The sequence below is a fragment of the Choloepus didactylus genome, chromosome 1 (genome assembly GCF_015220235.1).
Source record: "Choloepus didactylus isolate mChoDid1 chromosome 1, mChoDid1.pri, whole genome shotgun sequence".
Classification (NCBI taxonomy): domain Eukaryota; kingdom Metazoa; phylum Chordata; class Mammalia; order Pilosa; family Megalonychidae; genus Choloepus; species Choloepus didactylus.
Genome location: NC_051307.1, coordinates 101,150,317 through 101,222,405, shown reverse-complemented (window position 1 = coordinate 101,222,405; position 72,089 = coordinate 101,150,317).

Sequence of the window (72,089 nt, the reverse complement as noted above, 5' to 3'; positions counted from 1 at the left end):
CCAGTATGTTCCTCTCTAGGCTGCATTTCCTCAAAAATGTCACTCTCAGTTGCTCTTGGGATGTTTGTCTTCTCTTAGCTTCTCTGGAGCAAAAGTCTGCTTTCAACGACCATCTTCAAACTGTCTCTCATCTGCAGCTACTCTCTAAGCTTCTGTGCATTCTTCAAAGTATCCCTCTTGGCTGTAGCAAGCTCACACCTTCTGTCTGAGCTTATATAGTGCTCTAGTAAATTGATCAAGGCCCATGCTGATGGGTGGGGCCACACCTCCATGGAGACACTCAAAGAATTACAATCTAATCAACACTGATATATCTGTCCACACACAATTATATCAAAGATAATTGCATTTTGCAGGACAGAATACATTCAAACTGGCACAGATGTCAATAGAAAAATTCCATACTTAGGGCTTCCATGAAACTGAACACAAATATTCCTGTGTTCCTCTATTTCCTCATTTACTATCTTTTTTTAAAAATAAACCCACTTAAAGCAGCTTAAGAGAATCTTTATTGCTTTTAATTTAAAAAATCTCATCATGCAAATACAAATCTAAGGCCAAGAAACCCTAATAGCAGATTTGGAAAAATGATCTATATGGGCTCAAACATAATATTTTGATTGGATTTGATTCTATTAAGTTTATTACAACAAATGCACACTCAAGCAGTTATTAAACCACATCTGGATATGGTGGATATGAATATGTGTAAAGCATGAATCTTATCTTCAAGTAGCTTATAAATTTGTTGAGAGACAGACAAGTGAAAAAGGAATTATGATAGAGATGAGAAGTAGATATCTGAAAAGTTGATCTTCAATGATCAGAGATATTTACTCACAGGTGGTTACATCAGAGCACTGATTTGAAAAATATATAGGAATTTAATAAAGTGTCTTTGTTTGACCTAAGATGCATCTGAGGCTGGTTTAGTTACAATTGAAACTTTCAAATAGGAAGAATCTTAAATGTCATCTTTGATGTTCACAAAATTCCATGTTCTTCCCAGTGGATCTACATGACCCTGAAGATCCTAGGAAAAGCTGAATGCTTCTCTAGAATTAGCCTTGTCACACTAGGAGACTCAGAGGATGCTCCAGATTCTGCAGAATCTTTGATGATGGAAACTAATTATCTAACTCATTTGCAGAATAATATTTATTTAACTTATCAATTGTATATTTCTTTTTCACTGTTTCAGATAGGATACTTTTGGTTATAAGTATAGAAGTATGTGTAAAATGGGCTTAAACAGTAAAGAAACAAATAAAGAAATATATAGATTCACTTAACTGGAAGTTTAGAGGTAAGACTTGAGCCAAGTGAGATATTACCAGTGGTTTAATAGTGTAAACATGAATGTAGATGTATAAATTCCTACCCTACTGACAAGTCTTCTATCTCTTCATCTCACTGTCCTAAGTCATACCTTCAATCTGAGAATGGAGTCCCTCATGACTACCATATGACTAAAGAAGTCCCCAACACTATCTACAGACATGTTAACATTTAGAGGAAGTAAAGGAACTGTCTCTTTTTATTAGGTAAATATGCATTTGAGATTATGTTTCCATAATGAAGTTATTTGCTTTCTCATAATAAAATGTCCCTCTTTATCTCTAGTGATGCTTTGAGATTTAAAATGCTGTGCCTAATGTGGTGTGGTATAGCCACAGCAGCTTTCTTATGTTTAGAGTTGCATGATATATCAATTTTTTACCCTACGACTTTCAGCCTTCTTGTGCTTTATATGTAAAGTGGACCTTTTTAAAATCCAGTGTGACAATCTCTGCCTTTTAACTGGAGTGCTTAGTTCATTTACATTTAATGTAATTTTTGAAATGGTTTTAAGTTTTTTGTTTATCCCATTTGTTCTCTGTTCTTCTAGTCTTCCTTTTTTTTTTTTTTTTTTTTTTGTAGGACTGAATCACACTTTTTCTTTTAAATATTCCTTTTGGTTCTCTGAATTGGCTTTCTAGCTACACTATTTTATGTTAATTTTTAGTTTTGCTCTTGAGACTATAAACTACATTTTTAAGTTATCACAATCCATCTTCAAATAATATTTACAGAATATCACTTCATGGAAACTTAAACAGTGTAATTCCACTCGTGTCATCTTCCACCCTTTGTATTCCTGTTGTCTTATATTTTCACCTCTACATAACCTAAAAACATCATGATTCATTATTATTTTGTTTTAGATAGCCAATAGCATTTGAAATGTAAAGCTACATATAGAAAAAAAGATACTAGAAAAAGTCTTTTTATCTTTACTTAGATATTTATCCATTCTGATGCTCTTCATTCCTTCCTGCAGTTACAATTTCCTTTCAGCTGAATAATTTCAATTATTATTCTAAAAGTTTTTTTTTAAATAATATAGGTTAGCTGGAAATTAATTCTGTCATATTTTTTCCATCTGAAAATTCATTTTGCCTTCATTTTGAGTATTTTTTTACTAGATAAAGAATTCTAAGTTGACAATTTTGTTTTGTTTTTAACATATTAAAGACATGTGGTGAGGAATCAGCAATGATTTTTATTGCTTTTCCTCTATGTGTAATATGTCTTTTACATGTATTAAAATTCATAAATATTTTATGTATACATTGATAACTTTGACCAACATACATATCCTTTAAACCATCACCCTAATCAAGATACATATCATTCCCATCATCCCAGAAAATTCCTTTGTGTTCTTTCTCACTCAATTTATGCACAACCTCCTCCCCCCCCCCACTAGAAGCAACCATTTTTCTTTTCCTTATATATTTTTTTACTATAAACTAGTTTTGTTTTGCCTTCTCTAAAACTGCATATAAATGCAATCATGCAGTATATTATTTTTTATCTGTTTTCTTCTCTCTGCATAATGAATGCACACTTCATCCATATTTAACATGCATCAGTAAAGGCTCATTTAAAAAAATTGAATAGTATTCTACTGTGAGAATAGACCACAATTAAACAAAAATCATTGAATTCTTCATGAGCTTTTGTGGGTTTTTCCCCCCATTTTTGGATTTAACAAAGTAACTCTTCCATGAACATTCTGTACAAATCTCTTTGAGGGAACATGTCTTCAATTCTCTTGCATAAACAGCTAAAAGTATAATTACTTACTTATAGGGTAGGTGTATGTTTGAAATTATGAGAAACTGCTAAATCTTTCCAAAGTAGTTATGTTATTTTACACTCTCACAAGCAAGGAATGAAATTCTTATTGTTTCATATCCTTGCCAATATTTGATGTTGTCAGGTTGTACCAGTTTGTATATACTATGTCACCTAGAAAAAGCCATGTTCTTTGATGCAATCTTGTCAGGGCAGACATATTAGTGCTGATTAAGCTGGAATGTTTGGATTAGGTTGTTTCCATGGAGATGTGCCCCCCCCAACTGTGGGTGATAACTCTGGATACTTTCCATGGAGGTGTGGCCCTGCCCATTCAGCATGGGCCTTGATTAGTTTACTGGAGCACTAAATAAGCTCAGACAGAAGAAGCAAGCTTTCTATAGCCAAGAGAGTCACTTTGAAGAATGCAGAGAAGCTGAGAGAAGAGTTGCAAATGAGACATATTTTGAAGATGGCCATTGAAAGCAGACTCTTGCTCCGGAGAAGTTAAGAGAGGAAAAATGCCCAAGTGCTACTAAAATTGACATTTTTGATGAGCTGTAGACTAGAGAGGAATGTTCTGGGAGAGAGCCATTTTGAAACCAACTCTAGAGCAGATGCCAGCCATGTGCCTTCCCAGCTGACAGGTTTTCCAGACACCATTGGCTATCCTCTAATGACGGTACCCAATTGTTGATGACTTACCTTGGACACTTTATGGTCTTAAGACTGTAATTGTATAACCAAATAATCCCCTTTATAAAAGCTGATCCATTTCTGGTATTTTGCATTCTGGCAGCATTAGCAAACTGGAACAGATTTTGGTACCAATGAAGTGGGGTGCTGCTGAACTTGCAAATACCAAACATGTTGGAATGGCTTTTTAAATGGATAAGGGGAAGATTCTGGAAGAATTGTGAGGAGCTTGATAGAAAAAGCTTAAGTTGCTTTGAAGAGGCTGTTTGTGGAAATATGGACTCCAAAGATACTTCTGATGAGGACTTGAGCAGAAATGATGAATGTGATGTTGTGAACTGGAAGAAAGGTGACCTTTGTTTTAAAGTGGCAGAGAATTTGGGAAAATTGAGTCCTGGTGTTGGATGGAAGAAAGAATTTGAGAGTGACACACTAGGATACTTGGCTGATGAGATTTCAAGACTAAAAGTTGTAGATATAGCATGGCTTCTCCTTGCAGCTTATAGTAAAATGCAAGCAAAGAGAGATAAGCTAAGAACTGAACTCTTGGGTATGAAGAAATCAGAAACTGATCATTTGGAAAATTCCAGGCTTCCAGAAAGTAAGACCCCAGAAGCTACAGCCCAACATGAGGATTTAACCAAACATGGAACCCAGCTGCCATTTCAGTACAAGCCAGGATTGGAGATGGAGTTATTCAGAAAGGATTTGTGGAAAGTCCTATTGTCTGATGGCTTTGACCCCTGTGTCAAAAGCCAACAGAATTTTTTCAAGATCTTTATAGCTGGAACTGCTGCCAGTCTAGACCTGAGGAGACAGACAAGGAACAAAATGAAGGAAAAATTTCTTCAAAAACAGAGCCATGGAGGTTGAGGTCTGGAGTCAAGAAGTCTCAGGCTGGGAGAGCAGAGTGGCCCACATGTATGGAAAGGGTGAATTTGTCCCAGAGGTCGATGGTGAGCCTTCCACCTCGATGCTCAGGAAGAGTTCTGCACCCCATGCCCCAAAGAGGGTGGAGCACATTCCCAGGAGAACGGGGAGAGCCTGGTCACCACCCGACTGTTCTGAAGGGGTTGAATGTATGCCCCAGAGATGGAAAGAGGGTGGGGCCAAGAAGGTGGTGTCCCCAATGTGTGGATATGTTACAGCATTCACCCCAGCCTTTGGAGAGAAAAGGGCTGCCCCAGAGACCCTTAGGAAGGGTCAGACTCCCACTCTCTCAAGACCCAAGAATGAAACATCATTCTGTAAATGACTCTCAGACTTTGAAATCTAATGGAGTTTGCCCTGCAGGTTTTAGGAACTGTTTTTGTCCCCTAAACCCTGCTTTCCTTACTGTTTCTCCTTATGGCAATGGGAGTGTTTATCCTGTAACTGCCCCTCCTTTGTATATTGGAAGCAGATAACTTGTTCTAAGTTTCACAGCTACAGAGCCTAAGGGGAATTTTACTTTTGGACTGAACTTGCCTGTAACTGATTTTGATGGGATCTTGTACTTAACTATTGTTACTGAAATGATTTAAATTTCTGTGATATTGTGATGGGATGAATGTATTTTGTATATGGAAAGATCATGTTTTTCTGAGGTCCAGGGGGTGTAGTGTACAAGTTTGTATATATTATGTCCCCTAGTAAAAGCCATGTTCTTTGCTGTAATCTTGTGGGGGCAGACATATTAGCTGTTGATTAAGTTGGAATGCTTGGATTAGGTTGTTTCCATGGAGAGGCACCCCACCCAACAGTGGGTGATAACTCTGATTGGATAATTTCCATGGACATGTGGCCCATTTAGCATGAGCCTTGATTAGTTTATTGGAGCAGTACATAAGTTCAGACAGAAGGAGTGAGCTTCCTACAGCCAAGAGGGTCTCTGAAGAACACACAGGAGCTGAGAGAGGAACTGCAGATGAGACACATTTTGAAGATGGCTGTTGAAAGCAGACTCTTGCTCCAGAGAAGCTAAGAGAGGAAAAACACCCCAAGAGCTACTAAGAGTGAAATTTTTGAGGAAATGTGACCTAGAAAGGAACACCCTGAGAGAAAGCCATTTTGAAACCAGAACTTTGGAGCAGACACCAGCCACATGCCTTCCCAGGTAACAGAGGTTTTCCAGATACCATTGGCCATCCTCCAGTGAAGGTACCCAATTGTTGATGACTTACCTTGGACACTTTGGCTGTAACTGTGTAACCAAATAAACCCCCTTTATAATAGCCAATCCATTTCTGGTGTTTTACATTCTGGCAGCATTAGCAAACTGGAACACAGTTCTTTTAATTTTAGCTATTCAAGTGGGTGGGATAGGTATCACATTGCACTTCTTTGATGAGTAATGATTTTGAGATTTTTTTATATGCTCCTTGGCTATTTGCATATGTCTCTTCAAGTCTTTTGCTTCCCTCACCCCACTAATTTATCTTCTTATTATTGAGTTATAACAGTATTTGATGTATTCTGAATACAAGTCCTATGTCATATAAAGGTGTGTGTGTATTATGTGTTTGTGGAAATATATATGATATTTTCTGACACTCTGTGGGTGGCTTATTAATTTTATTAATGTCATCTTTTGACAAATGGAAAGTTTGATTTTGCTGAATTGTAACTTGCCATTTTTCTTTTATGGTTACTAATATCTGGATCTCATATATGAAAGTTTACCTATACCCAGAAAAAAATTTTTTTTTCTCATATGTGTTCTTCTAGAAGCTTTATAGTTTTATTGTGCTTTTACATTTAGTTTTATTATCCATTTCAAAACAATGTTTGTGTATGGTGTTAGAGGTTAAGCCTCATTCTCCTCCACCCCAACCCCCGCGTATCTAGTGGTACCAACACAATTCTTTGTAAAGGTTTATTTCTTCATTGAATTATTTTACTTCTTTAATTTAGAGTCAATTGGCTATATAATTGTTGGTCTATTTCTATGTTCACTCTCCTGTTCCATTGATCTGTTTGCCTATATTTATGCTAGCTGATATTACCCTGTCTTGTTTACCATAGCTTTATAGAAAATCTTGATGTCCGGATGTATAAATTCTTCAATTGTGTGTGTGTGTGTGTGTGTGTTTCAGAGGTATTTGGCTATTCTAGATCATTTAAATTTTAGAATCACCTTGTCAATTGCTATTAATAACTTGTTGTTATGATTAGGATTGCATTGAATCTATAATCTGATTTGGAGAGAATTAACATCTTTTCAAGGCTGGATCACCCAATCCATGATAGTGGTATATCTTTCCTTTTATTTAGGCCTTTAAAACTTTTGCTCAGTCTTGCCTATCTTATGCTAAATTTATCCCTAAATATGTTTTTAAATTTGTTGTTATTGTAAGGGGAATTGCTTTCTTTAAAAAGTTTAATATCCAATTGCTTGTGATTAATATGTAGAATTATAATTGCTTGTGGTAAATTTATCTTATATTTGCCAACATTGCTAAATTCATTATCAGTTTTAATAGTTGTTTTGAACTTTCCTTGGCACTTTTTCTTATTTTTAGTATGAAACAGGTTTTGTATGAATAGAGACAGTTTTACTTCTTCTCTAATCTTTCTGACTTCTGTTAATTTTTTCTGCTTTTGCATTTACTAGATCGACTAGGGATTTATTGAATTAATCTTTGCAAAGAATCATCTATACCTATGTTTTTGTCTTTATTGATTTTCATATCTTGATTACTTCTTTCTACCTAATTGTATTAGTCACCCTGCTGCTAAAACAGATACCATACAACAGTTTGGTTTAACAACAGGAATTTATTTGCTCACAGTTTCGGAGGCTAGAAGGCTTGCTTCCTCATGGCAAGCAATCTTTGGGGTTCCTGGGGCTTTCCATCATATGATAATGCATATGGTGACGTCTTCTTTCTCTTTCAGGTTCTGTTGACTTCCAGCTTTTGGCAGCTTCCCACAACATCCTCTTTCTGAGTCCAATTTTCTTTGCTTATGAGGAGGGCAGCCATATTGGATTAAAGGCCACCCTCATATAGTTGAACACAACTTAACTAGCATCTTCAGAGACCCTATTTACCAATGTGTTCACACCCACAGGACCAGGGTTGGGACCTGAACATGTCATTTATGGAAAACATGATTCAATTCCAACAAACATCTCCCCTCTGGACCCCCAAAAGACATGCTCTACCCACATGAAAAATGCATTCATTCTGTCAAACATCTCAAAAGCCTTAAGTCATTTGAATAACAATTCTAAGTACAAAGTCTTATCAAAATCTGTTATGGGTGTGGTCTATTCTGGGGCAAAATATCTCCCCAGTGGATCTGTGAAACCTAGAAAACAAGTTATCTGCTTCCAACATACAATTGTGGGACAGGCATAGGATAAACATTCCCATTCTGGAAGGGAGATATTGGAATGACAACCATAATCAACAGATAGTGAATGTTGAAAGTGAAATAGAAACTTAAAAAAAACTGAATGAAAATTCTAGAGCTGGCAATTACAGTATCTGAAATGAAAAATGCACTGTATGGACTTAACAGCAGATTGGAGGTAACAGAATGATATGTCAGTGAACATGATAGAGCAATAGAAAATACCAAATCTGATGAGCAAAGAGGGGAAAAATAAAAGAAAAAACATGGAACACAGCCTCAGTTATCTCTGAGAGACTGTCAAATAGCTTAATATTCATGTAGTTGAAGTCTCATAAAAAGAGGTAAGAGAATTGGGCAGATAAACAAAAATTGAGAGAATCTGATGCCAGGAGACATGTACTACAATTAATGTTAAAGGAAGTTCTTTAAGCTTCAGAAAAAGTTACAAAATGGAAATCTGGATCTAAAGGAAGGAATGTAGAACACATAAATTGTAAATATGTCAGTAAATATAAAAGACTGTGTTTTTCAAGACATATGGCTGTTTAAAGCAAAAGATTGTAACACTTTCTGGGATTTATACAGTATGTAGATATAAATATGACAAAATGGCACAAAATATGGAGGATGGTAATGGAATTATACCATTTCTAAATTCTCATATTGTACATAATTTAAGGCAATATTAGGTCTAATTTGATGGTGTTGTTAGCAATATGTAACCCAATGCCCAGAGGAACCTCTAAATTAATGCAAAAATCCAAAGGGAGTATCAAAATGAAATAGTAAATTTTTTCTGATTAACTCAAAAGCAGCCATGAAAGAATGAAAAAACAAAACAAACAAACAAATGAAAAAAGAAACAGATGGGACAAATAGAAACCAAATAGAAGATTGGCAGTCCTATATCCAATCATATCAACAATAATATTAAAACTGAATGGATGCCACACTCTACTTAAAAGTCAGATAATTTCAGGCTGTTAAAAAAGAAAAAAAGTGATACCAAGCTACCAAGCTACATATTATCTACAAGAGATGTACTTTAAATGAAAAGATGGATAGATAAAAGCGAAAGAATGGCCAAAAAAAACAACAAAAACCCTGCCATTCAAACAGAAAGCACAAGACAACTGGAATGGCTGTTTTAACATCAGACAAAATCAACTCTGAGAGAAGAAGTATTAATAGAGAGACATTTCATGATTATAAAAATGAGAATTTGCCAAAAAGACATTATAATCCTGAGTAACTAAGCACCTAATAATAGAGCCTTAAGACATATGCAGCAAAAACTGACAGAAATAAAGGGAGAAATAGACAAATCTACAATCATGGTTGGTGATTTAACAACCCTCTCTCAGCAATTGATAGAAAATCCAGATAAAATATCAATAAATACATAGTTAGAACACTATAAAATATATTGACCTAATTGACATTTATAAAACAGTTCTCTCAATTATTGGAAGATAAGACTATTTCCAAGTGCACATTGAAAATTCACTGAAAGAACACATGCTCAACCATAGACCAATACTAAATCTGCTATAAAAAATTAAAAACTTGCAGAGTTTATTCTTTGACTACAAATATTAGAAAGCAATAACAAGTTATCTAGAAAGTCCTTCAAATATTGGAAAATTCAAAAACTTGCTAATCAACCCATAGGTCAAAGAATAAATCACATGGCAAATTAAAAAAACGTTTTCAACAGAATGATAATGAAAATACAATATATAGCATTTTATGAGAAGGACTAAAGCAATGCCTAGAGGATCATTTATAACTTTAAATGTTCATATTAGAAAAGAAGAAAGGAAATTGGACACTGGAAGAGGAAGCCACGGAAGTGGCCAGAAATTGGAAATTAAGGGAACTCAGAAGAGAAAGGAGAAGATGCCACTATGTGCATTTCAATGTGACAGAAAACTCAAGGAACCCCAAAGATTGCTGGTCAGCCAGAAGAATCTGACCCTGGGAGGAAGCAAGCCTTCTAGTCCCTGAAAGGATGAGCCCATAAATTCCTGTTGTTAAGCCAACCCATTGTATGGTATTTGTTTTAGCAGCCGGGTAACTAATACAGTTTTTGGTACCAGAAAGTGGATGGTTCATGTCACAAATACCATAAAATGTGGTAATGACTTTGTAATTGGGTAATGGGTAGAGGCTTCTATTTCTGAGGCACTTGATAGAAAAACCTAAATTGCTTTGAAGAGACTGGGCACTAAGGGTACCTCCAATGAGACCATAGAAGAAATGGTAAATGTGTTATTGGAAACAGAGAAAAAGCCATCCTTGTTAAAAAATGGTAAAGAGGGGATGGGCAAGATGGCGGCATAGACAGGTGTGGAAGCTAAGTACTCCCCCTGAACAACAACTACAAAAAACCAGAAACAACTAGTAAATAATCCAGAATGACTGTGGGCGAACAAACGAGACTGTCCACTCATCATACACCAACCTGAATTGGGAGGAATGCCCAAGATCACAGCATAAAATCCATAAGTAAAACCTGCAGATCCAAGTCACGAGACTCCCTCCCCCATAGTCCTGAGCTGCAAAGCTTTGTGGTCCCAGAGAGAAGCTCTCTCCCAACAAGCGAATACAGCTCAGCTGAGCTCCAACTGGGGTTTTAAGAAGTGAGTGTGAACTGCTCACTACAGATATGAATCCCCAAAAAACAGACAGAGGCTTTGGGTGACAACTGACCTTGGAGAGCCAGAGGGTCGACTTGGACTGGGTCTGAAGGGGCTATCTGTTTCTTTTTTGGCTCAGTGGAGAAAGCCCCAGTCGTTTTCAGTTTCCAGGACTGTGACTCAGAGAAGGGTGGAAACAGCACAAGCAGAGAGAGAGACTATTGAAATGTTAATGACCTCCCCCTAGGGGTTCTATCTTCTCTAAGAGGAAAGGGGTGGGGCCCTTTCCATTCAGAACCAGACCCCAGAGCCTGGGGAAACATGGTCATACCTCCTCACACTAGTCAAGAATTATATGCTAACAGGCATCACCTGCTGGACAGAAAAGCACAGTGATCTGAGGCATCACAGGGTGGAGCAATTTTCTAAGACAAACCCTCAGGGAAACCAGAAACTGAATATTCTTCCCTCTGGGACCTGAGCCTGTTCTGGTCTGGGAAAACCTGATTTGGATAACCAAGGAAACCATGCCTAGACAACAGAAAATTACAACCTACACTAAGAAAAACAAAGTTATGGCCCAGTCAAAGGAACAAATGTACACTTCAACTGAGATACAGGAATTTAAACAACTAATGCTAAATCAATTCAAAAAGTTTAGAGAAGATATTGCAAAAGAGATAGAGGCTATAAAGGAAACACTGGGCATATATAAGGCAGAAATCGAAAGTTCAAAAAAACAACTAGTAGAATCTATGGAAATGAAAGGCACAACACAAGAGATGAAAGACACAATGGAAACATACAACAGCAGATCTCAAGAGGCAGAAGAAAACACTCAGAAACTGGAGAACAAAACACCTGAAAGCCTACACACAAAGGAGCAGATGGAGAAAAGAATGAAAAAATATGAGCAATGTCTCTGGGAACTTAAGGATGAAACAAAGTACACTCATGTACATATCATTGGTGTCCCAGAAGGAGAAGAGAAGGGAAAAGGGGAAGAAGCAACAATAGAGGAAAAAATTAATGAAAATTTCCCATCTGTTATGAAAGACATAAAATTACAGATCCAAGAAGCGCAGCATACTCCAAACAGAAGAGATCTGAATAGGCCTACGCCAAGACACTTAATAATCAGATTATCAAATGTCAAAGACAAAGAGAGAATCCTGAAAGCAGCAAGAGAAAAGTGATCCATTACATACAAAGGAAGCTTAATAAGATTATGTGTGGATCTCTCAGCAGAAACCATGGAGGCAAGAGGGAAATGGTGTGATATATTTAAGGTACTGAAAGAGAAAAACCGCCAACCAAGAATCCTATATCCAGCAAAGCTGTCCTTCAGATATGAGGGAGAGCTCAAAATATTTTCTGACAAACAGACAATGAGAGACTTTGTGAACAAGACACCTGCCCTACAGGAAGTACTAAAGGGAGCACTACAGAGTAATAGAATACAGGAGTGCATGGTTTGGAACACAATTTTGGGAGATGGTAGCACAACAATGTAAGTACACTGAACAAAGGTAACTATGAATACGGTTGAGAGAGGAAGGTGGGGAGCATGTGAGACACCACAAGAAAGGAGGAAAGATAAAGACTGGGACTGTGTAACTTGGTGAAATCTAGAGTATTCAACAAATGTGATAAAATGTACAAATATGTTCTTTTACGAGGGAGAACAAGCAAATGTAAACCTTGCAAGGTGTTAAAAATGAGGAGGCATTGGGGGAGGGATGTAATCAACATAAACTAGAGACTGTAACTAACGGAATCATTGTATTATGCTTCCTTTAATGTAACAAAGGTGATATACCAAGGTAAATGCAGATAAGAGGGGCGGATAGGGGAGGCATGTTAGACACTTGACATTGGTGGTATTGTCTAACTCTTTACTCTACTTTGATTTAAGTTTATTTTTCTTTTTGCTGCTTCCTAGCTGTCATTTTTTTTCCTCTTTCTTTTGCCTCTCTACCTTCTTTGATTCTTCCTCCTGCTTTGTGGAAGAAATGTAGATGCCCTTATATAGATAGTGGAGAAGGTGGTGAACACATAAATATATGACCATACAGAGAACCATCGATTATTTACTTAGGATGGAATGTACAGTGAGTGAACAAAACCATATTAAAAAAAAAGAATGGGTAGATGACAAAACCTCGAGGGCAATATACTGAGTGTAATAAGCCAGACACATAAGGACAAATATTACAGGGTCTCACTGATAGGAACTAATTGTAATATGTAAACTCATAGACATGAAATATAAGGTACCAAGATATAGGACAAGGCTTAAGTATGGGGAGTGGTTGCTTAGTATGAGCAGAATGTTCAACTAGGATGAACTTAAATGTTTGGAAATGCACAGGGGTGTCAGTAGTAAGAAGTGAGAATAACTAACAGTGATGAATGGTGTGTGAATGAGGTGGAAAGGGGAAGCTCAGAGTCATATATGTCACCAGAAGGAAAGTCGGAGGTCAAAAGATGGGCATGTATAAAACTGAATCCTATGGTGGGCAATGTCCATAATCAACTGTACAAATACTAGTAATCGCTTCCATGAACCAGAACAAATGTATGACAATACAATTAGAAGTTAATAATAGAGGGGCATATAGGGAAGAAATATATACCTATTGCAAATTATATACTGCAGTTTGTAGTATTTCAATATTTTTTCATAAACAGTAACAAATGTACTATACCAATACTACGAGTCAACAATTGATGGGGGTTGGTTAGGGGTAGGGGAGGATTCGAGTTTCCTTTTCTTTTTTTCTTTTTTCATCTTTCACTTTATTTCTTGTCTGGAGTAATGAAAAGTTTCTGAAAATTGAACAAAAATTAAATGTGGTGATGGATGCACAGCTGTATGAGGGTACCCAGGGGCAAGTGATTGTATACTTTGGATCTTTGAGTAATTTGTATGGTATCTGCACAAACTCAATAAAAATGAAAAATAATAAAAAAAAATCTATAATTTAAAAAAAATCCATTTGACAGTGAACTCAAATAAGTAGCTCCCTTCAAACCCTAAAATTTTTAAATGCGAGTTAATTACCTTGTGAGCCATATTGGGGAAAAAAACAGTAAAGAACACTGTAAAACTGTGTTCTGATGTTGGACTGAAAGTGGAACTTGTAAGTGATGAACTTGGATATTTTTAATAGTTTGTTTACAGTCTCCTCTGACTGCTAATTCCAGGATTTGCATCATCTCAGAGACAGTTTGTATTACTTTTTAAAAACTATTGGCCCTATTTTCTTGTTTCTTCATATATCTCATGATTTTTTTTTTTTTATGCTGGATGTTTTTCTTATATGTTGTAGAGATGCTGGATTCTGTTCTTCCTTTGTGTTATGGGTTAGACTGTGTCCCCCTAAAATATATTTAAGTCCTAACCCCTGTCCCTGTGAAAATGATCTTATTTGGAAATAGTATCTTTAAAGATACTATTAGTTATGATGAGGTCCTACCTAATTAGGGTGGGCACTCAGTCCAATATGGTCTGATACCAGTGTATTTAAAGAAGATTAGAAAGCAGACATGCATACACCTAGAGAAGACAGCCATGTGAGTTGGAGTGATGCAGCTGCAAGTCAAGGCATGCCAAGATTGCCAGCAGCCACTGGAAGCTAGTACGGGGCATGCAATAGATTCTCCCTCGGGGCATCCTGAAGGAACCAACCCTGTAGATACCTTGATTTCAGACTTCTGGCCATCTGAACTTTGACACAATAAATTTCTATTTTTAAAGCCACGAAGTTTGTGACAATTTATTATGACAAACTTAGGCAACTAATGTGTTGATTTTTGTTCTAGCAGACAGTTACTTGGCTGGACTCAAATTGTGAACTCTTTTCCTCGCACTTGGAAGCAGATGAAATATCTGATCAGAGCTTTCATCCTTCAAGATATTGCATCCTTTGGGCCCTCTGTATTCTACCCTGCATGTATGTAATTATAGGGTGAGTCAAGAAATTGGGTGGAGTAGTATGCATATTTGGGTACTGCTCCCTCCATGGGTCCCTCATTCCCATGATTTCTCACTTCACTTTTCAGCCTTATTGGTAGACTCACAATCTGTCCTCTTCTCTTCTAACTGTGGCTTTGTGCCTGGGTTCCAAATGCACTGTGCTATGCAAACTAGAGTGCTTACTCAGATAGAAGCTGGATTAATGCAAATTTCTCCCAGTTCATGTCCCTTCTTTCAGGTATAGTCTCCCCTTCATTTATGCCCATTTTCATCACTCTCCAGTGCCTTCAACTGTTTTTACTTAATTTTGTCCAAAGTTTATAATTGTTATCTGCAAGATGATTAAACTGATACTATCTATTCTATCATTACTGAAGTCAGATCCTTCTTCCTCCTTATTTTGATTTGTAATAATATAAGGAGAGGGAATTATCAGTTGTCCCAAACAGATATTGAAAGTAATAAAAGGAAATGATTAACTCACATGAGAAAACTGTTCATTATATCAATTTTATTCACCCATTTAACACTAGGCATTGGCTAGTGACCACACATAGGATTAGTTTATTATCTACTTACTCACCCTTTGTTCCTTTAGCTCCCATCTTCTTCTTTTTATGGCCATTTCAATCATGTTAGGTAAAATGATATGCCAATATTACCGAAATTTACCAAATTACTCTTCACTGAACTCCCTGCTGTATAGATATTTTTGAATTTTGCTAATTGGCCTGGGGATGCAAATGTGTGCAAACAAGATACTGTCTCACTCTCATAGAGTTTATATTCTAGTGGGTGAAATAGTATTTCATTAAATAATTATAGAATATATAATTACAATTATTTCAAGTATTTCATAAGGGGAAGTATCTAGTCCTTTGAAATTGAGTATCACTAGTGTAGGGACTCAGAGACTACTTCTCTGAGGATGGAACAATTAATTTCAATTATGAATGGTGATGAGTTAACCTGTTGAAATGAAATGGAAATGGGCTTCACTTGCATTTATGACATGAGGAACAACACAAGCAAAAGCTGTTGTCGGAAGGAAAGTTGTGTTCTAAAGGAATTGAGAAAATGCCAGTGTAGCTGAAGGACAAAAAATGAAGAAGAGCAAGAAACAAACTTAGGCTAGAAGTATTAATAGGAACCAGACCATGTAGACCCCTTTAGGCTGTGCTAAGAATATTGGTCTTTAGCTTTAGAGTAATGGAGAAGCATTAAAGCGTTTTTGGACAAGAAAATGACATCATGAGATTACTATTTTGTAAAGATCATTGTGGTCACAGGAAGAGTGGTATGGAAATGGAAAAGAATGGATGAAGTGAAGCCAGTCAGAATGGTACCACAAGTGAGAACTGATCATAGCTTGGTCTAGTTGGTGCTCACTATGTAGCAAGGAACACAGATTAAAGGGACATTTAGGTGAAAATAATGATGAGACTTGATGATAGATATGGTTGTTAGAGGAGAAATAATTGTTTCTCCTCATGTGGGCAAGGTTCTGTGTCTGTTTTATTTGATAATGTTATTCTAAACATATGAAAGTGTTTGCTTCACAGGAGGTCAAATTAATGAATGAAAGATGCAACCTGTTTATTTTGCACAACTAACTAAATGAGTGGTGTTACATTTTGTTGTGATAAAGAACATTGATAAAACAGTTTTTTTATCTGGAATTATTCTTGTTATATTGTCTTGTGTTGGTTGGGAGAATTATGAGTTTAGTGTTAGATGTGTTGGGCTTGAGCTAGCTTTGATGCATTGGAGTAGAGATATCGAGTTGGCAGCTAGTGTTAAGATTCTGTAGTCCAGAGGAAAGTTCTAGGTTAATATAGCATGAGTCATCTTTATTTGGTGGTAACTGAACCCATGGGTAAATATGAGATGACTTAAAAAGAAAGCATAGAGAGAGAAGAATGAAAGAGTGCATCAAACTAAGTCATGAATCAATCCAACTTTTAGATATTGTGTAAAAGAAGAAAGAATCAGAAGGATTTAAGAAAAGACATCATAGAGGTAAGATAAAAACCAGGAGAATGTTGTATTCTAAAAGTCAAAGAAATTGGTTCTTCAAGAAGACAAGTAAATTGAAAACTGCAAAATATCTACTGAGTTTAGTTACATGGAAGTTATTGACAGCCTAAATCTTCTTTTCTCAATTCCTCTGTATCTCACAGTATTTTTTTTATCTTCATTTTATTGAGATATATTCACATACCACGCAGTCATACAAAACAAATCGTACTTTCGATTGTTTACAGTACCATTACATAGTGGTACATTCATCACCCAAATCAATCCCTGGCACCTTCATTAGCACACACACAAAAATAACAAGAATAATAATTAGAGTGAAAAAGAGCAATTGAAGTAAAAAAGAACACTGGGTACCTTTGTCTGTTTGTTTCCTTCCCCTATTTTTCTACTCATCCATCCATAAACTAGACAAAGTGGAGTGTGGTCCTTATGGCTTTCCCAATCCCATTGTCACCCCTCATAAGCTACATTTTTATACAACTGTCTTCGAGATTCATGGGTTCTGGGTTGTAGTTTGATAGTTTCAGGTATCCACCACCAGCTACCCCAATTCTTTAGAACCTAAAAAGGCTTGTCTAAAGTGTGCATAAGAGTGCCCACCAGAGTGACCTCTCGGCTCCTTTTGGAATCTCTCTGCCACTGAAGCTTATTTCATTTCCTTTCACATCCCCCTTTTGGTCAAGAAGATGTTCTCCGTCCCACGATGCCAAGTCTACATTCCTCCCCGGGAGTCGTATTCCACGTTGCCAGGGAGATTCACTCCCCTGGGTGTCTGATCCCACGTAGGGGGGAGGGCAGTGATTTCACCTTTCAAGTTGGCTTAGCTAGAGAGACAGGGCCACATCTGAGCAACAAAGAGGCATTCGAGAGGAGGCTCTTAGGCACAACCATAGGGAGGCCTAACCTCTCCTTTGCAGCAACCATCTTCCCAAAGGTAAAACCTGTGGTAGAGGGCTCAACCCATCAAACCACCAGTCCCCTATGTCTGTGGTCATGTTAGCAACCATGGAGGTGGGGTAGGCAAATACCCCTGCATTCTCCACAGGCTCCTCAAGGGGGCACTACATCTTTTTTTTTTTTTCCCTTGTTTTTCTTTTTTTTTCTTTTTTTTTTTTTTTTAACTTTCCCTTCTTTTTTTAAATCAACTGTATGAAAAAAAAAGTTAAAAAGAAAACAAACATACAATAAAAGAACATTTCAAAGAGACCATAACAAGGGAGTAAGAAAAAGACAACTAACCTAAGATAACTGCTTAACTTCCAACATGTTCCTACTTTACCCCAAGAAAGATACCTAATATAGCAACATTTCTGTGAACTTGCTCCTACTATATCCATCAGAAATTAACAGACCATAGTCATTCCTGGGCATCCCCAGAACGTTAAATAGCTTATCTGTTCTTCTTGGATTATTGTTCCCCCTTCCTTAATTGCTCTCTATTGCTAGTTCCCCTACATTCTACATTATAAACCATTTGTTTTACATTTTTCAACGTTCACATTAGTGGTAGCATATAATATTTCTCTTTTTGTGCCTGGCTTATTTCGCTCAGCATTATGTCTTCAAGGTTCATCCATGTTGTCATATGTTTCACGAGATCGTTCCTTCTTACTGCCGCGTAGTATTCCATCGTGTGTATATACCACATTTTATTTATCCACTCATCTGTTGAAGGACATTTGTGTTGTTTCCATCTCTTGGCAATTGTGAATAATGCTGCTATGAACATTGGCGTGCAGATATCTGTTCGTGTCACTGCTTTCCGATCTTCCGGGTATATACCGAGAAGTGCAATCGCTGGATCGAATGGTAACTCATCTCATAGTATTTTAATTCCAAAGGAAAAATGGTTATAGGTAGAATAAACAAATACATTAAGCTTTTCAAGTATGTTTTAGATAAATTTAAGTTTTGGTTCAAATTCCTGTGAAACAGTAGGTATTTTGGGATTACAAAAGCATAAAATTATATCTGGTGTGCTTGCAGAATATATCCTGAAGGAGAGCACTGATTCCGTTCCTTTGCTTTTTTTTATCCTTTACCCACCTCATCCTCTTCTACCATCAGCTGCTACCAATAGGTCCCTTCATATGTATTTTCAAGTTAATCAAGACTGAAATACAGAGGAGCTAAAAATATTTGCTCCAAAGTTATTTTTTATATTTAGCACAGCTCAAAATCAGCTATACTCCATCACTAGGTTAGTGGTGTTTTTTTTTAAATAAAGAAGTTAGTATTTTAAGAAATAGTCCATCATTAACTAAGTGGATCTATTCTCAATGGGCTACAGAAGTCCTGCAAGGCTTTGGTGATTTCAACAACCAAGGGTGGTAATATAGAAAGACATTTCAGTCTGATGACCTGTAGTATTTGCACTTTTTATTTCAATCTAATTATTGGTAGCTCAAGGATGCAATTATGGATTTGTAATTTTCTTGGCTGAGCATAATGTGAAATGAAAACCTCTTCACCCAGGAAAACGCCTTAATAGGATGATGGGGGATAATATTAATAGCAACTAATATTTATCCTGCTCTTTACAGTTAATAAAGTGGTTTCAAAAACATTATCTCACTGATCTTCACAACATCTCTGTGGGGAGTGTGTAAGGGAGTAATTATTATCCTCATTCTACACATGAAGAAACTGATGTTCAGAGGAATGAACCAGCATGAATATAAACCAAGTAGGATGTAGTGGAGACAAAGCAAGACATCTTCTCAAACCCCATGCCTCTCTAACAGTCTCAGTTGCTTCCCCAGAGAGCCCAGACAGAAAATTCAAGAAGCTTTAGCATGAATAGTTATATCAGCAGTAACCTTATGTATACATAGATTTACCTTTTATGAGGTCCTTCCTCTCACGATATCTCTTTTATTTCTCTCACTAACCTGATGGGGTTTTAGCATCATCAACATTATCATCATCATCACCATCTAGTCCAAGACTTGCCTGAGGTTGGTTAGGTACTCACCTAACCAGATGCTCAGGCAGGTGGAAGGGATGACACTGTTTTACACACCACCCAAACCTGTACAGTGAGTTTGGCCTATTTAGTAATGGCCTCCTTTCCTCTTTCTCCCTTTCCTGAATCTGCCTCTGCTCCTCTGTCCCATTTACTTTTCAACATAGGAAGAAAAACATCAGCCTTTAAAACAAGGTCAAAGGATGTCTAGGGAAGATGGCAGAGTAGGGAGGTCCAGGTCTCAGTCCTTCTACCAAAACAATTATTATACCAGCAGAAGCTGTCTGAAACAACTATTTTGAAACTCAAGGGTCCAGAAGAGCACTGTACAACATCCAGGGAAGAGCAGGAGGAAGACACTGATAAATTACAGTAAAGAACTGTAACTTGCTCTTTCTGTGTGGCAGTTACTGGCTCCCATCCCCTATTCTCATGGCAGGCCACTTCAGGGTCCAATCCCTGGTTAGCTGCTGCTAACAGAAAGAGACACAAAAATCCTCTTACCCAAGAAGAGGGGTGGACAAAGGGGACCACTTATCATGGTTTTTGATCAGCAAATTGAATCCACCATGGACAAAGGCATTGGCAGCCATTGTTTCAACCTGGTTCTGGACAAAGGTGGTAGTAGCCATTGTCCAACCCTCCCTGGACAGGGGCAGAAGCAGTGGAGATTTAAAGACACAAAGATTCTTCAGAGATGAGGGGGAAAGTTTGCTGAAGGGCTGCATTATTTGGGCAGTCCAGGAAAGTTCAGCTATGGGGACCCATCAGAGAAGTTTATGGTGCCCTTCCTGACCCCCTCCACAGGTAACTTTGGGGCTGTTATGTGCCCCCTTTGTGGGCCCTGGTGCCATTCTCACTGGGAAGGACAGAATAGGGAAAGCCCTCCCCAGGGTGACCCTCCTCCCAGAATTTGACCTCCAGGAAAAAGCAGCATGAGAAAATGAAAGGACTAGAAAAAACTAAAGAGGCAGACAGTCTGGAACAAAGACCTACTGGTTTCAGATACCCAGGAGAGGAAGATTTGTTCTCTGGGAAACAGGGGACAACCAAACTCCTGTAAACAGGGAAAGCCCAAAACATCTAATAAGCAAAAGCCCAGGACAAGACAAAGGCTCAGTAAGGCAAGGAAAATCCTGGACAGTGCATTCACTTTGGGCAGACCTTCCTGATAGGAAGGCTGGTGCTCAAACTAACAACAACAAAAGACTCTATTTAATAACCAGCTGGTTAAAAAAACAGAAAAGTTATCTCAGGGAGTAAATCCTGGAGTTAATATTTTAAAAGATTAAAATTTACTGTGTGCAACAAAAGAGTACAAGACAAAGAAACAAGAAATTTATGGACCATCCAAAGAAAGAGAATTAAAATACAGAAAACACCAATGAAGATGATAATGTGGACATACTGAATAAAGCCTTTAAAAATATTATCTTAAAAATGCTTGAGAAAGTGAAAGAAAGTACAAGACAGAACTACAGGATAAAAGGAAAACAATAAGTGAACAATGTAAAGAAATAGAAATTTTAAAAAAGGACCAAACAGAACTACTGGAGTTGACGAGTACGATAACTGAAATAAAATGTTCAGGAAGGTTTTAAGAATGGAATGAAGCTGGCAAAAGAAAGAATCAGTGGACTTGAAGGCAAGACACTTGAAATTAGTGAGTCAGGCTGAGGAGCAAAAAGAAAAATGAAGTATTAAAAGCCAGAATAGCCTAAGAGAGCTATGGAACAACATCAAGTGTACAAATATACTTGTTATGGGAATCCCAGAAGGAGAAGAAAGACAGAAAGGGGCAGAAGGAATAGTCAAAGAAATAATGACAGAGAACTACCCAAACTTAGCAACAGCTGTGAATATGCACATCCAAGAAGCTCAGAGGACACCAAACAGGATAAACATGAAGAAAAATACACCTCATCATATATTGATCACACTGTCAAATGCAAAGGACAAGGAGAGAGTGCTGAAAGCTGCAGGAGAAAAGCAATGTGTTACATACAAGGGAATCCCAATAAGATTGAGTGCTGATTTTTCACCAGAGACCATGGAGGCAAGAAGGCAGTGGGTTGAAACACTTAAAGAACTGAAAGAAAACAACTGCTAACCAAGAATTCAATATCCAGTGAGCCTTTCTTTCAAAAAATGAGGGAGAGATTAAGAAATTCTCATATAAACAGAATCCTAAGGAGTACATCACCACTAGACCTATACTGTAAGCAATGCTAAAGGGAGTTCTTCAGACTGAAATGAAAGGACTCTAGACAGTGGTTCAAAACAGCATAAAGCAATAAATAACTGCAGTAAGGTTAACCATTTGGGTAATTATAAATGTCAGTATTATTTTATTGTATTGTTTGGTATGTAACTCCACTTCTTACTTCCTACAGGTGCCAAAATGCAAATGTATTAAAATTAATGATAAATCTAGGTTTTTATATGCACAATGAACAAAGATATAAGGGGCAACAAGTAAAAAAAAAAAGGTGGAGGGACAGGGGAGAATAGGAAAAGTATAAGTGCATGCCAATGAAGTTAAGTTAGTATCAAACCAAATGTAACTGTTATATACTTAGGAAGTTAAATTTCAAACCCATGGTAACCACAAGGAAAACAGATGAAAAAAATATATCCAGATAGAAATGAGATGGCACTCAATATGGTACAACACAAGAAAGTAAATAAATATAAAAGTAGACTTTAACAGAAGTGTGGGACAAAAAATGTATAAGACTTATAAGGACCAAAGAGAAAAATGGTAGAAGAAAGAACTGCATTAGCAGTAGTGACTTTAAGTAAATGGATTAAACTCTCCAGTCACAAGGCAGAGATTGGTAGAATGGATTAAAAATAGACAATTGTATGAGTTGACAACTGCAAGAGACTCACCTTAAAGTCAAAGATACAAGTAGGTTGATAGTGAAAGGGTGGGAAAAATATACCATGCAAGTAGTAAGCAAAATATAGCTGGGGTTTCTATGCTAATATCAGATAAAATAGACTTTAAGTAAACAACAGTTATGAGGGACAAGGATGAGCATTACATACTGATGAAGGGCAAAAGTCAACAGGAAGATGTAACAATTATAAATATGCACCTAACAGCTGAGCCCCCAAATACATGAAGCAAATATTGACAGATTCAAAGGAAGAAACTGATTATTCTACAATAATTTTAAGACATTTTAACACATCACTCTCAATAATGGGTAGAATATCTAGTTAGAAGGAAGTATAGGACTTGAATGATACACCAAACCAACTAACCTAATATACACATATAGAACATGACACCCGATGAATACAGAATTCAAATTCTTCTGAAGTGCAAAAGGATCAATTTCCAGGATGGACTATATGTTAGGTCACAAAACAGGTCTCAATAAATTAAAAAATATTGAAATCATGCAATGTACATTCTCTGACCAAAATAGAATGAAGCTGGAAATCAACAACAAAGAGAGAAAAAGAAAATTCACAAATATGGGGAAGTTAAAAACCATACTTTGAAATAACCAATGGACTAAAGAGGATATCAGAAGGCAAATTAGGAAATATCTTGAGGTGAATGAAAATGAAAATACAACCCACAAAACTTATGGGATCCTGCAAAGGCAGAAATGAGAGGAAAATTTATAGAAATGCTTATAGAAGAAGAAGAAAGACTTCAAATCAGAGATATAACCAGAAAACCAGAAGGACCAGAATAAGAACATCAAACTAAACCCAAAGAGATCAGAAGGAAGGAAACCATAAAGATTAGAATGGAGATGAATAAAATAGAAAACAAACAAAAAAACAATAGAGAGAATCAACAAAACCAAGAGATGATTCCTTGAAAAGATCAATAAAATTGACAATCTTTTGCTAGACTGACAAAGGAAAAAAAAAAAAAAGAGAGAGAGGATGGAAATAACAAAAATCAGAAATGAAATGTGGGACATTACTGTCAACTCCACTGAAATAAACAGGATTATAAGAGGATACAATGAATAACTATATGCCAGTAAATTAGATAACCTAGATGATATGGATACATTCTTAGAAATACACAAACTACCTACACTGATTTAAAAAAAAAAAATAGATCTCAACATACAAATTACTAGTAAAGACATTGTAGCAGTGTAAGTAACTCCCAACAGTGTAAGTCCAGGACCAGATGGTTTCACAGGGGAATTCTACCAAGAGTTCTCAGAATACTGACCTCCAATTCTGTTCAAACTCTTCCAAAAATTTGAAGAGGAGGAAAAATCCCTAATTCATTCTACAAGGCCAACATCACCCTCATACAAAAGCTGGATAAAGTTACCACAAGAAAACTACAGAACAATATCGCAGAATACAAATGCAAAAATTCTCAATAAAATACTAGAAAACCAAATCCAACTGCATATTAAAAGGATTATACACCATGATCAAGTAGGATTTGTCCCTGGTATGTTAGGTTGGTTCAACACAAAAAAATCAGTTAATGTAACATATAATCTCAACAGAATGAAGGAGAAAAAAACACATGATCATTTCAATCAATGCAGAAAAGACATTTGACAAAACACAGCACACTTTCATAATAAAACATTTAGAACACTAGAAACAGAAGGAAATTTCCTCAACATGATAAAGGCATATATGAAAAGCCCACAGCTACAATTCTACTTAATGGTGAAAGACTGAAAGCTTTCTGTTAAAGATCAGGAACAAGACAAGGATCCTCACCATCATCAGTTATTCAATGTTGTATTGGAAGTTCTAGCCAGATCAATTAGGGAAGAAAGAGAAATAAAAGGTTTCCAAATTGGAAAGGAAGAAGTAAAACTTTTCCTATCTGCAGATATGATCCTATATGCAAAAAATCTTGGAAAATCCACCACAAATCTCCTGGAACTAATAAATTAATTCAGCAATATGGAACATTAGAAGATTGACACTAAAAAATCAGTAGTGTTTCTATACTACTGAACAATCAGAACAAGAAATCAAGAAAAATATTACATTGACAATAGCAACTAAAAGAATCAAATATATCAGAATTATTCTAACCAAGCATGTAACAGAACTCCTGTACACGGAAAACTACAAAACATTGCTAAAATAAATTAAAGGATACGTAAATAAATGGAAGGATATTCTTGTGTTCATGGATTGAAAGACTATATATCACTAAGATGTCAATCCTACCCAAGGCAATTTATAGGTTCAATGCAATCGCAATCAAAATTTGAACAACCTTATATGCAGAAATGGAAAAGTCAATAATCAGATTTATACGGAAAGGGTAAAGGGCCCAAAATAGTTAACGCCACCTTGAAAAAGAAGAATGAAGTTGAAGGACTCACATTTACTGGTCTTAAAATATATTACAAAGCCACAGTAATCAGAACAGTATGTACTGGCACAAGGACAGACATATAGACCAATGGTCTCAAATTGAGACCTCAGAAATCAACCCTCACATTTATGTCCAGATGATTTTTGACAAAGTGGCAAAGACTACTCAACTGGAAAACTATAGTCTCTTCAACAAATGGTGCTGGGAAACCTGGGTCTCCTTTGGAAAAAAAAGAAGGAGGACTCCTACCTCACACCATACAAAAATTGACTCAAAATGAATCAAAGACCTAAATATAAGAGCTAGAGCTACATAACTCCCAGAAAAAATGAATGGAAGCATTTTAAGGACCTTGTGTTAGGCAATGGTTTCTTGGACTTTATATCCAAAGCACGGGCAACAAAAGAAAAAAAAATGGACAAATGGGACTTCAACAAAATAAAAAAAATTTTGTTCCTCAAAAGACTTTATCATGATCATATAAAGACAACCAATAGGAGAAAATATTTGGAAACCACATATCCAATAAAGGATTAATATCCAGAATATATAAAGAAATCCTTCAACTTAACAAAAAGTCAAAATAACCAATTTAAAAATGAGCAAAAACTTGAACAGATATCTCTCCAAAGAAGATATGCAAATATCCAGAAAGCACATGAAAGGATGCTCAACATTATTAGCCACCAGGGAAATGCAAATCCAAACCACAATGAGATACCATTTCATACCCATTAGAATGGCTGCTATTAAAACAGAAAATTACAAGTGTTGGAGAGGATGTGAAGATACAGAAACACTCATTCATTGCTGATAGTCAATGTGAAATGGTGTGACCACTGCAGAAAACAGTTTGCCAGTTCCTCAGAAAGCCAAGTACAGAACTAGCATATTACCCAGCAGTCCCACTACTAGGTATATACTCAAAAGACTTGAAATCAGGGGCTCGAACAGACATTTGCACACCAATGTTCATAGCATCATTATTCACAACTACCAAAAGATGGAAGCAACCCAAGTGTCTATCAATTGATTAATGGTTTAATAAAATGCTATATATACCTACAATAGAATATTATTCAGCTGTAAAATGGAATGAAGTCCTCATACATGTGATGACGTGGATGAACCTTGAAGACGTCATGTTGTGTGAAATAGCCAGACACAAAAGAACAAACACTATATAATATCACTGATTTATAACAATAAGGATAAGCCAACTCATGGAGTTAGAATTTAGATTGTAGGTTACTAGAAGATGGGGTGGGGATAGGGAATGGGAAGTTAAGGCTTAAAATGTATAGGATACCTATTCAGAATGATGGAAATGTTTTGGCAATGGATGGTGGTGATGGTAGCAGAACATTGTGAATGTAATTACAGCACTGAAATATATCTCTGTATATGATTAAAAAGAGAAATGTTAGATTGAATATATGGTAATAGAATAAAATTTAAAAAAAAATCCATGAAACTGCACTACCTGAACAATAAACCCTAAATTAAACCATGGATTTTAATTAATAATACAATTATAAAAATGTGCTATTATAAATTGTAACAAATATTCCACACTAACGCAAGGTATTGGTGGTGGGGTGGTATTTGAAAAACCTGTATTTTATGCATAATTGTTCTGTAAACCCACAATTTCTATAATAAAAGAAAACAATCAATCAATCTAGGTCAAAAGGCAGAGCCAGGTTTGTACTTCTTTGTGGTGCTGTATCAGATGTAATTTCAGTGAAGATTTTTCCACAATGAAATGAATAAAAAACTTTTAATTGGTATAATGTAGTCAAGAACTTCAGTTCACCAAAAGGTAAGAAGGGTTTAAAAGAGGTGCTGGCTTTGGCTGTGAAGCTGCCTGCCTTCAGGTGAGTGGGACCATCTTCCAACTGCTGTCTGTGGAAATTGACCAAAGACTAAAAAGTCTGTGTACCGGTTTGCTAATGCTGCCATTATGCAAAATACCAGAAATGGATTGGCTTTTATAAAGGGGGTTTATTGGACTACCAATTTACAGTTCTATGGCCATAAAAGTGTCCAAAGTAAGGCATCAACAATAGGATATCTTCACTGAAGCATGGCTGATGGTGTGTAGAACACCTCTGTCAATCGGGAAGGCACATGGCTGGTGTCTGCTGTTCCTTTGCTCTGGGTTGCCTTTCAAAATGGGTTGCCTCTGGGCTTGTCTTAGCTTAGCGTCTCCAAGCTTCCTTCTGTCCATATCTCCAAGCATCTCTAAGTGTCAACTCCCAAGCATCTCCCCAAAAGTCTCTCTTAGCCGCCCTTGGGGTGTTTTGACCTCGGCTTCTCTGGAGCAAACTCTGGGCGAGTATCTCAAAAGCATCAGGAATCATCTGGGTCTTGGCTTAGCATATCCCAGAGCATTTTCATTTCTCTGCTCTCTGTGTAAGATCCCTTTAAAGGAATCAAGAGGTCAAACCCTAATCAAAAGGATTAATAACTCTGCCCCCACAAGATTGCATTAAGGAATATGGGGGACATAATATATTCAAATCAGCACAGTCCAATTTTTTTATTGCTTTAAGTGTCCATATGTCTTAATCTGTGTTTTTCAGAAAACTGAAATGTAGGCAAAAGGCTTACATGATATTCCTTTATCAGGAAGTGGGATTCTAGGGAACAAGAGTGAGGGGGAATGGAGAGAAGATGAAAAGTAGGGAGTGCCAATATGAGGATGTATTATTGAGAGATTCACCACTGAATGTGACTGATTGGTCAATCCAAGGGGCCAGTCCATTGAGAAACCATATAAATTGCATATCAGAACAGTCTTTACAGAGGGAGTGGTAGGTTGAATTCCATACCCCAATAAGCACAGGTTGTTAATCTTGATCCGCATTCCTATGGGTGTGAACCTATTGTAAATAGGATCTCTTGAACATGTTATTTTGGTTAAGGCATGTCTCAACTGAATGAGTTTGGGCCTTAACCTGGATTACCGGATTCCCTTATAAGCAGAAGAAATTCAGGGGGGTGGGGGGAGGGAGGGAGGGACAGGAAGCTTCAGGGAGGAATCAGATTCAGGAAGTCAGCTGGAACCTGGAAGAGAAAAGAGAGGACATCACAATAGGATAGGAAAGCCAAGGATCCCAAAGATTCTGGCCAGCCAGAATGCTACTGATACTGAGGAGGAAACAAGCCATCTAACTGCTGAAACTGAAGCCAATAAATTCCTATTTTTAGGTCAACCCATTATGTGGAATTTTTCTTAGCATCCAGAAAATGATGACAGAGAGAAAGAAGAATGGTTTATGTTCCAACTCTTTTCTCTTGTTGGTCAAATGTTTCCAAACATTTAACAAAGTTGTTAAATTCTCTATTCTTATGGATTCCACATGTGTGGGGACCAAGTAAGGTCCCATAGTTTCTTATCACCAATATTGATAGGGAATCTCCAAAGTAGAAGGCAAAAATATGTGGTGTGAATATGAGACAAGGCTTGTGTGAAGTTGGTGGAACCACACAGAGCTGGATGCTGCAACCAAACGAGAGAGGTGAGGTTGAGAGGGCCTGAAACGGCCCAAACAGGACATCTGGCAGAGACCACCCCTTATATCACTCAGATTGTCTCATGGACTTTAGCATATCTAGCTGCTTCATCACAGTATGAGATCTCCATTTTAGTGAGAACAAGAAGCCTTTGTTTTTATTTACATGTTTCATTTTATTTTGGAGAGGAAATTTTAAGTCCAGTCTGTTCCCCAGTCTCTTTCTAGCTGTTGGTCGTTGTAGTCTCTGAAAAGACTTACAGCAATATGGTTATTGAAATATAATTCTGTCCCTGTTCTTCATTCAGTGATTCAGCTGTAATTGATCTTTATCATCATCTTCCTCCTCTAGTATTCATTCTAGATTTCCCTTATCTTTAGCTAACATGTTGACTGTTCTGGGTTGTTTGCCTGGGAGTTCTAAGCTCTTAGGACTTCCTAGGCTGTGATTGCATCCTGATCTGTGATTGTTGCTATTGTGCATTAACTATTGTCACCGGACTTGTAACCAACATGATAGTTCCATACATACTCTTCCCTGCTATCATTGGGTAGCAGAAAACATTATTCTTCATGATAATTAGCATTGGTTACACCCACATTGCATCAATTTCTTACTTTGCCTACTGATACACTGGCGTGAGGCACCCACAGAAAGCAGATGGTAAGGGCAGCTTTAAGTTCACTAAAAACTTTACTGTGGCCCCTGGGCTTATCCCCCTGGAAACCAGGAACTCTAACTTGATATAGGCTAAGATTGCAGGGACAAACAACACAAACTATGTAATCAGGGCAGTGAAAGGCTAGTTAGAGAGGAAGATCTAATTTCCTTCCCTCTGATTTTCAAATCCACATATATCTTGGTTCCCAGACAGAGCATTTGTATCTTCCTCTTCTTTAAAATAGAGGGGGATACAAACATTGTGTCAACTTCCAACTGCATGTATTTATGTGGCTGCTGACTTTTTCTTTTGGATGGAAAATCCAAACAAATCTAGCTCATTTTTCCACACAATGTCGAAGGAAGGAACATACATACAGGTAGAATGTGTGTGTGGTGGTATGCGTGCAGCACATGCATGTGTGTGTGTATGTGCAGTTATCTCTTTTTCTATCTATCCAAATGTAATGTTAAGGGAAGTAAGATATTCTCTAAATGTTCTGTATGCAGTTTTTCCCACTATCATATTCCAACTTCAAATGCCCTACAATTCTCGTTTAATTTTCTTTCCCTACTCACGCCCCCATAGCGCTCGGTTGAGATATCATAGTCTACATTTACAACCCAGCCCTGCTATTTAAGGTATTACCCACACACATCTGTGCATTTAGCTTAAGACTAGCTGCGGGGGTTTCTGTTGGTGTGTTCTGTGTGAGTTTCCCAATTGGAGTCCTGATTTGCAACACCTATGGCTAGTTCCACTCATTCTGATGCAAGGGTGGTTTCCTTCTGTTAGTAAGTGTCAGTGAGGTGCTCCAGGCAATGCCGTGGTCCTCACAGAGCCTATGAATTTAGTTTGTTCCAGGAATAGACTCCCTATTCCTATATATATGCAAGTTAACATGGCAATCAGCTTTAGGAGACTAAAAGAAATGACTTGCTGCTGAAGGCTAAAGGACATGCTTTGCTGTACATTATAATGTTTCATCCAAACCTATTATACACGAACATTTTTTGACTACCTACTATATGCCAGGCACTGAATATTTGTTTCACATTCTTCAAATGTTCATGAGGTCTACTGTGACCCAGGAACTGTGCTGTAAGCATGAGGAAAACACACAAATAAAAAAAGGAGCACATAAACTAGTAAGGGTGATAGATCAAGCCCAATAATCATGATAACCAAAGATAGAGTAAGGTAAATAGGATATGAACAGGCAAAGAGTTATGGGTCTCAAATAAGACAGTGGACGTGGAATCTTTTTAATATTCAAATTGCTCTAAAAATGAAAGTTGGTATGATGGGTTATTTTTTTTCAAAGGGAGAAGTTTTTATTTCTCTCAAGAGGAAAAGAAACAGCTTTGTGGAGATAGTATCTTTACTGATGCTTGAGGGAATATGTTGTTAGGCAAAGAGAACATGGGTGGGGCAGAAGGATTTTCTTTTGCAAATACAACAAAATCAGTAGAGTTGTATTTGCAAAAATGTAGGGCATGGTTTGGCTAAGAAGTAGGTCGACAGTTGGCATTGGTGCCATCTTCTTTCGGTTTCTCTATCCTTTTCTCCCTGTAAGTTCATTCAAGAATCATCAAGTTCTACTTTATTGCTATTACCTAATTTTATCCTTTTGGAAAAGTCATTTTCTCTCTCTGAGGAGAGTAGTTTAACCAGTGATTTTGTGTGTTTGTTTCCCAAGTGGAGAACTTTCATGGAAAAATAGTAGGTAAAACAAATAAAAGAAAATTTGCCTCAGTTGAAATAGGGAAAGTGCCAGAGCCCCACTCATTCAACCCTCTATCCCCATCCCCACCTCTTTGAGTAAATTCTGCAGAGCCATAATCTCAGGGCCCAGATTGAAACCACTGGATTAGATGATCTCTAAAATCACTTTAATTTCTGATATTCACAAGCCTGAAACTTTTACTATCTATCTAACCCTATATCTTTAAGTTGGTCAGTGTCTTAGTTTTCCAGGGTTACTATGACAATACCACAAACCAGTTGGCTTAAATAATGGGAATTTATTGTCCCACGGTCTGGAGGCCAGAAGTCCAACATCAAGGTATTGGCAAGACTTGCTTTCTCTCAGAGTCTATAGTGTTCTGACAATCCTCAGTCATATGGTGATCTTTCTCTCCTTACATCTACTCCACTGACTTCTGTCTTCTCCTGACTTCTGGTTTCTAGAATGACTACTTCCCAAGTATCTTTGCTTATAAGGAACTTATAAGGATTCAAGTCAAATGGATTAAGGCTCACCCTGATTCATTTTGGCCTTATCTAAATGGGATCTTTGAAGATCCTATACACAAATGATTCCACAACTTAACATTTTCAAAGATTCTATTTACAAATGGGTTCATACCCACAGGAATACGGATTGAGATTTGAACATGTCTTTTGTGGGGTACATGCCTCAATCCCTAACAGTCAGCTTTACAATCTACAGAATCACCAATCTAGTAGCAGAATTCCCAATCTCCCAGGATCCTTTTCATTTAACACCCTCCCTACTCCACTTATTCTCCAGCTTCCCCTACTTTAACCCTGCATATGGCCTGCTTCATGCTTCTGATACAGCAATTGAATGAGGCATCATGAATTTTAAGTCCCAGTGTTCTGCTAAGACTCAGCTTAGACTTCACCTTTGGCATCTCTGGTCCTGAAAATTAGGCTGGGCTAGAAAAACTGCCAACCTTTTCCCTCAGGAGCCAGTCTGAGCAACAAACTTTCATGGCCAGAGAAGTTTTAGACTAAAATCTTTGACAAAGATGTACCTTTCCAAGAGTGCTTTCATCATAACAAGGAAGAAAGCCTTAGCTTAATTTCTGATATTCATAGCCTCAAACTGTAGAATTCAGTTGTAGGAGGATTTGGGAAAAACTGAGAAATATGAAGGAATCCCTGAAATCCGGGGTGACAGGTTATCACCTTTACCGAGATGATCCTACTAGAATTAACGAAGAACAGACAAAAGAAAGGATTCAGGGCAGGAAAAACATATATGCTACTCTCTTTCTCATATAGGCTGTGTATGGAAAATGACTTTAAGAAAGTTTATCTAGCTCCACCTTGTGGCAGCCCCCGAAATGTGAGGACGCTTGATAGTTCTTATGAAGCTTTCTTACATAAACCTTCTTATATACCCTAACTTTAAAATTGATTTGCAATCATTTTTTCAGCTGGATTCTCAAAGGCTGAGATTTAGAAAAAGAACAGAGACACAACAGGTGCTCAGTGTAACAGCAACATATGTCACTGCAAAATGTAGTTTCTAAAATAATTTTTGGGGTACTCTTCTGTAAATACCAAGAAATTGTGGTGCATGAAGAGCAGTTGCCACTTCTCACTGTAGAAAATTGTGAAATATCTTTTAATGACAATAAGGACACTTTATCCAGTAAGCAAAGATGATGCGATGTAAGTTTTGAAAGGAGAGTGATTTGATAGCATTGGATTTTAAATTGATAACTGGCTGAAGTAATGGGGATGAGGTGGAATGGGCAGGAATAAGGGGTCGGATGACATAGGGAGTCTGTGTTCAAAGGCCCATAGGTAAAGGATTATAAGAAAAGAACTTGAACTAGGGAAGCAACTGTGCAGGTAGAGAGAAACTTCAGATTCTAGAGACATTTCTGAATTAGTATTGACAGGGTTTGCTCATAAGTCAATGTGAGTGATGAAGAGTGAGAGGAGTTGATGCAAACATCTCTGCTTTGGACCATGGGATTTTTCCCTTTTGCATTATACTAACGAACTGAAATTCAACCATGAAGATGTATCCCAGTATCTTCCTTTTTAAAAACCTTATGAAATCCATATTTCATCAGATCAGAGAGAGGGAAGTGTGAGGCTTATGGATAAATCTGTCAGAAGATATGTGTGTGTGTGCATGTGTGTGTGTGTGTGTGTGTGTGTGTGTGTGTGTGACTGCTTCAAGGAAGTTCCAGCATTGCACAGAGGCTGAAACACATGTGCTTCCACTCAAATATCTGGTCCTTTAACCTGAGAAACAAGGACTTGTAGAGGGACTTAAACTGAATTTTGTGAACAGGCTATAAAACCTGGGCTGGTTCCTGGTGTGAGGGAAGTTCAGCAGCCATGACAATTCTACTTCATTTATTTAGGAACAGTTCACATAGCTTTGTAAAGCCTGGTGAAAATAAATGTATTTTCTAATTGTTATACGTTTTCTATCTTCTTACTGTCTCTTTTATAAAAACAATTATTTTCCCAACAAATTAAATTCAATGTTTTCTATTTTACTCTGCTATCATTTCTGCCAAAGCTCTTTACTTTCCTTAGTGCCACTCCCTCTTTTTAATTTCTACTTGCCATAGAATCCTTTCCCCTGGGTGAATAGAGCTTCACAAGCTCAATCATAAAGTGTAGACAAATAGATCATCTCTTGAGACTTCCACCAGACCAGATGACAACTGATTCAATTTGTTCTCTAGGCAACATATTTTGGGAAAGGAATATTGTGAATATTGTTTTGGCATTTATTTTCCAGGAATAAAATTTTCTTCAAATAATCTTCTGCTTTGTTCTAGGACCCATGCAGGCTTAAAATAGCATTCATCTCACACTGCCTTTGCTTGCCCATTATTCCATAAATTCTTTCTAATATAAAAATCTGTAGCATTGGTATTTGAAACAGATTTCTATGTTTCGAAATAATGTCAAGAAAGAAAGACTATTTGGAAAGAATATTAAGAAACATAGATTGTCAAAAGAAAAAAAAATAAAGAAAAGAAAACTGTTGCCAACTAAAAACACCCTGGTAACAGTAGTTTCTCAGTGGGGCTCTTCACAGCCCAACAGTCTTGTCTATTCTACAATCAGGGCATTGTTTACAGGCTCTGTTTCCACAATGGCCACTGGAGGGCATTGCCTGTCAGCAATGAGGGAGGTTTATAGGAAATCCTTAGCTTGGAGAAAGTTAAGGTTAAAGGTGAGATATGGCAATGGGATTCAACATATAAAATTAAGATAAAATTAAATAATTCAAGGCAAGGTTTGACTGGAACTAAAAATGAAGTTAAACAAGAGTTGTTAAAATGTGATGGGTGATTGCCCTAGAGTTTATTCTCCATCTGCTAACTGTTGACATTGGTGTTGTGATTGACTTATGGCTTCATGGTTGCGTGTGCCTCGTACTATGTTGTCAGCATGTTACCTAACAGTTTTGTGTAAACTGAGTTTCTGAATATCAAAACTTATTTTAATGATGATGAGTGATCTCACCATTAAAAGAAGGAGTTAGCAGCTCTTTTCAAAATGAAAACAATTCTTTGGGAAGGTGAAATATTACTTTAATGTTTGGAAACACCTGCAAATATCCTTATTAAGTTTCTTTTAAGTGCAATGCATTGTTAAGCAATTTGAGGCTTCATTCACTAGGCTGAGATACTACCCAATTAGACCAGTGGCAAAGCAGGAATTCAATTTCCAAACCTTCAAACAGTCATTTAGCTTATCCACCAACTCTACTCACTGATGCTTCCCGATTGCCCTTGATGCTGTGTCTCTATGACAGTGTTCACTACGGTAAATTTCAATCCTATATTTTCTATACATGGCTTGAGAGCCCCAGATTTCAAATCTGTGGGACATTTTGAATTTGTGTCACCATGCATATGAACAGCTTTATGTTTAACTTCTGTTACAACCCAAAGGCAGAGGATTGCCTTGCAGAGGTGTTGCTGAATAAGTACTCGGGTTCATCTGCTTGAATGCGAAGGGCATCAAGGAGATGTTTTTAATCTCATGTTTCTGGAGAAATTTTCACTTGGCTTCCAGAGCCATACTTGAACTGCCTACTTTCCATTTTTCTCTATTGTCTGAACAGTAGCATGCCCAGGAATTGAACATGACACCTAGTTTCTTGTGTCTGCACTTATTTTCTTTATGACCTAAGAGTCTCATGAATTAAAACATATTCTTTAGGCCAGTGATTCCCAAATTTATTTCTCCAGACTGTGTCTCTGTCTTTCCAATCTCCTCCAAATTCTTGTATTCAAATGCCTACTTGACATTTTCACTTGAATATCTAATAGATACCTTAAACTTAACATGTCTAAAATGTCTTCCCATTTTAGTTCACTCAACTTCCTCAGGTGAAAAAGACTGGAGTCATCCTTGACCCCTTTCTTTCACGCTTTATATCCAATCCGTAGTCATAACCAGAATTGGACACCTCTCACCATCTCCATGGCTAACTCACTGTGCTTTATCTGCCATCCTCTCTTTTGGAGTATTTCAATAACCCCCTTGCTTCTATCCTTGCCTCCACCAGCTCCTTCCCACCACATCAGCCAGAGATATCCTTTAAATTATAAGTTCTCTTCACTCAGCATATGTTGTCTGAACTGGCAAGAGGGATTTTATCTGAGGAACTTACCTATTAAAGAAATATGAATAATACAGGTGGCGACCATCATGTTAGAAATGTGCAAAGATACAGTGTATTTAGCTAAGATTAAACAGGCACCCAGGTAGTGGCAGAGGGATGAATGTTATCAAGTTGGTAAAATCTGAATGCTTTGAAGACAATATTCACTGCATGTTGTAGAGAGATTTAGGGTTTACAAAGTATTACAAAGGCTTATCATTTCACTTGGTCCTCAACCTTCCCTACCTAGATAAGTAGAAAGAGAATGTTTTGTTTTTTTTTTCCACTTTAAAAATAGAGACTGGGTCCCCAGAAGGTTAAGTGATTTATTCAAGGTAACACTGTAGTGTGGTTGGGCCTTCTAAAATTATTCCATTTAACTATTTATATAAAGGACATTTTTCCATTGTATCCTTTATTCTGAGATTATATTCCCTGAAAATTTTGAGGTATAATGTCCTTTATTTTATAACAATGGTGATAGCATTTATAAAGGTCTTAATTGGGCAAAAGAAAATGTTAAATCCTAAATTTTATCCATGATATACAAAATCTGGGAACCCCTTTACTATACTCTGATGCCTCAGGTAAGAAAATTCAGGGACTGGGTTGCATTCTCATTAACATACTTTTCTTCTAGTTTATTCTTGGGATTTTGAGACTGCTTATTTTTTTATCTATTGAGAGTAAATTAAAGCTCTAAATCAGAAAGAACTAAAAGGGTATCTTCTGCATGTTTGTCTCATGTAAGATGCTCCTTTTGGCTTACTACTTCCATTCAGGAATTGATATTATAATATTTTGAGAAGTGTTAAAAGACTTCATAGTACTTTGTTAAGATGCACTATGGTGCACACATCACTAAAGGGTTCAAAGGGAATGATTACATTTAAGAGCACTAAAGAGCCTCTGATTCCTACTGAAAGTGTTGCTAAATAGATACATTTATTTAACCCTTATTTCATAAGTCTTACTGATATGATTTAAGAAATATAAAAATACTTCTACAACAATGTGAGAAATTGGAGAAAGGTAATACCAGCTAATTCGAGCAATGAGAAATTTCTGAAAGATAAATAGTAGATTCATTCATTTATTCAACACCTACTTACTGAGGACTTATTATATGCCAAGTATTCTTCTAGGTGTTGGGAAAACTGCATGGAGTGAAAATGATGTTAAAAATCCTGTTTCATGCAGCTTCTGTTATTTAGAGAGAAGTCAGAAATGCACACAAATGAGAAAGATGTCATATTTGTGATAAGTGCAATGTAAAGAACTGATATAACTTAATATGATAGAAAAGTTACTGGGTGGCTGCTTTAATTTGAATAGTTATGAAAGAGCTCTCTGAGAAGATGATATTTTAGTTGAGAGCTGAATGACAATAAGAACCAGCTTTTAAAGATCTGGGGAAAAACATTCCTGGGAGAGAGAAGAGCTAGTACAAAGGCCCTAGCTTAAAATGAATGAGCTTAAAATGTTTGAGGATCAGAAATAAGGCAAGTGGGGTGATGGTAATGGATTAGGTCATAGGAGGAAGTAGGAGTCAGATCATCTAAGGCAGATAAGGTGTTTGGTGCCATTACAGAATTATAACCAGGGGAGTGACATGATCTGATTAATAATCTTGATGTATTATTTTAAAGGACTGTTCTGATTAATTTTTGGAAAATGGATTGTATGGGTGTTACAGCAATTTAGATGGAGTTAGGACCCAATATCAGAAAACATAATTCATGGTGGATATAAAGGTTAAAACAAATATTTTAACTCACAAAATAAAAAGTTCATAAATAGGACATCTCCAGGTTTGTTTATTCTGTAACCCAGCAGTGACTTCAATGACTAGAAACTTTTCATTTGTTAATTCTGACATCCTTGGTATGTTGACTTTGTCTCCGTGGCTTTTCCCCTCATGGTTGCAAGATAGCTGCAGTGGGTTCCAGGTTTCTCATGCAGACTTGACAATACCCAGAGAAATAAGCCTTCAAATAGACCTTTCCTCAGACCTGCCTGTACTTCTGTGACAATAAAGACTTCTGTTAAGTGAAAAAATCTTTATCCACTAACAATATTTGCTAGTTAAATCTGCAATTTCAAATATGAACAGATGACCAAGGAAGTTGTATATAAAAAAAAAATCAAATAACTAAACTTCAAGGTCTTAATTTTGGAACCAGGAAAAAGCTAGGTTTAAATACTATACTCAGAGAAATTTTAGAAGCCATTACATTCATAAAAATGAGCAGACTATTTTGAAAATAAAATCAGACTTCAAAAAATAAAAGCATGAGTGCAAAAAGAAAAAATAGATGGGCTAAAATAGAAGAATGAATATAGCTAAAGTCTGGAGTTCTAAACTAAAAGATCCAAGAAAAACAGCACATGTTTTTGCAACTCCTGAAATATTTCTGAATTTCAACAAATTTTAAAAAATGAAAAATGATGTAGATCAGATTTACAGTCTACAATGTGATTCTAGAAATTAACAAGAAAAGGAGAGCCAAAGACAATCTATCCACTTGGAAAGTATAAAAAGAAGACAATCCATTCACTTAGAAATTAAAAGAGTTTGGTTAAAGAAGAATTGTAAAGTAAAATGACAGGTAATTACACTGCATAACAGCTGTGCTGGCCACCTCTTTCAGGCCTGCTGAACCTGAGTATTTGCTGAACATATGATAGCACTATATATGCAAATAGGTAGGATGAGGCCAAAACAATACTTTAAGAAAATTATTTTGTGATAAATACATTAATTAGAAAATAAGAGTAATTAAAAATAAATCTGTTATGCTTTCAGATCAAAAAGAAGAAGGACAAAACATACTGAAAGAGAGGAAGAAAGTAGCTGAACTAAGTGTAGGAGCTTGTTCATGTGACCAGAACTGATTGAGTCACAGTGTTATTTAGTATATCTCTCTCACTGAAGTGTCCCCTTACAACTTTTTCTTAGCAGAAAAGCCTTTCCAAGCCACAAGAATTTTATTTCTAAAACTCATATTTGGCTGAAACTGTTCAGAAATATCATCAGTAGTAATGAAAAATTAGGTCAGAATGGGATAAAATAGAGACAAACACCTCTACCTCAAATGAATTCAATCCAAGAAATGGATGTCTACTCAAAGTACACTATGGGTTTAGTTATTAAAAGCAAATTGGTCATGGAGTACTTGGCCAAAAAGGAGAGCAAGATTGGGCCATCTCTGCTGTGAAGACTGAGAGATTATGACAGGAAGTTTGAGATGTTGAATTGTAACAGTCAATACATCTCATGATATCCAACTATAGAGCTTTTCTTATACTTACTAATAACAACAGCTTAAGGTTCTCTAGTACTTTTGTATTGTCCTCATTGTTTATAAAATGTTGTTATTCTCTTTAATCTCAATTCACAGGACCAAGAATTAGTTCCTGAATGTGGAAGTTACTATGGAACTTGCTATGAGAAAGAATTGTGTTCAAAGTAAAGAAAACCTTTCTAAACATCTAAATTGCCAGGTGGTAAGAGATCTTCCTTGGAAGGTGTCCCGGTTTGCTAATGCTGCTGTTATGCAAAATACCAGAAATGAATTGGCTTTTATAAAGGGGGTTTATTTGGTTACAAAGTTACTGTCCTAAGGCCATAAAAGTGTCTAAACTAAGGCATCAACAGTAGGCTACCTTCACTGAATAACTGCTGATGGTGTTCGCAAACCTCTGTCAGCTGGGAAGGCATGTGGCTGGCATCTTATCCAGGGTTCTGGTTTCAAAATGGCTTTCTCCCAGGATGTTTCTCTCTAAGCATCTGGGGGTGTTCTCTTAGTTTCTCCCAGGCAAACTCTGGACTAGCAAAAGTCTACTTTCAACAGTCATCACCAAAACGTCTTTTTCAGCTGCACCACTTAGTTCCATCTGTCTGTGTGCTCTTATAGGACTCCAGTGATTTAATTAAGATTCACACTGAATGTGTAGGGTAACACCTCCATGGAAATAATCCAATCAAAGGCATTACCCACATTTGGGTGAGTCACATCTCCAGGGAAACAATCAAAATGTTCCCTCCAACAAGATTGGATTAAAAGGTGATGGCTTTGTGGGAGACATAATATATCCAAACCAGCACAGAAGGTGAGAATATTTCTGTCCTTCAGAACATTAAATTGTGGCTGGAAGATTGTTTATAGGTGATGCTGAAGAGGAATGTTATTTATCAAATGGGGAGGGGTGTGGGTGACCAGAGGAACCCTAAAGTTCCTTTTCACACTAAGGTTCTAGGATTTGTGTTTCTGGTGCGCACTACTTACTGTACATATATTGTCCAAGTGACTCTTCTGTAAACTGTTCAGTTATAGAAAAGAGTTCATGTTTATATTTTCTAATCCTTTCAAGGATCCTACAATTTTACTAAAAAAGGAATAAATAAGCAATATATGTCTTTATTCAAATATGGCTGTTCCACACATGTTCTGGACTTTCTAGCAATGAAGGTGGTGTTCATTTTGAGGCTAGAGCTTCTCTTAAGCAGTTGTGTTCAGATTCTAGCCTTGAAGTCAGCATCGTCTTGCACATGCTCTCCCTCTTCATCACCAATGCTCTAAAGGATACCAGGATACCAGTAATGTTGCTTTGACTATTGATGGCAAGCACAGTACAATAGATTGCATTAACATAGTAGTGAAACTATTGGGCTGTTTTCATAAAAAGAGCTAAGATTTACTGAATGCTTACTATGTGCAGTGCACTATCCTAAGTGCTGACTCATACAATCTTTAAAACAGACCTTTGAAGTAGATAGTAATTTTATCCAGATTTTAAGGGTTATGAAATTGAAGCACAGAGAAGTTAGTTAATGCACAAAACTAGTGAGGGAGAGAGCTTGGATTTACACTCAGAAATTTTGGATTTAAATCCATTGCTCTTAATCCTTAAAATGTATTGCTTCTTTTCCATTTCTGTATGAGATGATACAGTCTGTATTAAAAAAAACAAAAACAAAAACAAACAAACAAACAAAAAAAACTAATGAGAGGCAGTGAGGTGAAATGAAAAGAATACTGAACTCAGAGTCTGGAGTTTGGATTTCTGGTACTAATACTGTCTGTTTTTAATTTTGGGTGAACCATTTAATGGTTACTCCTAATCTGTAAAATGGGAGTTGATTTTATGCCCTATATTTGTCTCATTCTAGACCTTCCACAAATCACATTCATGTACATGATCTCATTTAAGCCTTACAGAAACTCTGCAAGAAACCTGAAGCTCATAGTTGTGGCATCCACTCCCCTACCCCACACATATTCTTTTATACAGATGGTAAGGATCTTCAGACTCCTCATCCAGTGCATTTTCCTATTATTCTTAGCTGTTCTATTTAATGTACACAAGAGCATTTTCTAAGCTGTAAAATAATATGCCAATATTAATTTTTACAGTTAACGTGGCATGCAAAGATGGAATGGTAATGCTTTCAGTAAAAGAAGGCTGCAAGAAAGGATAATTTTGGAACTGATTTGAAGGAACCAAACTAGTTTGTTATGTGAAAACCACATGCATTCTTAATTTATTTTGTTTAAATCCTGGAACAAATGCTAAACTGATGGAAGATTATGCCGCTTCTTTGTGCTTCAGTGAATTTCTTATTTTGTAACATGAAATGATAAACATTTGAACAGCTGCAATTATAAAGTTAAGGAACCATACAGCACACACACTCGCACATACACACTTTTTCTTTCCTCTGGGGCTGTGCCACAGAAAAGTAATCCATCGATTACATAAATATATTTTCTTTCATTTTGCTGAATCTTTTGCATGGTATAACTTTCTCTGTGGGAGGTTTACCTCAAGGGTGGAAAGAAAAGAAAAAAAATGTGAACAAACCAGCTTTCTTGATTTATTGTCTTGGAATAGTTTCTAAGATATTGTTCTCTTCTACGTACAAACTAAATACTTTTGCAACAATTGAGGACTAATGGGAAATAGTTGGGGGTGGGGGTTCATTGTGGCCTTGGCTATTGAAGAACTCTTTAGTCCCCATTCTGTCTTTGTATACTTAAGAAGCATAAATAGGATTTACTTCTTATTTAATTGCTTTTTAAAGCATATGTGCTCTAAATAGATGCTACTATGCAGGTAAGCCTGTGTGTCTACTTAACCCATGTACAGTCATTGTAAATCCTTTCATTGGTTATATATTTGAAATCTGATAACTCGATTACCTGGTGGTATTCTGGGAAGTCATATGAACACTTACAATATGGCTTAACTTCCCTGTTGTCTGCTGGAAATGGATGAATAGGCTTGAATCTGCTTCTTGCTCTTTACTAAAAAGTATGGATGGAACATGCAATGTAATACAGAAGGGAGTCAGAGGATCCTAGAATATCAGATTTCACAGAAGGGCCTTAGAGCTCATCATCAGATTTTATCAGTCAGGGAAACAGAGCCACTATGAGTGTGATGTGTAATAAGTGATTTATTATAGGAATTAGATATTACACAAAGTGGGAGGAACTGAGGAAGTGAAGGCCTAGAGGGGAGTTGCAGGATCTGAGAAAATGTCACTTATTGCTCTGGTATGGTGGATAAACCAGAGTTTTCATGAAAATCCAACAAGCCAGCCACTACAAGTCTGTGAAGTAGGACCACGAAGAGGGAGCTCATGGAGAGTTCTATGGAAACTTCCATGTCTGGGAAACCTGCTGCCTCTTTGTTGCTACTACCTCAGTGTGACTGCAGCCAAGCCCTAGCTGGTAGGCCTGAGGCATAGGACTGGCACATGGGAAAGCAAGTTATAAGCAGAGTGGAAGAAAGTGCTCATAAAGTAAGGCACCTCCATATTTGCTCGCCCATGCCTACTTGAGACAACCTCCTAAGAGTAATGGCTTCAGCATTACTTCCGTAAAGAAATTAATACAAGAAACATTTCAGTGATGTTGTTGATTATTTGGCTTTGAATGAGAATTTCCAATGCTTTCAAGCAGAGAAGCTAATTCTAAACCTGTTAGTTTTACATCCAAAATAAACTTCAAGTCTGTGCATTTCTCTCCATCTCCATTGCCTCCTTTCTAGTTTCCAAATATTCATTAGTGTTCTCCTGGGTTACCACAAGAGCTTCCTACCTAAAGTCCTCATGTCAGTTCTTGTTTACTTCTTATGCATAATGAATATAGAACCTAGAAGAATCTTTTATAAAAATCATATCAAGCATTTCCCTGCTTAAAATAATATAAAGATTTCAAATTAACATAAAGTAAAATATGAGCTCTTAACATGGCTGATAAGGCCCGCACATGCTGGTTTCTAGCTCCTTCTACTTTGTCTTCTCGCCTTCCTTTGTCTTTCCTCGCTATGCCCCAACTACAGTGGCTTTATTTCAGATTCTAGAGGGTGCCAAGTGATTTTCTCCTTTAAGAATTTGGCATATTCTGTTTTCTCCGCCTATAGTGCTCTTCCTTTCCCCCTAACTTTTTCCTACCCTATTACCATCCTTCAGAACTCATCTTACATATCACTTCCTCAAGAGGTCTGCGATAATCTCTTCCCCATTTCAATTAGATTCCTTATGCTTTTTTAAATATTTCAGATTTTCTGCATGTAATATCTATGTAATCAGAAAAGTAATGCAGAGTCTGAAAAGTCATGTTTCTCATTGTGTGCACTTGTACCTTATTCGAATCACAATTGTCAGATACTTTAATATGAGAGTGTATTCTATTAATTCATAGTGTGGAGATTTTAAGAAACTAGTTGATGCAAAACAGTGAGGTGAATTAGGAAAGCATAAGGAAATATGAGCTTTGTCCCCAAGTTGATGTCACCATAATCAAGTCAAATGGCCTCCAGGAGCTTTATTTTCTCCATATTTGATTTACAGAGGTCTAAATGGAACAATTCATATAGATCTTTCTGGCTTAATATTTTATAATCCTGTGTTCTAATACTCAAATTTCAAATGATTTTCAAATACTGTCCCAAACTCTGTAAAGAACTTCAAAATTATAAAACAAACCCTAAAATGCATACTTTTAAATTTTTTTATATTTTAGTAAGATAAACTTCTTTGAGTAGGCTTTGATTTGTCCTTATAAGAATTTTTTTTGTTTTGTTTTAATCCAACATTGAAATTCATCTATGTTTCCTGTGTCCATACGAGCTGCTGTGAGGGAAGCAGTAGTCTTAAAGTACCACAGGAAGCAAGGAACATACAACAAAAACTTGTTAACTAAATGTCCATTGGATGAGCCGTATAATGGTTACTGTGAAAGATCCAGAAAATGAAACTTTGAGAAGAAAAAAAGTGCTATCTAAATATTTCTAAAACATAATTGCCAATAAATGTGAGTAGGGGCAAATTCCATACTGAATATGAACTAATACAAAATTAATTATTTCAAAGGGAACACTATTGATTAGCATATTGCCTCACTAGCAATGCTGACACTTATATATGAAAGAAGACAATAGTGAACGGCTCAATTTCAATTTACAGTGATTGACAGCTTTTTGGGCAGTGTTTTTTCATGCTAATCTGTTAAGGATTTCTTTCTTTTCCCAAATACCACCAGGGGAACCCATCTGTCTTAGTTTCCTAGGTCTGCTATAAAAATGTGCCACAAACGAGGTAGCTTCAAAGAACAGAAATTGTCTTGCTGATCTGGAGGCCAGATGTCTGGAATCAAGGAGCTAGAAGGGCCATGCTCCTTCTGAAACCAGTAGGAAAGAATCCTTCCTTGCATCTTCCTAGCTTTCAGTGTTTTGCTGGCAATCCTTGGTGTTCCTTCAGTTTGCTGCTGCTGCACTTCAATACATCTGCTTTGTCACTTATGCCTGAGTGTGTTTCTTCTCCCCTTCCCATAAGGACGCGAGTCATATTAGATTAGGGCCCACCTTAATCTAGTTTGGCCTCACCTTCACTAATCACATCCTCAAAGGCTATTTCCAAATAAGGCCACATACACTGGACCAGGTATTAAAACTTGAGCATATCTTTCCGGTGGACAGAATTCAACTCATAATATCATCTTCAAGGAAAATCATGATCCATCATATTTTAACTAGATCCATCGTATTTTAACTATAACTCTAGAGAGCTTTTGGGGAACAATTAAAAACAAAAATGAAAGCAACACAGATTTAAATATTTTACAAAACCAGGAAAGTCAAAATGTTTACTACTAGATGTTTTTAATTATATCTTTCTGAGAAAGCCCACTATTGAAACTAGGACTAAGCAATCTTCTCCTTATAAGAACTTAAGAAAGTCATGCCAAACTAAAATAATAAAACCTTTTTTATTTTATTTTAATTGTTTTAATGGATAAGTTGTTGAAAAGTATATGGAATGGAAGTTGTTATGTCATTAATCTCTCAGGTTAATGGATATATGTAAGTACTCCTTGTACACCTTTAATAATGATCACTCTTAACACAGGTGAATCATTTTAGGGTTTTCAAAGGGCTTTCACATCCACTGTTGACTACACTGTGAGGGCTTGAATAATGTACAAGTGACTCAACCATTCTGTTTTTTCACAGCATAATGCTTGACATATACAAATATGCTATAAAATGATGTTGACTGAATGAATGAATTTGATCCACACAACAAAATATATCATATAGGCAAGTATTATTATGCTATCATGCACATATAGAAACAGTTTCAGTGATTTGTCTAGGTGCTTTAACTATTTGATGCAAGGAAAAAGACAAGATCTATATTCTCTAATGTTTTGGCCTTTAGAGAACTATAGATATAATCTGGAGGAAGAGAGGAGAGATAGGCAATAAAAATCTGCAGATATGGGGTTTTTTAAAGGGCACATACCTTCATTTGAACACTATTACAATGCCTATAATTCATCCACATACATTTTTTACATGGCTAGAGAGCAATCTCAAAGCATGATTCATTTGTTCAATTCTTGGATGTTATTGTCTGTTCACCCTGACGTAACTTTAGTTTTTTTGTTATGTTTTGTTTACATAGACCACTAACACTAAAATTCTTACAGTGTTCATCTAGGTTTTGTTTTTATCTTTTAAGGCTTGAGAAAGATATTTGAATCTTTCCTCAGGCCTTTGATGTTTTAAATTAGGTGACACAAGTTGCATTTTGAAAAATAAATGGGTTTGAATGCCAGTTATAGAATTGAGTGGAAAGTGTTCCAAACTGAGGAAACCACGTGAGTGAAGTCCTGAGGTTAGAAACTGCTGAGGATATACTGAGTTGATGGATTTAGTTAGGGAATGATATGCATGAAAAAAAAAGAATTTAGATTGATGGAAGATAATGAAGAAGCTAGAATGCCAAACAGAGAACATTCGCCCATGAACAGTGGAACAGTGGGGAGTTACCAATGGGTTTTTCAGCAGGATAGTGACAGTGTGGCTCACTAAACATGGTGTTTTTTAAAAAGAAAAAAATAATGAGGGCATAGCTAGATCTCTGCGTTATTATGATTATTCTGGTGGTATTGAAAGAAGAATGGTGTGTTTGTGTGTATATGTACTGGAAGAGAGGACTAGAAGATGAAACCATGGCAAGATCACCAGCTGAGAGACTAAGTCATCTACCACTTATTAATTTAATTTAGACAACTTACTTTTCCTCTCTTAGCCTCGTTTTCCTCATCTTTAGCTTATAAGGTTGCTGCTAGAATTAAGTGAGAGAATGTGTTTATTATTATTAGCACCATGACAAGTACATAATAAATACTCAATAGGTGTCATAATTATTATTTTATGTTATGCCGATTAAGATGCAGTATTTTTGTGAATATGTTTCAGTAAAATATTTTTGTCTCTTCTCAATGAAATGTTCTTTCATAGCTGAGATATTATACTGGACCAAAGTAAAAAATGCACATCAACTGTATTTCTCAAGAATGTCCTCTTAGCTTCCCTCAGCTAAGGAGGGCTTGGCTAAAGGGGTCTATAGCAAGAAGGTCTTATTATCACCTGGAGCTTCTATTCTTTTGCATTGTACAACCAGAAAGACAACAAATCAATGAAAGAATAATCTGCCATGCTTGAGAAACCAAGCATGAGCTCCTGGTGTTTGTTCTTCAACTCTCACAGTACATCAAGCATGATGTTTCACTTATCCCGTAGTGTTTGCTAAACAATTGACCCTTCCATGCCACTAATAGCGATTGTTGTTTTGCACTTCTTTGACCCAACCCGTCCATGAGGGGTGTAGTGGTGGGTTTATACTCCATTATTTACTGTATTTTTTCCCTTCAAAATCCCAAGTCTCTCTTAGGACAGACAACAAGTAGGATCTCTGTCATATCTCAATGAATGGAAAAGGTATGACCAGATCAGCTATGCATTAGGAACAACATATGCAGCAGGCTTTGATGACCGAGAAGATCCTATTCTACCTTTGGATTGGTTTTGTCTTATGAATACTCAAGGAGTATCCTAATGTTGGGCACAGAATATGTAATAGATGCACATGGAATTGAAAGTTGGTAGTTATTTATGTTGTTATCATTTATTCATTAAAAAAAACTAAGCAACAAAGCAACTATCACAGTCAGATACTGTATTAGAGGGCATAATGTCAAGGTAAACAATATTTTAAAATTCAATATATTTACTGAATACTAACCATGTACCAGGCCCTCTACAATATTGTGGGAATTCAAACACGAAAATGCAATAATTCCTTCCCTCAAACACCTATTGCTTATGGAGAGACTCCTTAGGGAATACCATTGATCAGTAGCAATAAATAAGTAATCCTTATGATCTATACATAATTTATGATATTTTATAGTTATAAGGCTATATCTACTTGATTCCATTTTACTTCAGAAAGTTCATTCATATGAAATATGCCTTTTCATTTTTTGTTTCTCTTCTGGGATACTCATCTCTTATACTGCTGGAAAAAAAACAAAAACAGAAACAAAAAACAGAACAGCTGTATTTTCCTCTTTAACGGTATTTGATTTGGTGGTTTCCTCTCAGCCCTACACAGATGAAAACTGTTTCACATTTAGCTGGGTTATTTTTCATCAGTCTGGCATTGTCAATCTTGGAGATTTCCAAAATGGAGAAATTGTGGAGGAAAGCAAACAATGACACTAAAGAATCTCAGTATGCTTTAGATTCTTATGACCACTTATTAACTGAATGCTTGAAGAAATACAAAACTAATTTCTTTGATCTCAGGTTTATTTATCTCCCTGTCATGAGATAAAACTCTGACTGCATTTGCATACATCTTTGTGGTTGACAGGATGTTGTTTCGGAGAGCTAATGCATTCCTTTTAATAAAGTTTTGTCACCTGGATTCCTTTATTATGAAAGACAGTAAACATTCCTGTGCTATTTAGGTCAAACTTTCATCAGAAGGATGAAAATTTATAGGTTAGGAGGGAAGGAAAAAGGACTGAGATTGCCACAGCCAATATACAATGTTGTGTTGAAATTATAATTTGAAACATTCAGCATTAGCCATTTTACTAAAAGATACCAATAAAAAGGGCAAAGAGTTTCTCTTTTGACATATCAGCTTGGCATACATGGGAGACCTCTATGTGTGTGACTGTTAGTGACAGTTTGAAATTAGTATTTCAGTGCCTTAATTTTACAGTCATCTTAGGGAAACAATAAGGTAAATTTCCATTTTGCTTCTGATATTTATTAAAGTTCTAAAGTTTGACCAACCCAATTCTCTCACCCAAGGGTTTAATGTTGGGATGTGTCCAACTTTCTAAGAAAAGTCCTCTAAAGATTGCTGCAGGGATAAAGCTATTTGATTCCTTCCTTTAAGAAGCTTGTCTCCTGATTTCTTCCATGAAGTGGAAGGGAAATTGGATCTAATATGTTTTAGCAACCAACTGGATTCATAATCCCAGTTAAATTAATACAGAAGGTCACTTTTTTAACCCAACATTTTGACCAACCTCAATTTATTATTAACACTACATAGACAAATTTTCCATCTATTAAACTACTGTTAGTCAATGTGCTGTATGATTTGATTACTGGAAAAGCCATTTTTGATTTTTGTACACAAAACTTCTACCTAAACTAGGCCCAGATGGTTCACTGGAAACATTAGCACATTTCTCTTAAATTGTAGATGGAGGATACAGGATGGAATCCTTCTATCAAAAAAAGCCAGAGTCTAATCTGTATTCCTTATAGAATGTTTCACCTACTTTTTCTGTCCGAAAACTAACATTAGAGCAATTAACCTATTTACATGGGCTTAAAACGATCTGTGATTTTTTATTATTTTTTTAGGAATTTTTAAATGAATTAGACACATTTAACCATAAAACAAGAACAAAAATCTATTAGAGCACCCTAAGCCCACTGTTTATATTTCTTTGAATGCAGCAGTCAGAAAACCATGACGGCCATTTGTTTTCAAGTGCCTCCATTCCAGCGAAGTGGCAAACTTCCTTTTAGAACACAGATTGCTTCCTTCCTTTTCTGCCCATGTAAATAGGTTAATTGCTCTAATGTTAGTCATCTTTTTAAATGAGATGATAATATTTGTAATATCTTATCCTTTCTTTTTCTTAAGCTGATTTTGAGTATTTCCTGTCTAAGGCAGGATATGGACCTTTCCAGCGTTTGGAAAAGTGTTGGCTGTCACATCGTAAAGAAGCCCATGAGACCATATTTTGTCTTTGCCTCCTGTCCCATTTTGTTTTTGTATAGAGCAAGTCCACTGCTAAAGGTTGATGAGGAATCAAAAGCATAGCCATAAAAACTTTACTACCAGAAATTTCTTTTATCAGGGTCAAAAGACCTTTTAAAGGGAAAATGAGTTTTCCTTGTGGACTTATCTGGACAATATTTCCTATGAACTAAATCATTACACTTTTTTCCTGCTGGACTACTTCCTCACCCATTTCCACTACAAAGTAATGATTCATTGGACTTTCCTGGATGAATTTCTTATCCAGAATCATCATTCATTCAAAAATAGAGGTGACATATGTGAGGATAATCGTTTGAGGTTAACTTTATTTTCTCTTGCCCAGGTGTAATAGTCAAGAACACTTAATCCCTTGAATGATATTTCAGGCTTCTTCTCTGCCACCCAAAGGAGAGAATTGCCAGAGGTTCTCTGACAGCCACAATCCAGATTTAGTTACAGAAAGAAGCTGATGACCTTTAGGGAGCCATGAGTTCATTGGTTGGCATGTGCAAATATAACAGACGAACAGTCATATTTCAATGAAATCAACACTCCATATAATACTAATAATAGTTAAATAATTGACCGACTATATGCTGGCACTGTATTGGATGCTGTGCATACATGATTTCTGTTAGTTATATTATCAGCCTTATGAGGTAATTATCTTTCCATTTCATAGATGAGAAACATGGGAGTCCAAGTAGCAATAATAATAATGAACACTAATGCAATTCTTATTATTTGTTAGGCTCTGCATATTCATATTAATTCATTTAATCCACAATAAAACCAAATGAGTGGGTATTATCATTAGTCCTAATTTTCAGATGAGGAAATGAAGGCAGAGAGAGATTAGGTAATTAATCAGTCTTAGCTAATAAAAGGTGTAGTTGGGACCCAAACGCTCACGATCTGGTTCCTCAGGCTATCCTCTTACCAGTACACTGCCCTGCCTGTGACCTCTCAGCTCAGTTACCCAGTAATTTATGACCGGTTAGTGGAAGGGCCAGGCCTTGATTTCAAAGTCTGTGATCTTAATCGCTACATTTTATTTTACCATCTCTTGTTTACCAAATACACAATCTGTGTAAAGCCCTGTGGTTTTGTTTGCACAGGCAGGTGGGCGAGAAGTGTACCGAGACAACCCTTGCCCTTATAAATTTCATTCACTGAAAGGAAAACTGCTCACTGTCTAGTTAAGGGGCCTACCAAACCAACCAACACCAGAATGGCTTCTCCAATTTTCAACAGGAGTCCATTCTTATTGAGGACTTTCCTAACTAAATATAGTTATTAGAGATCCCTCTACTATGACTCCTTTAACTTTGACTATTGAATGAGCCAAGAAGTCTCCCCATTCAGTATATTTGTCGAGTTTCTTTCTTGTAAAAACTGTTATAAAAAGTAAGAGGTGATCTATGGCTGAAGGAATCCCCCTTAACTAAGACAACGTAGATGGCTGCTGGCTCCGGCAATAAAGAGAGCAAACCTCCCAGTGGAGAAAAGCCAGCTTTGAAGTGCTCAGCTCCACACTCATTTAGGTGAGAAAACGATGGTGTGACCTGAAGGAATTAACGACAGTGAGCCCAAACTCTAATTCAGGAATTTTATGGTCCCCAAATATTCTCTGTAAATCTGATGTGGTGTACTGAATAGAATGAGATTTCTTTCTGGAGATATAAAATAATGTTTAGAGAAAAGTGGAGAGGAAAAGACATTTTTGACAGAATAAGATTCTAAAGATTTTGCTAAATTTATGGCTAATAGGACATTAAGTGCTATGGTAAACATGGCTCTTGACTGGGAATCAAATACCCATGTTTAAGTACTTACTAAAATCTTAGGAATTCATTCTTATGGATAAATAAATATTGCTATATTTAGTGGATATTTATTAAAGAAAATGATATTTTCTTACAGTCATTTTCTCCTTACTTCACAACAATCTCTTCCTTTTCTGAGCACCACAGTTCATATCTTTCACCTGAACTTTCATATATTATTTTGTTGCATGCTGCCATAGATCAATATATACTGGCCTGTATATAATTATTTCACATCACCCAACTTCATTGTAAACTGTTTAAGGGTGTGATCTATGAATTCCACCTCATCACAGTCCTTGTTCCTTGTCAAAGTGAGTATTCAGTAATTGTTGATGGATTCAGATTAGGGCTCCAATATAAAGGTATTCTTATTAAATTAATGTTTTCCAAATACATCAGTGAAATTCAAGCTTATTACTTGTTGGCTGATAATAATGACTCCATTAAAGAGAGACTTCATTTCACGCAAACAGTTGCAACTAATTATAGAAATGTAAATATGATGATGGATACAATTACTGAAACAATTTCCGGCTAACAGAAGCTTATTCTTTGTAAAATACACAAGTAGTCCTTTCTCTTACAGACAGTGTTTTTGAGCACTGATATTTTCAATAAATGATGTAGTTACGTTAGTAATCATGTAGTAAAGAACTAGGATTTTTTTGTTGTTGTTGATTTCTCATAAAAATGAAAGGAAGGAACTCATCCTCCTAGATATATATTACCAGGAAGAATTGTAATTCCAACTCTGTTCCTCCTGGGAGGGTTCACTTTTTCATTTCGGCATGAAATAAGCCAGGGTATTTATAACCTAACTCTTGGAGTTTCCGTTAAATATTAGGACAGTGGAAAGAGCTGTGCACTGAGTCTGGAGATGTAATTAGAAGTTCTGGCACTGTTAACGGTCTGTTGTGTGACCTTGAGTTAATGACAATCGGTATAATATTCTCTTCCAACAATAATTTACTGTGATTCCTGAAGATAAGAGTTTTGCATTCTAGCTTCTAACGTTGGTCCCAGGTCTGCTGTTTATTTTCTATCCTAGGATATTATATTGCTATCTAAGAGTTCATCACCTTGCAATGAAAACTTCAGGTTCATAAAGAAAACAATCTAAGGTTGAAATAGCATTTTCGTGTTGTAATAAGTGAGGAGAGTCTCAAAAGATATATAGTCACTATGCAATAAATGGTCTTGGAATCATAGATGACAGACAGTTAACTAGGTCAAACTGGGTGATTTCATTTGATGCAATTTACCTGTTTTCCCTTTGCAAAAAAAAAAATCTTTTTTGCTTTGGATAAGTTCTCCTGAACAAATGCAGTGAAGTCTGAAATCATATGTTCTAGTCATGCCTCCCTGCTTCATACTCTTTTATACTGAGCAACTTACATTTTGTCTTTGAGCCTTAGTTCCTCTTCTGTGAAATGAGGATAATAACATCTGTCTAGTAGAATTTTCATGAATATTAAATGAGTATTTAAGAATATTTATAGAGTACTAAATATTTTTAAATTCAAGGGATGATGATGATAATGATAATGACACTTTCCAGGGAATAAACTAAAGAATTTAGGAAGATACAGAAACTCCTTTAGGTGCTTGTCCTTACATAGGCAATTGTCAACTGTATTAAGTAACATACCAGCAGTTTTGAAATTGGGAGGCTTCAAAATTTTGTGGGCTTACTCCCTAATATGGAGTTTCAACCAAGATTTGCCTTAACAAGAAGAAATCATCCACCTGAATATGATCTATTCATTTTGAAAAATTAATAACATTGCTACAACTGCCACCATTATCACTATGATGATAATATTTTTTATTAGAGAAGTTGTGAGTTTATAAAGCAATCATGCATAAAGTACAGAATTCCTGTGCACCACCCCACCACCAACACCTTGCATTGGTGAGGAATGTTTGTTACTATTGATGGTAGCACTTTTAATACTTGTACTATTTTTATGACAGTAGTTACCTTTGTTACAATTGATGAAAGATTATTAAAATAATTCTATCATCCATTATTTACAATAGGTGTATTTTTCCCATATACCACCCTATTATTACCACACTGTATTAGTGTCATACATTTGTTATAACTCATGAAAGAATATTCTTAAACTTGTATTATTACCTATAGTCCATCATCTACAATAGGGTTCACTGTGCTGTACAGTCCTATGTTTTATCACTTAATTTTTATTCTAGTAATATATACATCTTAAAGTTTCCTCTTTTAACCACATTCACCTGTACAGCTCAGGGCAGTTGGTTATACTCACAATAATGTGCTACCATCACCACCATTCATTTCCAAACCTTTACCATCAGCCCAAATAAAAAATCTGTACACATTAAGTATCAATCTATTCTTTAACCCCAAGTTTATCTCCTGGTAACCTATATTCTAGATTCTAATTCTATGAGTTTGCTTATTATAACTAGCTCATAACAGTGAAATCATACAGTATTTGTCCTTTTGTGTCTAGCTTATTTCATCAACATAATGTTCTCAAGGTTCACCCAAGTTGTCACATGCATCAGGACTTCACTACTTTTACAGTTGAATAATATTCCATTTTGTGTGTGTGTGTGTGTGTGTGTGTGTGTGTGTGTGTGTGTATGAACATTTCCAAACAAAATAAAGCAAAGCAATGGGGAAAACAAACATATGTCCTTTATCATGTTAAGGAAGTTTCCTTCTATTCCTATTTTTCAAAGTGTTTTTATGAAGAAAGGATGCTAGATTTTGTCAAATGCCTTTTCTGTGTCACTCAAGATAATCATGTAGTTTTTCTCCTTTGATTTGTTAATGTGGTGAATTACATTAACTGATTTTCTTGCATGGGAATACTCTTGCATACCTGGAATGAAACCCACTTGATCATGGCATGCAATTCTTTTAATATGCTATTAAATTCAATTTTCAAGTGTTTTGATGAGGATTTTGGCATCTATATTCATAAGAGATATTAGTGTGCAGTTTCCTTTCCTTGTATCTTTTCTGGCTTTGGTATTAGGGTGACGTTGGCCTCCTAGAATGTTAGGTAGTCCTCCCTCTTCTGAAATTTTTCAGAGTTTAAGCAGGATCGGTTTTATTTTATTTTTATTTTTTTTATTTTTTAGTTCATTTTTATTGAGATATATTCACATACCATGCAGTCATACGAAGAGCACATTCAATTGTTCACAGTATGATTATATAGTTGTGCATTCATTACCAAAATTAATCTTTGAACATTTTCATTACCACACACACAAAAATAATAAGAATAAAAATTAAAGTGAAAAAGAACAATTAAAGTAAAAAAGAACACTGGATGCCTTTTTTTTTTTTTTTTTTTTTTTTGCCCCCCTTTTTTTACTCATTCATCCATACACTGGACAATGGGGAGTGTGGTCCATATGGCTTTCCCAATCACATTGTCACCCTTCATAAGCTACATTTTTATACAATCGTCTTCAAGATTCACAGGTTCTAGGTTGTAGTTTGATAGATTCAGGTATTTACTGCTAGCTATTCCAAGTCATTAGAACCTAAAAAGGGTTGTCTATATTGTGTGTAAGAGTGCCCACCAGAGTGACCTCTCGACTCCATTTGGAATCTCTCAGCCACTGAAGCTTATTTCATTTCCTTTCACATCCCCCTTTTGGTCAAGAAGATATTCTCCATCCCATGATGCCGGGTCTACATTCCTCCCCAGGAGTCATATTCCATGTTGCCAGGGAGATTCACTCCCCTAGGTTTCAGATCCCATGTAGTGGGGAGGGCAGTGATTTCACCTGCCAAGTTGGCTTAGCTAGAGAGAGAGGGCCACGTCTGAGCAACAAAGAGGCATTCAGGAGAAGGCTCTTAGGCACAATTATAGGCAGGCCTAGCCTCTCCTTTGCAGCAACAATCTTGCCAAGGGCAAGCAGGATTGGTTTTAATTCTTCTTGGAATTATTGGTAGAATTTACCTGTGAAGCCATCTGGTCCTGGGCTTTTCTTTCTTGGGAGGTTTTTGATGACTGATTCAATCTCTTTATTTGTAATTGGTCTGTTGAGATCTTCTATTTCTTTTGGAGTCAGTGTGGGTTGTTCATGTGCTTCTAGGAATTTGTCAATTTCATGTAAATTTTCTAATTTGTTGGCATAGAGTTGTTCACAGGATCCTCTTATGGTCCTTTTTATTTCTGTGGGGTCAATAGTAATGTCCCCTCTCCCGTTTCTGATTTTATATATTTGCATCCTCTCTCTTTTTTTGTCAGTCCAGCTGAAGTTTTGCCTTCTTTCTTGATCTTCTCAAAGAACCAACTTTTAGTTTTGTTAATTCTCTCTATTGCTTTTTATTCTCCATTTATTTCTGTTCTAATCTTTTTTATTCATTTCTTTCTGCTTGCTTTGGGATTAGTTTGCTGTTTCCTCATTCTGTCAGGTGTACAGCTAGGTCTTTGATTTTTGCTCTTTCTTCTTTTTTAATGTGTTTAGGGGTATAAATTTCCCTCTCAGCACTGCCTTTGCTGCAGCCCAACAGTTTTGATGTATTATTTTCTCATTTTCATTAATCTCAAGGTATTTACTATTTCTCATGCAATTTCTTGTTTGACCCACTGATTGCTTAAGAGTGTGTTGTTTAACTTCCATGTATTTTGTGAATTTTCCAGTTCTTTGCCTGTTATTGATTCCCAGCTTTAATCCATAGTGGTTAGAGAAAGTGCTTTGTATAATTTCAATCTTTTTAAATTTATTGAGCCTTATTTTCTGACCCAACATGTCGTCTGTCCTAGAGAATGATCCACATACACTTGAGATGAACATATATCCTACTGGGGTGCAATGTTCTGTATATATTGGATAGGTCTAGTTCATTTGTCATATTATTCAAGTTCTCTGTTTCCTCATTGAGACTCTGTCTAGATGTTCTATCTATTGATGAGAATGTGATATTGAAGTTTCCAACTACTATTTAGAGGTGTCTATTTTTTCTCCCTTCAGGTTTTCCAGTGTTTGCCTCATGTATTTTGGGGCTCCATGGTTAGGTGCATAAATATTTATGATTGTTATTTCTTCTTGGTGGATTTCCTCTTTTATTAATATATAGTGTATGTATTAGTTAGGGTTCTCCTTGGAAACAGAATAAATGAGAGATGTCTCTTATTATCAAATTGTAAAAGTGACTCACGCAACTGCGGGAGCGCACGAGTCCAAATTCTGCAGAGCCGTCAACAAGCTGTCAACTCCAAGGAAGACGTCCGACGAACTCCTCGGGAAACGAACCGACAACTTTGACGAACTCCTCAGGAAACGAACCGGCAACTTTGAAGAACTCCTCAGGAAACGAACCGACAACTTTGACAAACTCCTCAGGAAACGAACTGGCAACTTCGACGAGCTCCCCAGGAAAAGCTTCACTGAGCAGCTGAAGAAGAAGTGAAGGTTCTCTAACCGTCCGGCTTATAAGCCTCCAACTGATCACCCGGACCACATCCAGCCAATTGCATTCTCTCACTGTGGAAGCACGCCCCTTGATGAGTCATCAGTCAGCTGCAGTCAATTGACTGATGATCCAACAAACCAACCAGCCTCAAATAGCCTCACAGGAATTGTCAGGCCAGTGCCCGCTTGACCAGACAGCTAGGCCACCTAGCCAAGTTGACACATGAACCCAACCATCACAGTGTACTTCTTTGTCTCCTAGAACAGTTCTATTTAAAGTCTATTTTGTCTGATATTAGTATTATAACTACCCCAGCTCTTTTTTGGTTAGTGTTTGCATGGAATATCTTTTTTCATCCTTTCACTTTCAACCTTTATGTGTCTTTGCATCTAAGCTGACTGTCTTGCAAACAACATGTAGTTGGATCATTCTTATTATCCATTCTGCCAATCCATTTTTTTTAATTGGGGAGTTTAATCCATTAACATTCAATGTTATTACCCTAAATGCAGTACTTAATTCAGCCATATTATCCTTTGGTTTTTATATGTCATACCTTTCATTTGTTTGTTTCTATTTTTACCCTTTTAGTTACTGTTATTGATAATCTTCATTTCTTCACTCTATCCCATGCCTCACTCTCCTGTCTTTTCCTTTCAGCCTGCAGAACTCCCTTTAGTATTTCTTGTAGGGCAGAGCTCTTGTTAAGGAGCTCTTTCATTTTGTTTATCTGTGAATATTTTAAACTCTCCCTCATTTTTGAAGGACAGTTTTGCCAAATAAAGAATTTTTAGCTAGCAGTTTTTCTCTTTTAGTACCTTAAATCTATCATACTGCAGCCTTATTGCCTGCAAGCTTTCTGATGAGAAATCCACACTTAGTCTTATTGTAGATCCCTTGTATGTGATGAATTGCTTTTCTCTTGCTGCTTTCAGGATTCTCTTTTTATCTTTGGTATTTGACATTCTGATTAGTATGTGACTCAGAGTAGGTCTATTAGGATTTATTCTGTTTGAAGTACTTTGTGCTTTTTGGATATGTATACTTATGTCTTTCATAAGAATTGGGAAATTTGGGCCATTAATTCCTCAAGTATTCTCTTTGTCCCCTTTACCTTCTCACCTCCTTCATGGACACCTGTGATATGCATCTTTGTGTGCTTCAAACCACTGACACCCTGTTCATTTTTTTCCATTATTTTCTCTGTCTGTTCTTCTGTCTGTAACATTTCAATTGTCCTCTCTTCTAGTTTGCTGATTGTTTCTTTTGCTTGTTCAAATCTGTTGTTATATGCCTCTAGTGTAATTTTTTTTATTAAATTCAGTTTTATTGAAATACATTCACACACCATACAATCTTCCATGGTATACAATCCACTGTCCACAGTATGATAACATAGTTATGCGTTCATCACCAGAATCTCTCTCTGAACATTTTCCTTACATCAGAAAGAACCAGAACAAGAATAAAAAATAAAAGTGAAAAAAGAACACCCAAATCATCCCCCCATCCCACCCCATTTGTCCTTTAGTTTTTATCCCCATTTTTCTACATACACTAGAAAAAGGGGGTGTGATCCACAAGGTCTTCACAATCACACTGTCACCCCTTGTAATCTACATTATTATATAATTGTCTTCAGGAGTCCAGACTGCTGGGTTGGAGTTTGGTAGTTTCAGGTGTATACTTCTAGCTATTCCAATACATTAAAACCTAAGAGGTGTTATCTATATAGTGCATAAGAATGTCCACCAGAGTGACCTCTCGACTCCATTTGAAATCTCTCAGCCACTGAAACTATTTTGTCTCATTTTGCATCCCCCTTTTGGTCAAGAAGATAATCTCAGTCCCACGATGCCGGGTCCACATTCATCCCCGGGAGTCATATTCTGCATTGCCAGGGAGATTTACACCCCTGGCAGTCGGGTCCCACGTAGGGGGGAGGGCAGCGTGTTCACCTGTCAAGATGGCTCAGTTAGAGAGAGAGAGGGCCACATCTAAGCAGCAAAGAGGTACTCAGGGGGAGACTCTTAGGCACCATTACATACAACTTTAGACTCTCCTTTGTGGTAATGAGCTTCATAAGGGCAAGTCCCATGCTCTAGGGCTCAGCACATCAAACCGCCAGTCCCAATGTTTGTGACAACATCCACACCAGTCCAGGTGAGGATGTCCAACATATCCGCACCTTCCCCCAGATCCTCGGGGCTGGGAAGGGAGAGGCTGTAAATATATTTTTTATTACCTGCCCAAATTACTCTGGGATGTGTCACTATTTCACTCCAGCCTATACTAACCTACCGTATCTCACTTCCTATTCAAAGTTCCATGCAATTGTGGTGTTTGAACAAATTGACTGTAGAGTTGTACCGTTTAGAAAATTTAGATCCTGTACCAAATAGATATCTATTCCCTTGGTCTCATATGGAAGTTGAAGTTTTAAAACACAATCAGTTTCAACCTTTACCCTTTGGCCTGGCTTGCCCTGGTCTTAACCAGAACTGCTTCATTCATATCACTAATTGAAGTCTGGGCTCTTTTTCAGCTTTTTTTTTTTTTTTTTTTTTTGACAGTGGCTTTATGCACTAATACTGACATTCATATCTGCCGAGCTCTAGCTCTGAGTTTCAGGTGTCTCAGAGATATGCATTACAATTCAGGGATAGAGTTAACTGCTGTAAGAGCTTACAATCTAGGGACTATTACAATTATTATGTCCACGTTAGGCTATGTTCTAAGATTCAATTCTGAGTTTACACATTGTAGTTAGTCCATATTGGTGAGGCATCATCCCTTTCACCATGTTTTCTCCAACACTTTTACTCCTATATATATATTTTCCTACAATTTTATAGAGTTATATTCACATACCATACATTTATCCACAGTGTACAATCAGTTGTTCATGGTATCATCATAAAGTTGTACATTTATCACCACAATCAGCACTTGAACATACTGATTACTACAAGAAAAATTGTTTTTTTTTTTTTTTTTTAGCAATAAGAGAAAAAAGATAAAAAGAAAAATAGCATGTCATACATACAATATACTAGTAAGGACAGCAAATAACACTGCTACCAAGAATCCCATATTCCTCCCCTACATCCCCCTCTCATATACTTTTAGCATTGGCATATTGCCTTTGTTACATTTAATGGAGGTATATTACAATGTTACTGTTGACCATAGACTCCAGTTTGCTTTGATTATGTTTTTTCCTGAATACCATCCCCTTTTCAAATTTCTACATGGTTGACATTCATTTTCTTTCCCACATGCAAAAACATTTTTATATTTGTATATTTAGTAACAGTCATTGGCCACTCCAGTTTTTGCCACATTATACAGTCCCAGTCTTTATCATCTATCTTTACCTCTGGTGTCATACATTCTCCTATCCCACCTCTTTCAGCTTTACTCACAGACATCTTTGTTCAGTGTACTTACAATACCGTGCTACCATCACACAGTATTATGCTATCTATTTCTGGATCTATACAATCAATCCTAAACATTCTGTAGTCCTTCAGCATCAAATGGCTGATCTCTGCCCTCTTTCTATCTCCTGGTAGCCTGTGTTGTCAGTTTTTAACTCCCAAAGTTTGTTCATTAATGTCTGTTCATATTAGTGAGACCATAGAGAATCTGTCCTTTTGTTTCTGGCTAACTTCACTTAACATAATGTCCTCAAGGTTCATCCACATTATTACATGATCCATGTCTTTGTTCTGTCTTACAGCTGCATAATATTCCATCATGTGTATATACCACAGTTTGTTTATCCACTCGTCCTTTGATGGACATTTCGGCTGTTTCCATCTCTTGGCAATTGTGAATAATGCTGCAATAAACATTGGTTTACAAATGTCTGTTTGTGTCTTAAGTTTCAGTTCCTCTGAGTATATACCTAGCAATGGAATAGCTGGGTCATATGGCAAATTTATATTTAGCTTCCTGAGGAAACTCCACACTGTCTTCCAGAGTGGTTGCACCATTCTGCATTCCCACCAACAATGAATAAGTGTGTCTCTTTCTCCACATCCTCTCCAGCACTTGTCATTTTCTGTTTTTTGGATAATGGCCATTCTGGTAGGTGTGAGATGATATCTCATTGTGGTTTTGATTTGCATTTCCTTAATAGCCAGTGAAGTTGAGCATTTTTTCATATGCTTTTGAGCCATTTGTATTTCCTCTTCAGAAAAATGTCTGTTCATGCCTTTTGCCCATTTTTAATTGGATTGTTTGTCTTTCTGTTATTGAGATGCAGGATTCCTTTATATATTTGGGATATTAAACCCTTATCTGACATGTGGTTTCCAAATATCATCTCCCATTGTGCAGGTTGCCTTTTTACTTTTCTGACAAAGCCCTTTGACGTACAAAAGTGTTCAATTTTGAGAAGATCCCATTTGTCTATTTGTTCTTTGGTTCCTCATGCCTTGGGTGTGAGGTCCAAGAAACTACCTCCTATCACAAGATCTTTAAGATATTGCCCTACATTTTCTTCTAAGAGTTTTATGGTCTTGGTGCTAATGTTTAGGTCTTTGATCCACTTTGAGTTAATTTTGGTATAAGGTGTGAGATGGACATCCTCTTTCATTCTTTTGGAAATGGATATCCAGTTCTCCAAACACCATTTATTGCACAGGCTGCTCTTTCCCAGTTGCTTTGGCTTTACTGCCTTATCAAAGGTCAGTTGTCCGTAGATGCAAGGGTCTACTTCTGAACACTCAATTCTATTCCATTGATCAGTATGTCAATCCTTATGCCAGTACCATGCTGTTTTGAGCACTGTAGCTCTGTAATATGCTTCAAAGTCAGGTAGTGTGTGACCTCCCACTTCATTCCTCTTTCTCAAGATATTTTTGGCTATTTGGGGCACCTTACCCTTCCAAATAAATTTAGTTATTGGTTTTTATATTTCTGTAAAGTAAGTTGTTGGGATTTGAATTGGTATTGCATTGAATCTGTAAATCAGTTTAGGTAAAATTGCCATCTTAACTATATTTAGTCTTCCAATACATGAACATGGTATGTTCTTCCATTTTTTCAGGTCTTGTTCAATTTCTTTTAGCAGTTTCTTATAGTTTTCTATGTAAAGGTCTTTTGTGTCCTTGATTAAGTTTATTCCTAAGTACTTGATTCTTTTGGTTGCTATTGTAAATGGGATTTTTTTCTTGATTTCCTCCTCTTGTTGCACATTACTTCTGTATAGGAGCACTACAGATTTTTGCATGTTGATCTTGTGGCCTGCTACTTTGCTGTATTCATTGACGAGCTCTAGTAGCTTTGCTGTAGATTTTTCTGGATTTCCTACATATAGAATCATGTCATCTGTAAATAGTGAAAGTTTTACTTCTTCCTCTCCAATTTGGATGCTTTTATTTCTTTTTCTTGCCTAATTGCACTAGCTAGAACTTCCAGCACAATGTTGAATAACAATGGTGATAGTGGGCATCCCTGTCTTGTTCCTGATCTTAGAGGAAAAGCTTTCAGTCTCTCCCCATTGAGTGTGATGTTAGCTGTGGGTTTTTCATATATTGCCTTTATCATATTGAAAAAGTTCCCTTCTCCATTTCTATCCTTTGAAGTGTTTTCATCAGGAAAGGAAGTTGAATTTTGTCAGAGGCCTTTTCTGCATCGATCGAGATGATCATGTGGTTCTTCTGCTTTGATTTATTGATGTGGTGTATTACATTAATTGATTTTCTTATGTTGAACCAGCCTTGCATATCTGGAATAAATCCCACCTGGTCGTGGTGTATAATTCTTTTAATGCACTGCTGGATTCGATTTGCAAGTATTTTGTTGAGGATTTTGGAGTCTATATTCATTAAAGAAATTGGTCTATAATTTTCTTTTTTTTGTAGTATCTTTGTCTAGTTTTGGTATTAGGGTGATGTTGGCTTCATAGAAAGAATTAGGTAGCTTTCCCTCTTCTTCAATTTTTTTGAAGAGTTTGAGCAGGATTGGTACTAATTCGTTCTTGAATGCTTGGTAGAATTCACATGTGAAACCATCTGGTCCTAGGCTTTTCCTTTTTGGAAGTTTTTTGATGACTGACTCAGTCTCTTTACTTGTGATTGGTTTGTTGAGGTCATCTATTTCTTCTTGAGTTAATGTTGGTTATTTATGCTTTTCTAGGAAGTTGTCCATTTCATCTAAGTTGTCTAGTTTATTAGCATATAGTTGCTCATAGTATCTTCTCATTATCTCCTTAATTTCTGCAGGGTCGGTAGTTATATTTCCTTTCCCATTTCTGATTGCATTTATTTGCATCTGCTCTCTCTTTTTTTTTTGTTAGCCTAGCCAGTGGTCCATCAATTTTATTGATTTTCTCAAAGAACCAACTTCTGGTTTTGTTGATTCTCTCTATTGTTTTCCTGTTCTCAATTGCATTTATTTCTGCTCTAATCTTTGTTATTTCTTCCCTTCTGCTTGCTTTGGGGTTAGTTTGCTGTTCTTTCTCTAATTCCTCCAGGTGAGCATTTAACTCTTCAATTTTTGCTCTCTCTTCTCTTTTAATATAGGCATTTAGGGCAATAAATTTCCCTCTCAGCACCGCCTTTGCTTCATCTCATAAGTTTTGATAACTTGTGTTTTCATTGTCATTTGCCTCGAGGTATTTACTAATTTCTCTTGTAATTTCTTCCTTTACCCACTGGTTTTCTAAGAGGGTGTTGTTTAGCCTCCATATGTTTGTGAATTTTATGACCTTCTGCCTTTTATTTATTTCCAACTTCATTCCATTGTGGTCTAAGACAGTGTTTTGTATAATATCAATATTTTTAAATTTGTTGAGACTTGCTTTGTGACCCAACATGTTGTCTATCCTAGAGGATGTTCCATGAACACTTGAGAAAAAATTGTATCCTGCTGTTGTTGGATGTAGTGTTCTACAAATGTCTGTCAAGTCTAGTTCATTCATCATACAATTCAACATCTCTGTTTCTTTAGTGATCCTCTGTCTAGATGTTCTATCCATTGATGAGAGTGGTGTATTGAAGTCTCCAACTATTATTGTAGAGGTATCTATTTCTCCTTTCAGTGATCACAGTGTTTGCCTCATGAATTTTGGGGCATTCTGGCTTGGTGCATAAATATTTATGATTGTTATGTTTTCTTGATGAATTGACCCTTTTATTAATTTATAGTGTCCTTCTTTGACTCTTTTAATTGTTTCACTTTTGAAGTCTAACTTGTCTGATATTAATATAGCTACTCCCACTTTTTTCTGGTTGTTGTTTGCATGAAATATCTTTTTCCAACCTTTCACTTTCAGTCTATGTTTGTCCTTGTGTCTAAAGTGAGTTTCTTGTAGACAGCATATAGATGGGTCCTGTTTTTTAATCCATTCTGCCAGTCTGTGTCTTTTTATTGGGGAGTTTAATCCATTTATGTTTAGTGTTATTACTGTAAGGGCAGTACTTTCTACTACCATTTTGTTTTTTGGAATTTATATGTCATATCTTATTTTTTCCTCTCTTTTTACCTTTCCTGATAATCTTCATTTCTGCACTCTTCTCCAACTCTCTCTCTCCTGTCTTTTCCTATCAGCCTGTAGCACTCCCTTTAGTATTTCTTGTAGTGCCGGTCTCTTATTCACAAACTCTCTCAGTGTCTGTTTGTTTGAAAATGTTTTAATCTCTCCCTCATTTTTGAAGGAAAGTTTTGCTGGATATAGAATTCTTGGTTGGCAGTTTTTCTCTTTCAGTATCTTAAATATATCATGCCACTGTCTTCTTGCCTCCATGGTTTCTGCAGAGAAATCTGTACATTGTCTTATCGACCTTCCCTTGTATGCGATGGATCGCTTTTCTCTTGCTGCTTTCAGAATCTTCTCTTTGTCTTTGACATTGGACAATCTGACCAGTAAGTGTCTTGGAGTAGGTCTATTGGGATCTATTCTATTTGGGGTATGTTGTACTTCTTGAATCTCTAATTTTCTGTCTTTTATAAGAGTTGGGAAATTTTCAGTGAATATGTCTTCTATTACTCTTTCTGCCCCCTTTCCCCTCTCTTCTCCTTCTGGGATGCCCATAAGACATATATTTGTGTGTTTCATGTTGTCACTCAGCTCCCTAAGACCCTGCTCATATTTTTCCATTTTTTTCACCGTCTGTTCTTTTGTGTCTATGAAATCAAATGACCTGCCTTCCAGTTCACTGATCCTTTCTTCTTCCTGTTCAAATCTACTGTTGTGTCCCTCCATTGTGTTTTTCATCTCCTCTATTGTGGCCTTCATTCCCATGAGTTCTGCCATTTGTTTTTTTAAGTTTATGAATTCTTCTTTATGGTCATCCAGTGTCTTCTTTATATCCTTCACCTCTTTTACTATATCTTCCTTCATTTCATTGAATTTATTTAGCATTAGTTGCCTCCACTCCTGTGTCTCAGCTGAGCTATTAGTTTGTTCCCTTGGCTGGTCCATGTTTTCGTGTTTCCTGGTATGGCTTGTTATCTTAAGTTGTCTAAGCATCTGATTTTCTTGATTAGTTAATTTTGGAGCTTGTTTTCTATCTTTTACCTAGTGGTTTTCTTGTTGGTTGGCTTTGTTCTCTGGCCTCTGTTATTCAGTTCAACTTATTCTAGACCTCTAACTTAGGTTATTTAGTTGATCAGAATTTTTCCTCTCTTGTTTTTTTCTGTTTCTTGCTCTGCCTCTATGTAACCTTTTTGTGAGTGGGTCTCCTCAGATATGTCAACCCTAGTCAGATTTTCCCGGTCTAGTGAGGCCCAGGTCTCATTGGGAGGGTATGGAGTTTTCCTGAGAATGAGACCCTCCTATGAGGCCTTTAGAATTGGTGCTTGTTCTCTCCTGCCCAGCAGGTGGCACTTGCCAGCCTGCAACTCCCCCACCAGTATAAGGAGGTATGTAGACTTTAGTTCTCCTGGTGACTGATCCTGTAGGAGGGGTGGCTGACTGAAGCCAGAATCTGAATTCCTGCCCCTGAGGTCTGTGTTCACAGAAGGAGGACTGCCAATTGAGCTGGACCTCCCTCCACTCTCCCAATCCTCAGAACTCCAGTTGTCTCTCAGGGGCACTATTCCCTTCTCCCCTCTCCTCTTTGGGGCATCTCCAGGTAGATTCCTTGGTCAGCCTGAGTTGCCAATTAAAGACGGGGGTGGAGGCCTTCAGTAGTGAATACGGAACTCAAAGACACTGTGGTACTCTGTCTCCCCCCAAGCCCAGCATAATCCCTCAACCTGGGCTTTCTGATAGAAAATAACCACATATGTTACTTTTAGATTAAAAAAAAAAAATAGAAAAAAAAAAAACAAGAAAAAGAAAAAAGAAAAAAAAAAGAGTCCCTTTTAAAAGTCTTTTCCCAGCCTGGAAGTTTTGTCAGTGTCAGAATAGAGCATTTAAAGATATGCTTTGGGCTATTGTCTGATAATTACTCTCCAGCAGCTTCAGTTCCACCACTGCTGGGGGCTATTGAGATGCAAAAAGCTAAGGGATCAGTGAGAAGCCAGAAGGGACAAAATGTAGGGGGGAAAATGGCTTTTTTGGAGTCTGGGAATGGGTGCCCACTTTTATGTGCCCCCACTTCTTGGATCCCAGTTCTTCTTTAGCACCCCATCTCCCAAAAGTAGTTAATTAATTTGTTAATTAATTCTGCAGTTGAGGCTGGGTTGAGCCTCCCTTCTTGCCCTCAGCGGATTGTTGATTTTGGTTTTTTTTTTCCCACCTTTCAGGGAGCTGGCAGCAAGATAGTCTGTGAGGTCTGGGTGAGGAGGGGCACCAGACCCCTGGTCCGGGGAACTTACAATGTTCTTTGCAATCTCAGCTTTTCCACTAATTCCAAACTTGCGTCCAATGTGTGACTGGTTACTGGAGACCCTGAAAACACTGTTTCATATAGTTCTTGGGTAATTGCCAGCTCCTCTAGGGGAGGGACGAAATTCTGCTCCTCACCACTCCGCCATCTTGCTCCACCCTCCTCTCTAGTGTAATTTTAATCTCTTCTATTGTCTCTTTCATTCCCATAATTTCTGTTGTTTTTCTTTTTATACTTTCATATTCTTCTTTATTCTCATACTGTGTCTTCTTAATATCCTTTATCTCTTTAACCATATTTTCCTTCATCCCCTTGAATTGATTTAGAAAATTTGTTTGAACATCCTTGATTAATTGTTCCAAATTCTGTGTCTCTGAAGTTTTAATTTGTTACATTGACTGTGCCATATATTCTTTCTTAGTATGGGTTGTAATTTTTTGCTGATGTCTGGGTATCTGGTTATCCTGTTGAGTTTACTCTGAAGGTCAATTTCTAACTCTTGCCTAGAATTTTATTGTTAATTGGCTTTGTGTTATGGCTCTTCTTTGGCACTTGATTCAACTTATTCTAGACCTTTAGAATAGCCCATATTCAACTTATCACATTTTTTTTCAGTTCATCTTCATTTGATTCTCACCCTGGATATGTGGTACAATTTTTTTTTCAATGCAATTTCATTGAGATACATTTACACACCACACAACTGTCCAAATTGCATAATCAGTTGTTCACAGCATCATCACATAGTTGTGCATTCATCACCACAATTTTTTGAACATTTTCATTGCTCAAAAAAAAAAAATTGAGAATAAGAATAAAAATAAAAGTATAAAAAACAGCCAAAATATCCCATGTCCCTTTCTGCCATCATTCATTTACTCCCTGCCCCCCATTTTTCCACTCATTTGTCCATACACTGGATAAAGGGAGTGTGAGCCACCAGGTTTTCACAATCACACAGTCACACCATATAAGCTATACAGTTACATGATCATTTTCAAAAATCAATGATACTGGATAGCAGTTCAACAGTTTCAGGTATTTCCTTCTAGCTATTCTAGCACACTAAAAACTACCAACTTTCTATAAAATGCATAAGAATAACCTGCGGAGTGACCTCTTAACTCCATTTGAGATCTCTCAGCCTCTGAAACTTTATTTTGTTTAATTTCTCTTCCCCCTTTTGGTCAGGAAGGCTTTCTCAATCCTATGATGCTGGGTCCATGCTCATTCCCTGAAGCCATGTCCCATGTCGCACACAGGGGTGAGGGCAGTGAGTTGACCTGCTGAGTGGGCTTAGAGAGAGACAGGCCACATCTGAGCAACAAAAGAGGTTCTGTATGGGTGACACCCAGGCACCATTTTAAGTAAGCTTAGCCTTTCCTTTGCATTAACAAGCTTCATAAGGGCAAGTCCCAAGATCAAGGACTTGGCCTACTACAGTGGTATTCACCAATGTTTGTGAAAATATAAAGAATTCCCCAGGTGGGGAATTTCAATATTTCCACATCTTTCCCCAGGCCCCCAAAGGGGCTTCACAAAAACTTTTCATTCTCTGCACAATCCTCTCTGGGGTGCATTGGAGTCCCACACTACCTTGCACAAACCAACCAGGTCTCACACCCTACTCAAGGCTCTATGCAATCATGGTGTCTGAACAAACTGACCATACACATTAAGCTATATAGCATACTACAGAAAATATAGACTTTGCATCAAATAAACACCTCCTCCCTTGGTCTCACACAGAAGTTGAGGTTCTAAAACACAGTCGATGTCATCGTCTTCCTTTTAGCCTGGTTTACCTTGGTTCTAATCAAGTCCATTTTGTTCATCTGTCCAATTGAAGTCCAGTCTCTCTTTCAGTTTTTGTTTTTGTTTTTTTTTTTTTTTAACTTTTTCTCTATGGGGTAATGCTGACATTCATAGCTGCTGAACTTTGGCTCTGAGTCTCAGATGTCACTCAGATACCCGAAGTTACAGAGACCGACCAGGTTATACACAAACAGCTCAGCATCTTATAATTTAAAAAATAACCATTATAGCTCATGAATAGATATGACTGCTTACAATCTAGGAACCTGTACCATAAGCCTTCCTCTGGTAACCTATGCTCTTAGATTCCATTCTCAGAGTTTGCACATTATAATTAGTCCATGTTAGGGAGGTGTTATAATGTTTGTCTTTTCAATTCTGGCTTATTTCACTTGACATACTGTCCTTAAGTCATTCACCCAGGTGCATACCTCACAATTTCATTTCTTCTTGCTGCTGCTCGGTATTCCACTGTATGTATACACCACAATTCACCATTCCATTTATCAGTTAATGTACCCTTAGGCCACCTCTATCCATTGTGAATTGTGAATGTGCCTGCCATAAACACCAGTGTGCAATGTCCACTCATGTCCCTGCTCAGTTCTTCCAACTATATACCCAATAATGGGGTTACAGGACTGCATGACAACCCCATAGTCAACTTCCCTTGGAACCATCACACCACCCCACAACTGGGCTGAACCATTCCACTTCCCCACCAACAGGGAATAAGCACATATGCCTCTCCACATCCTCTCCAGCAACTGCATCTCTCCATTTATCTTTTTAACAGTTTTATTCACACACCATAGAATCCACCCTAAGTAAACAATGAATGATACCCAGCATAATCACAAAATTATGCATTCACTAGCACAATCTATATGAGGACACTTCCATCTCTTCTCCAAAGAAAGAAGAAAAGGAGGAAAACAATGAAGAATAAAAATACAAAAGATAGAAGAAAAATAAAAATTAAATACAATGAAAATGTCAGACAATATCACCACCACCAAGAATCCCATATCACTCCCCCCTATACTCCTTTTACAGACATTTAGCCTTGGCTTCTTACCCCTGCCACAATCAACAGAAGCATCTTTCAATGTTGCCATCAACTAGTGACTCTACCTTGCATTGACTGCACTTTTTCCCCTATACCTTCCAACTGTCCACACCCTGCAATGCTGGCATTCATTTGCTATCCCTCATTTAAAAACATTCCTATAGTTGTACATTCAGTCATCCTGATTGACCACTCTAGATCTCACTAAGCTACACAACCCCCAACTTTATCCTCCATACCCTCCTCTGGTGTCGTACATGTCCTCAGCCCCCCCTTCAACCATACCCACACTTGTCTTTGTTCAGAGTACTTATAGTATTGTGCTACCATCACACAGCAGTGTGCCATCTGCCTCCAGATCCACACAATCAATCCTGCTGAAGCTTCTATATTCTTTCAGCATCAAATGCCTAATTTCCAACTTACCTCTACTTCCCGACAACCTGTGCTCTCAACTCTCAAATTTAGCTTTTCATTGTTAGTCCATAGTAGTGAGAACACAGTATCAGTCCATCTGCCTCTGGCCAACCCCACTCAATGCAGTGTCCACTGTCCACCATTCTGTCCCCTGGATTTCATATGTCTATCTTACTTTATTTTTATTTTTTCCCTCTCTCTCTCCTTTCACCCCCACCAAAAGTCCTAAACTTTACACTCCTCTCCAAACCTCTCCCCGCTCCCGTCTGCCCTCAGTGCACCCCCTAGCACTTCCTGCAGAGCACGTATCTTGTGCACAAACTCTCCCAACATCTGTCCATCTGAAAATACCCCAAACTCTCCCCCATTTTTGAAGAACAATGCGCCAGACATAGAACTAGCGGCTGGCAGTTTCTCTTCCTCAGTATTTTAAATATATCATACCACTGCCTTCTCACCTCCAAGGCCTCCACCAAGAAATCTGCACACAGTCTCATTGAGCCTTCCTTGTATGTGATGGATTGCCCCTCTCCTGCTGCCCTCAGAACTCTCTCCCTCTCCTTGACATTTGATAATCTGATCACCAAGTGTCTTGGAGTCTGTCTACTTGGATCTATTCTGTTTGGGGTACGTGTGCTTCCCAGGCCTGCAATTCCATGTCTTCCACAACAGATGGGAAATTTTCAGTGATTACTCCTCCATCACTCTTTCTGCACCCCTCGCCTCTCTCCCTGGGACACCTATGACGCACACATTCATATGCTTTATGCTGCCATCTGGTTCCTAGAGACCCTGCCCACAGTTCTCCACTCCTTTTCCTGTCTGCTTTTCCATGTGTAAGGTTTCAGATGTCCTGTCCTCCAGTCCATGAACCCCTCCTCTGCATCCCCAAATCTGCCACTGCATGTCTCCATTGTGTTCTTTATCCCCTCCACTGTGCCTTTCATTCCCAAAAGCCCCACCAATTGTTTTTCCAAACTTTTGAGTTCTTCCCTATGTTTGCCCAACGACTTTTTTATATCCTTCATCTCTTTTGCCATATCTTCCCTCAACTTGTTGATTTGATTTTGGAACTAATTTAGGAGATTTGTTTGACTAATAATTAGTTGTTTCAGTTTCTGTATCTCAGTTTAGGTATAAATTTGTTCCTTTAACTTAGCCATAGCCTCATTTTACCTAGTGTGATTTATAATTTTTTGTTGTCTAGGCATCTGGTTTCCTTGATTACCCCAATCAGATCCTCCCAGACCAGACAGACCCAGGTCTTAGAAGGAGGCTGTATTCAGTGTTAGGTTTCTCTGAGGGTGAGGCCCAGCAGATTGTCAGACCCTCCTGAGGGGCCTCTAGACTCTGTGCTTTTCCTATCCTGCCCAGCAGGTGGTGCATGTCAGCCTATAGCTCCCCACCAGTGTAAAGAGGTGCAGTGTATTTAATTCTCAGTGGGCCCTATTCTGGCTAGGGACTGAGGGCATCAAAAGTCAAACTGAAGCTGCCTCTGTTTCTCTTTTACTCCCCCAGGCCTTAGAGCCTGAGTTCTCCAAGGGAGGGCCACCACATGAGCTGAGCCCTGCCCCTCTTTTTTCTTAGGGAAGATAAGCCCTTTAGGGAATTGTCTTCTACACTTGAGTTTTCCTTTGACTCTCTGACAATTCCATCTCTACCCTAGCCTGGGTCAGTGTTGACAATTGAAAATGCCTGAGGCTTTCTCCAAGGAGCCACAGTTCTATACTGTGATCTTAGCCATTCCACACATTCCTGACTCGTGCACAATACTGTCTGGTCATGGATGAACCCCATTGGCCACTCCAGACTATTCTCTAGTTGTTCCAGCCACTTCCTAGTTGCTCCAAGGGACCACCCAAATTCTACACCTCCCCATGCCACCATCCTGCCCCCATGTAGTACGATTTTTAAGACTGCAGTTTTTGTGCTATTGTTTCACCCCCAGTAGAAAATGTCTTCCTCTGTGCCATCTTCAGGAATCTTGAGCTGTTCTGTTCTTGCTTTGCCTCTATAGATTTTTTAATACTCTTTTTCTTGTCTCTAGCTGCTTTTACCTGGAGGGAAAATTCTGGGAAGAGGAGCACCCCAGAGAACTTTCCCATGTCAGTATACCCAGCCAAAACAGGACCAGGGATCCCTGAAAGAAGCATAGATTGATTCCCAAGTGCCTTGGGGAGGGGATCAGAATGGATGCTGTACTGGTCTGGATATATTATGTCCCCCAAGAAAAAGCTATAATCTTTTAATGCAATCTTTTGGGATATTTGGATTATGTTGTTTCCATGGAGCTGTGACACACCAAAATGTGGGTAATAACTTTGAGTAGATTGTTTCCATAGAGGTGTGGCCCTGCCCATTCAGCATGGGTCTTGATTAGTTTACTGGAGCCCTGTAAGAGCT